Source organism: Podarcis pityusensis (genome assembly GCF_964106645.2).
Source record: "Podarcis pityusensis genome assembly, chromosome: W".
Lineage (NCBI taxonomy): Eukaryota > Metazoa > Chordata > Lepidosauria > Squamata > Lacertidae > Podarcis > Podarcis pityusensis.
In genome coordinates, this window is record NC_138045.1 from 8142155 (window position 1) to 8214243 (window position 72089).

The 72089-nt window shown below is 46.3% G+C and overlaps 1 pseudogene across 1 annotated transcript; it reads right to left on the reverse strand.

The window, feature by feature from the left end:
* Positions 1–20301: 20301 nt before the first annotated feature.
* LOC308467776 (E3 ubiquitin-protein ligase RNF4 pseudogene) lies at positions 20302–20927 on the reverse strand (annotated as a pseudogene). Its single transcript has one exon. The product of its transcript is annotated as an E3 ubiquitin-protein ligase RNF4 pseudogene (transcript).
* Between the last annotated feature and the right edge of the window lie 51162 nt (positions 20928–72089).

The window sequence follows — 72089 nt, forward strand, 5'->3', positions numbered from 1 at the left end:
GCAGGGCATTTCTCCCCCATTGCAAGGACATTTTGCTTCAAAAGGAAAGGTGGACTTGGAGAAGGCAAGCAAAATGCAAGGGAGATAGTGAAAGATACAGGAAATTGAATGCAGATTTCCAAAAAATAGCAAGGAGAGACAAGAGGGCCTTCTTACACGAGCAATGCAAAGAAATAGAGGAAAACAACAGAATGGGAAGAACCAGAGATCTGTTCAAGAAAACTGGAGCTATGAAAGGAACATTTCATACAAAGAGTACCATAATAAAGGACAAAGGTGGAAAGGACCTAACAGAAGCAGAAGACGTCAAGAAGAGGTGGCAAGTATACACAGAGGAATTATACCAGAAAGATATGGATGTCTCATACACCCCAGGTAGTGTGGTTGCTGACCTTGAGCCTGACATCCTGGAGAGCAAAGTCAAATGGGCCTTAGAAAGCACTGCTAATAACAAGGCCAGTGGAAGTGATGATATTCCAGCTGAACTATTAAATTTTGTTAAAGATGATGCTGTTAAGGTGCTACACTCAATATGCCAGCAAGTTTGGAAAACTCAGCAGTGGCCAGAGGATTGGAGAAGACCAGTCTACCTCCTTTAGAGGAAAAGGCCTTGAGGGGAGGACCTGTTGCCTTCACAATCCTTCCTAACGTGCATAAGCTGAGAGGCAATTGTCCGGCAAATGTGGTGCTGTGAGGAGGCAGGAAGATTTTCCTGCAGTTAAGTATTTTCTAAGTTCCTTTCCCGAAACTTCCCCAAACGGTTCTGAAGCCTCTCTAACCTCAGAAGTCTTTTCCTCTCTCCGGAATTCTGGGATTCGAGGATAACTTCATGGAGAAGGAAAGAAACCTGCAGAATCAGCAAATGAGTGCCCGCCGGGAGCCTCCACCCCCACCGCTGCCACCAAGCAGGCTGTAAGCAAGCCCACCACCTGTCCTATTGACCCGTGCCCGTCTTGGCTGATTAGGGCGTGTCCAGACGAGGTGCGGGCCCCCCTGGGGGATATCATCAATTTGTCCCTTGGCACCGGGACATTCCCAGGGGAACTGAAGGAGGCAGTGGTGTGCCCGCTCTTAAAGAAAACATCATTAGATCCCTTAGATCTATCCAATTACCACCCGGTTTTGAATCTTCCATTCCTGGGTAAGGTGATTGAGAGAGCGGTTGCTGAACAGCTTGGTAGGTTTCTGGATGAAACATCGGCTCTGGATCCATTCCAGTCCGGCTTCCGCGCTGCTCATGGGACCGAGACGGCTCTGGTCGCCCTAACAGATGATCTCTGCAGGCAGCTGGATCGAGGCGGGTCGGGGCTGCTGATTCTTCTAGACCTGTCAGCAGCCTTTGACATGGTCGATCACGAACTCCTGGGCCACCGCCTTGCCGACGTGGGGATCCAGGGCACAGTCCTTCAATGGCTGCGCTCGTTTCTCTCTGGTCGGGGACAGAGGGTGGCGCTTGGGGGGGAATTGTCATCGCGCCACTCCTTGCTGTGTGGAGTGCCTCAGGGTGCAATACTCTCCCTGATGCTTTTTAACATCTTTATGTGCCCCCTCGCCCAGCTTGTCCGGAGTTTTGGGCTGGGTTGCCATCAGTATGCCGATGACACCCAACTCTATCTGTTGATGGATGGCCATCCTGACTCGGCCCCAGACACACTGACCAGATGTTTGGAAGCTGTGGCTGGATGGTTACGTGGAAGCCGGTTGAAGTTAAATCCTTCGAAGACAGAGGTCCTCTGGCTGGGACGGGACGATATGGGATTGGGGGGGCAACTCCCATCTCTTGCGGGGGTGCAATTAGTGCCAGCACCGTCCGTTAAGAGTTTGGGTGTAATCTTCGATACCTCCCTCTCTATGGAGGCGCAGATTACAGCTATAAGAAAGGCGGCATTTTTTCATCTCTGCCAAGCTAAGCAGTTGGCTCCTTACCTCTCTCGCCCTGACCTAGCCACTGTGATCCACGCGACGGTCACCTCCAGACTGGATTATTGTAACTCGCTCTACGTGGGGCTGCCCTTGAGACTGACCCAGAAACTCCAGCGGGTGCAGAATGCCGCGGCGAGACTCCTTATGGGGTCTTCGCTGCGAGATCACATTCATCCGGTACTATACCAGCTGCACTGGCTCCTGGTGGAGTACAGGATCAGGTTTAAGGTGCTGGTTTTAACCTTTAAAGCCCTATACCCTCGTACCTACGAGACCGCCTCTCCTGGTATGCCCCACAGAGGAACCTACGGTCTGCAAATAAAAACATCCTGAAGGTCCCAGGCCTCAGAGAGGTTAGGCTGGCCCCAACTAGAGCCAGGGCTTTCTCGGCTGCAGCTCCAATCTGGTGGAACGCTCTGTCACAAGAGACTAGGCCCCTGCGGGACCTGACATCTTTCCACAAGGCCTGCAAGACAGAGCTGTTCCACCAGGCCTTTGGTCAGGGCGCAGCCTGACTCCCTCCTCTGGCAACCTGCACAGAATTTTGCTTAACGGTTGCCATTAATTTGATTTTAATTAATTTTTATAATGAAATGTTTTTAGAATGTTGGATTATTTGATTGTTTGATTATTTGATTGTTGTTAGCTGCCCTGAGCCCGGCTTCGGCTGGGGAGGGTGGGATATAAATAAAATTTATTATTATTATTATTATTATTATTATTATTATTATTATTATTAGAGGTGTACTGTGCCCTCCCGCCTCCTTGCTTTTAAGGACCACTTGAGTTCTGTTCTCATCTCCCTGAGGCGTATCCGTGACAAGGAGAGCATGAGCAAGAAGCAACCCCAATGACCCACACTATGCGCCAGCTCTTTGTGCCTTCCACACATGCGCAGTCCGGACAGAGAGAGGGACTCCTCCAGCACGTCCTCGCCAAGAGAGAGAAGGAATATGTCAACATCCAGAATTTCAGGTCAGATCATGCAAAAGTGCAAACACCATGCAAAGACCAGTGGAACCTGTATCAGAGTTGGGGCTGGAGAAAGCGACATCTACATGACAGCTTTATTGTTGGGTGCCAGGCAAAGTCTGTCCTGTTCACTCAGGCCACATGGGTGGGTAATGGAAAGTATTAGTTGTGGTGGGCAATTTTCCTTGGTGCCACATACTGAGCCGTGGCTTCATACTATGAGCAGGACGGCAGCCTCTCCTCCAGGTTTGCACACCTCTCCCCCACCCCAAGCCTATTGGGAAGCTTCCACTTGGATTTTAAATTAACCACAGTTTGGTGTGTCCAGATCCTATGGTGGTTAATTTTACCAGCTTTGTAAACCCATGATTGGAAGTTGGCTTGTTTCAATGAGCCATGGTTCAAATGAAGCGGTTTGTGCAGCTTCAGACATTGTGACAAGATGCAGTTAATCCAAAACTGAAGCAAAACCTTTGGAACTCCTCCTAAAAGCTGTGCTGGAGGACAGGGAGGTGTGACAACCCCCCCCCCAACACTTGGTGTGGGTCATCCTTATAATGCTAAGCTTACTACTTCAAACAAAGTTTTTGCTTTGGTTATTTCCTCGTACCGTTAGTAGTACCCAGTGGCCATTTGTTTTTCATGTCTGCTTTTATGATATGTTTATCAGTATGTGGTTAGCAGCTTCAGATCCTACTGTTTTACAGAGGCTGTTTAGCTTGCTCTTTTTACCCCTTTACTAGACAGGCTGTATTTCTGTGCTGTTTTCAGAGTCGGGAATGCCCATTCCTTCATGGCCAGCATGGAAACACAGAAGGTTAGCCATTTAGGAGGTTTGCAAAGAGGACAAGGGTGTCTTCTAGCAAACAAGCTTGGCACAGCAGATCTGAGAGGTGGTTTTCTGCTCTCGGAAAGCCAGCCTGGAAACCAGGTTGCCAGGTGAATGAAGAATGGAGAGATCAACCAACTCACTTGCCTTCAAAGAATTTCTTTGGACTTCCGGGTTGGCGCCATCGCCGAATGGCGGACTCCCTCCGAGCTCCGGAGGGAGTCTGCTCGGCAGGGGCTGGGTCCTACCGTGCCGGCGACGCGGGGACCCTTAAAAACCACGGGCACGGAGCCCGTGGACATGGGTGACTCGGCTGGCACCATTAGCGCCCTCCCGACTCGTGAAGGAGCCTTTTTAAAGGCTTCGGATCGGGTGCCGGGGAGCGGCGTGGTGCTTTGAGCCCTCTGCTTTCCCTGCCGAGCGCAGCCGCATGCCATTCGACGGAGAGCGCTGACTTCTTCCATTGGAAATTTGGACTATTAACAACAACCCGTGAGTAATTGGGAAACCGGGTTCAAAAGGAGAAAAAAAAGGAATTTTTTTTCGGATTAGGCACGAGCGGGGGCGATCTAAAAAGGAAGTCAACCCCCCCCATTGTAAACATTCCAAAACAAGGACTGGGTAACCAAGGTCGAAAGGGAAGTATACTCTTGATAAAAATCATTAATTCCACGATGGGAAATTATAAGAACTGTGCTGGAGGAGAAGAGTGGAGGGTGAGAAGGAAAATGCAACCCCCCCCTGGGAACCGGGGCGATTCGCAGAGCCTGGTGAAGAGAGACGGAGACTTTGACAGCTGTCAAAGTAGCTGTCAAAGCTGGAGAATATAAAGAGGACTTTGTTATGAGGACTTTGCTGGTTAATTTTGTTACAATTTGCTGCAATATGGATATAAACTGTCGGAAAATAAGGAATAACAATTTGACTTTTGGATTAGAGGATACAAAGTTATTACAATCCCCCTAGAGGGGTTTCGGGACATTACAAGAACGGTCGTAAGTGGAAAAATACTCCGGGATTCGCACAGGACTTTTTATCTTCTGGGAAAGCTGCAAAACTGAAATAGTATTTTGTCTACAGAGGTATTTACATTAAAGGAGACAATAGAATTTTCTATTGAAGAAAGGAAGGGACTGGACGTAAGTTTTTGTTCCTGAATAACAAACCTCTGTAGAGATACCAGATTTCTGAATTAGAACGTTTTAGCAGCTGCACAGGACAAGAAACCTGAGAAAGTGAGGAATAAGAAGAACAAAGGACTGACTACGACACGGAAAGAACAATGGGAGGAGTGGTAAAGATCAAGGAAATTAAAGGCTTCTGTTAGATTGGACGTTTGAAGTTAAATGTTATTAAAATTAATAAATTAAAAGAAAACCGGCAAGATGGAATTGGGGAGAAATTTGGCCATGACTTGAGACCTACAGGCTGATAACATATAGACTGATGGACATGGGGAATTCAAACCGGGGAAGGGGGGGGGAGATTTGGAATCCAAAGGCTGTGTAACCATCTTTTGAATCTTTTTATATCTTTTATTTTCTATTTCTTTATATAACTTATGTATGTCATTTTATTTTGATTGGACGTGTTTAAAAAAGGGAATTCGTGGAAGGAACTGGGGTGGATCTTGGGGAAAATCTTTTTTCTTTTCTTGTTAATGATGTGGGATGGTGGTAAGATTTGTACAATTCAATTTGGATAGTGGGTTAAACAAATTAAGCTTCAAATTGGGAGTGAGAGCTTGTAGAACCAAATTAATGAAAAGGGAATACAATTGGGAGGGGGAGGGGGGGAGTCCCAGAAAGTAGGTAATGAAAGTAAGGTTTCAAGTATCTTTTTTTCCTTTTTCTTTTTCTTTGTATTTCTATATTTCTGGAAATTTTAATAAATATGATACAAAGAATTTCTGGTTGCCTGTGGCTACTGGGATAGTGCTTAAATATCAGGCTGGCTGACACATCTTAAAAAATACAAGGAAAAAGCTTTTTTTCTTTCATTAGCAAAGCTCCTTTGGGGCCCAGAATAGCTAAGCTGAGGAAGAAGTGGCTGGTATTACTTGTTTGTTCTTGGTCCTGATCTTGCCTGCCCTTGTAATCCTACCTGCCACACGCTCTTGTTGTCTTTGCATATTTAACCAGCACGTCTGTTCCGATTGGAGTCCTATTCCTGCAGTTCCACATCCTTCTCTTTGGCACTTGGGCATTCGGTTCCAGGAGCTGGACCTGAGCACAGAGGCTTTCTTCTACTTGGACTCGACAAAGGAGCAAGAGTGGCTGACAGCTGTGGAAAAGGCTTTGCGTTCCAAGTCCAAGTACAAGAAAGTAAGTCCAACCCCACCCATTTCTTCAGCAGCCAGACAGCTGTCAGGAGCTGGAGTGAGGAGGAGGAGGAGGTCAGCCAGAAAAAAACACCTGGTGTCAGTGGTGTTTTATTCAAAAGAAGCCAACATTCTTTATTCAAAGAAACCCAAACCGTGCAGGCCTCGTGATCACAGAAACCTTTCCCAGCAGATCTTGCCCCAGTGAGGTAGCTGTGAAGGCTGAAGGTTGCTACCCTCCCACCACTCTCTGAAGTCTCCTCCTCCCCCTGGTCCTTCCCAAGCAACCTGAGACTCTGACACCTTGCCTGTCTTTGCTCCCTCCTCTTAATTTCTCTGTGTTCTGGGAGACCAGCAGGGAGGGGAGCTGATCGCAGCAGGATGGGGAGACCCCCTGGCTTCTTCAGCAGCCTGCCTGATCTCTGCCTCTTGACCCCCGCCTCCAACCTCCACTTCTGCCTCGGATTCTGGGCTGCTGCTTGCCACAGAATCTTCCTGCCCTCCTGCCTCTTCAGTTTACAACACCTCCTCTTGCTCACAGTCTGCTCCCTCTTCTCCCTCGGACGACTCAGCGTCATCGTTCCCCCACCAGTTCCCTGGCTCTGAACCTTCTTCCCTTGGGGGATCCCCAGTTGGTGCCACCTGCCACTCCTATCTGCATCCAACCGGCCCAGGACAGCAAGCAATGAACAGAGCTGGTAGACATCCCAGTACCTTGCATCTTCTAGGTGCAGCTGGTGCGTCTAGTCAGAATGATGTTGCTCATCTTTGTCAGGAAGGACCAGCTCAGCCGCATCAAGGAAGTGATGAGAGAGACAGTGGGCACAGGCATCATGGGGAAGATGGGGAGTAGACCCTGACAGCGGAATTCCCTACGTCGATCTTTCTGTCTGTCTATCTGTTTTTCTAATCTCTGCCAACCAGTTTCCCCCTCTTTCCTGCTTGCTCACTAACAGCCATCTTTGCTCCGCCCCTGCAGGGTAACAAGGGGTGTGTGGCCGTGAGGCTTGTCTGCAACAATACCAGCTTCTGCATGGTCAATTCCCACCTTGCTGCCCACATGGAAGACTTTGAGCGCCGAAACCAGGATTACAAGGATATCTGTGCCCAGATAATAATAATAATAATAATAATAATAATAATTTTTATTTATACCCCGCCCTCCCCAGCCAAGGCCAGGCTTAGGGCAGCTAACAAGCAATAATTAAAACAAGTTGAATGAATACAACTTAAAAACAAGATTAAAATACAGCATTAAAATATTGAAACATTAAAATGCGGCCTCATCACAGGAGGAGAAAGGAAAAAGAAAGAGGGGGAGGGAATCAAATTGGCTCCAAGCCAAAGGCCAGGTGGAACAACTCTGTCTTACAGGCCCTGCGGAAAGAAATCAGATCCCGCAGGGCCCTGGTCTCATGAGACAGAGCGTTCCACCAAGCCGGAGCCAGTGTTGAAAAGGCCCTGTCTCTGGTTGAAGCTAATCTAACTTCCTTAGGGCCCGGGACCACTAGGGTGTTGCTATTTATGGACCTTAAGGTCCTCCGTGGGGCATACCGGGAGAGGCGGTCCTGTAGGTCTTAAGCCGTGAAGGGCTTTAAAGGTCAAAACCAGCACCTTAAATCTGACCCTGTACTCCACCGGGAGCCAGTGCAGCTAGAAAAGCACTGGGTGAATATGCTCCCACGGCAGAGACCCCGTGAGGAGCCTCGCTGCAGCATTCTGCACCCGCTGGAGTTTCAAGGGCAGCCCCGCATAGAGCGAATTACAGTAGTCAAGCCTGGAGGTGACCGTCGCATGGATCACTGTGGCCAGGTCGGGGCGGGAAAGGTAAGGGACCAACTGCTTGATGCGGCGAAGGTGGAAAAATGTCGCCTTGGCTGTTGCTGTAACCTGCGCCTCCATGGAAAGGGAGGCGTCAAGGATTACACCCAAACGCTTAACAGAAGGCAATGGCACTAATTGGGCCCCCGCAAGAGAAGGGAGTTGGTCCCTCATCCCCATGCCATCCCAACCCAGCCATAGGACCTCTGTCTTCGAAGGATTTAGATTCAATCTGCTCCCACGAAACCATCCAGCCACAGCTTCTAAGCATCTGCTCAGTGTGTCCGGGGCCGAGTCGGTGCGGCCATCCATCAGCAGGTAGAGCTAAGTGTCATCAGCATATTGGTGACAGCCCAGCCCAAAGCTCTGGATAATCTGGGCAAGGGGGCGCATAAAGATGTTAAAAAGCATCGGAGAGAGGATTGCGCCCTGCGGCACTCCACACACCAAGGAGTGGCACGACGACATCTCCCTCCCTAGCACCACCCTCTGTCCCCGACCAGAGATAAAAGAGCACAGCTATGCCCTGTATCCCCACGTCGACAAGGCGGTGGTCCAGATGATCATGATTGACCATGTCAAAGTCTGCTGACAAATCTAAAAGAATCAGCAGTCCTGACCCGCCTCGATCCAGTTGTCTACGTAGATCATCTGTTAGGGCAACCAGAGCCGTCTCGGTCCCGAAACCAGGACGGAACCCGGACTGAAATGGACCTAAAGCCGATGTTTCCTCCAGAAACCTACCAAGCTGATCAGCAACCGCTCTCTCAATTATCTTACCCAGATATGGAAGATTTGAAACTGGCCGGTAATTGGATAGGTCTAAAGGATCTAGTGAAGTTTTTCTTTAAGAGCAGACACACCACTGCTTCCTTCGGGTCCCCTGGGAATGTCCTCGTGCCAAGGGACAAATTGATAATTTCAACCAGGGGGGTCCGTGCAACATCTGGACACGCCCTAATCAGCCAAGACGGGCACGGATTGAGGAGGCAGGTGGTGGGCCTACCAGCTTGGAGGAATCTATCCACATCAGCAGGGAGTAGCCGATTGAAATGGTCGAACACTGGACCCGAAGACAGTCAAGGGGCCTCCAGTTCAGTCACTGTATCTAAATTGGCAGGGAGGTCATGGCGGAGCAACAGGACTTTCTCCGCAAAAAAGCTTGCGAATGCCTCACAGCTGTGGGTCGAATTTGTGCTTAAATTTGGTTGTCCTCCTAAGGACATTATCGACCTAATTATTCTAAAAAGTTGTGCCGGGCGAGAGTTAGCGGATGCAATGGAAGCTGCAAAGTAAGATATCTTAGCAGCTTGCATAGCCATCTCATAGGCTTTCATAAGCGTCCTATAAGATGTTCTTGAAGCTCTGTCACGAGTCTGTCACCATACCCGCTCTAGCCGTCTGAGATCCCGCTTCATTTTCCGGAGCACCTCAGTAAACCAAGGGGCCTGGTTTCGACAGGGTCACAGATCTCATCGATGGCTGCCAAGAGATGGTTATTCCAGTCCTCGACAAGGTCATCTAATGAGTCGCCAGGAGGAGCAGGGTCCCGCAAGGCCTGACGGAATCTATCAGGATCCATCAGCCTTCTCGGACGAGCCCAAATAGGCTCGCCACCTGAGCAGGGGAGGAGCGGGAAGTCAGTCTTGGCTTTCAGAGCGTAGTGAACAGACCATGGCACTTCCACAGGGGGGAGCATGATCACATCTATGCCAGCACCAAAGATCAGATCCAGTGTGTGGCCTGCTTGATGAGTGGGGCCCAAAGCAAACTGGGAGAGCCCTAGTGTTGCCATGGAAGTCACTAGGTCCAGAGCCTGTGAGGAGGGGGCGGCATCGGCATGGACGTTGAAGTCTCCCAAAACCGATAGGCTTGGGAACGCCAAGGCCCAGCCCGCCGCCACCTCCAGCAGGTCTGACAGGGTGGCTGCCGGTGCGCTGGGTGGTCGGTACACCAGCTAGACAGCCAAGCTCTCCTTGGTGCCCCACACAAGACCAACACATTCAATGCCGGAGATTGCCGGTGCTGGCAGAGCTCTGAAAGAGCAATCCTCCGGGATTAACAACGCTACTCCTCCCCCCCCCCCGACCCACAGTCCGCGATTGATGGAGGACAGAGAAGCCTGGGGGTGTTATCTCATGTAGGGAGACTACTTCGCCTTCCCGTACCCAGGTCTCCGTCACGCAAGCCAGGTCAATCCCCTGCGAGACAAAAAAGTCACCCATGGTGGCGGTTTTGTTGCCTATGGACCTGGCATTGCACAACACCAATGACGGAGGTGGGTAATCCCTGCTCGCCCTACCCTCGTCCCTTGGGATGGGACGTAGATTGGAAGGGGTTTGAGCATCACTGCATATCAAAACCCTTTTGCCGATAGTGATATCTAGCCCCACCGCCATTCCTCCCCAGCCCTTCAATAGTGGGAATCCCAGACCCCATACTAGCCTCCCCAATAGAGGGGTAACATCCCCTCACTGACAAGTCATCCCTGGGCCAGGACTCCTGGGTCAAAATGGTAAGGGGAAGAGGTGAAGGTTTGATAGGGTAAGTATCTCTAGAAGATAAAACCCAACCAACTGCAACCCAAGCGGGGAGGGCGGTCCCACGGTGTTTTGTTAACTGTCAATCCCCCTCTCCCTCCTGGATTGATTGGAGGACTGTTGGTTCTATCTGTGGCTGTGGGAGTATTAATGAGGCATGTGCTATAAAATGTGGGTCACTGGCCAACAAAGAGCCAGCTTCGAGTTTGGAAGATCTGTGCATCCTGTCTCGCCAGGAGTACAGTAGAGAAGGTTGATCATTCTGATAATTTTTTGGAACATTAGGCAAAGGTCCAGATGTAGATTGGGTGCTGGATTTCTCCAGATTGTCAGCAACGTAGAGTTCTTTAGGTGTTGTTGCCATAGAAATGTCGGAGGCGCCAAATTCCTCATCTACTTCGGTGTCGCTTGAAAAGGAAACAGGGAGTTGCACTGATGTCTTTCTATGGGATAAGGAGCTGTTGGACCTCTTTAAATATTGTGCTCTAGGCTCTACTGACCTTATATTTTGGGTAGAAATCTCAGTCTTTATACTCATTAGCCTCTTCTTCAGGTCTTGCAAATCTAGGCTTACAGAATTCTTTTCTTCCTTCGGGCAGTTAGTATTTCTAGTGTTAAGCTTGCTTTCCCTTGTCCGCATTAGCTTTGACTCTATGCAAGGAACCAATTGCCTCCTTGTTTCGTCCTTAAATACCCTCACTGGGCGGAGAGAGTGGAACCACCATAGAGTATCCTTTATCTCCATGAGTCGAGATGGGAGGGCTGATGACCTAAAGGTCATAAATAGGCGCGCGATCTTTCCCAAGGTAGGCAGGAAGTGGAAATTTCCTAGATCTACATTTCGGTAATGGTAATTCAGGAGCTGAGACAAGGACATGCCATTTGGATAGGATTTAAAAAGATATTTCTACAAGCAAGGAGTTTGCCATTAGGGAGCATTAAAACATGCATTCCCTGCGAAATGGTGATTTGTTATTATGCAGATTAGTCTAAGTGAAGACTGTGATTGATTGCATACAAAGCAGCTTCCTAGACGCTGTAAACATACAGCGGCCATCAGAAGTAATTTTATAATGCATTATGTAGCGCATGCTGCCCAATTGCTCCTCATGCTGTTCTCTCTTGGAGCAAGCAGGAGAAGCAAAGCACAAGGCCTTGGCACCACATCACGTCTGAACCCGGGACTGTGGCCTTATCATAATAAGCAACAATTGCCAGCCAATCTGAAGTCCCTGCTTATGGCTGGCCTGCTGACTGTGGCTTGTTAGGGAGCAACAAACCATGACCAGATGTAATGGGGAAAACAAAGCTTCCAGGTTTGTTTATCCTATTTGTGCCAGGAGCAAAGGGGGAGAAATGAAGCAATGGTCACAAGCATCTTGCAACCATAAGTCAGAAAGTCGATGGTGATGTGTGAATACATAGATTACAACACCCTTGCACTCACCATGATTCAGAGTAGAGTAACTCAACAGGTAATGTTGAATACCAAGAACTGTTGTGTTTTTCTGAAATCTGTTCAGGCAAAAAGTGTTCAGTACCAGATACACCTGGCCTGTGGTGCTGAAGATTTCTGTGTGAATTACAGAACATGAACTGGTTACTTGACTAGGAGCCAGGAGCACGTAAAAAGGGAGGGGGCACCTCACAAACATGAATTATATCTACATCACCAAAGGAAAACCACAAATAAACGCTGACAGTCCTTTAAGAACTCATTTCTTATTAAATGCAGGTCAATTGTGTGAGGAGAACCTGAGCTTACAGGGTTAAACAGCTCAGAGTGTACGCCCTGCCTACTGTTGGGAGGGGGGAGGTTCGTCATTTCCGAGAGCCTCAAGCCTTTGTTCTTTCTCTCTACTTTCGCTTTTGAGGAGAGAGGACGTGTTTTCACGATGCTGTTCGCTGTGATAGATAATGGATAGTCTGCTGTAAATAAAACTGCTTTTAGCTGCTAAGATCCTGAGTGGACTTTATTTAAGCACACTGAAGAATGCTCTGGAGTTTTTTGCAGTCTTTCTCTTGCCGCTGTTGATCTCTGCTTTGCTCATGAATGTGGACTTTGGAATGCAGAGGCCTGCCAGAGCTGCACGATGGGAAGCGTGCCGGACGCTTATCTGAGCAATAAATCAATCTGCGTAACAGGTTATGGGAGACAGTTATTGCAATTAGAGGAAGCCTGCTTTGAAGTGCTGTGTGCTTAAAAAGGCTGAGAAACCTGAGAAGCTGCTGTTTTGCTGCCGGAAGGAAAAAGACCTGCTTTGAGGCTTTGCCTGGGAGAAAAGCAGGGAGGCTGGCTGCAATGCTGTGTGCTGCAAAGAACCACTGGAGGCCTCTCCGTTGAAGCTGGCTGGTACGCGTGAGTACTTCAAAGCCCCAATGGGAGCACTGGGGGAGGAGATGGCTGAGCTCCAGGACTTTTATGATGTCCCGTTTGAAAAGCTCACAACCCAGTCCTGGGATATCTGGGTTAGAAGAGTAAGGGGGTGATTTTTGGCCACAGGGTTCTGGAGTATAGCCCAGAAGGAGCCGGCCCCACCCATGCCAGTTGCTGCTGAAGATGGCGGAGCAGACCTGGAGGCTGCTTTGCTGGAAGATAGAGAGCAGAGAATGCAAAGGGAGCTCTGCATGTTGAGAGCAAGCGTGGACGCTATGCTGTTGCCCCACCTGGAGGGTGTTGAGTCGGCTCAGGCCGCCTGGCAGGTGCTGAGGAGTCTGTGTGAGAGCTCAGCAGGAGCCCAGGGCCGGGAGAAAGCCGAGAGCAGGCAGGAAGCTGAGAGCCCAGAGGGGGCTGCTGGCCATGTTCCTGAAGTTACAGCTGGGAGTAGCTGCTTTGTCTCCGAGGGGCTGTGTGATGTTGAGGCCTACAACCAGAGTGCTGGGGAGCGTGCAGGCCCAGGCTGTGCACCCAAAGTTGGGGGTGCTGGGAACAAAGGAATGGCTGAAGAGGGAGCTGGGAGAGCTGTTGCTACGTGTCATCGCTGTTATCGCTGTGGCTCCCCCTCCCATCTGGTGAGAGAATGTCCAGTGGAGGCACAGGAGCAGCCGAAGGCCGTCTCCCGTAGCAACCAGATAAAGGGCTCTTCTTCAAAGCGTGGGAAAGGCAAGCCAAAGGCAGCTGGCAGAGACACTGAACGTAAACATTTGGCAGCCTCTATGGCTGTAGTCAAGAGTTGTCAACAGGATGCTGTGCTGGCTTTTGTCATAGACAGTGGAGCGTCGCATCACCTAGTGCCATGTGCAGGAATCCTGGAGAACTGCACCTCTGTAACTTCTGGGAAGACTGTCTGTTTAGCAGATGGGACTCGACACCCACTCACGCAGACTGGCTCACTGTTTTGTTCTTTCTTGCAGGATTCAATCCAGGTTTTGTGGTTTCAGGACTGTCTTGCGTGTTGCTGTCTGTCAGTGCACTTCTTGCTGAGAACTACAGAGTGTGTTTTGAGAACAATAAGTGTTCTATTTCTAAGAATGGACAGCACCTAGTCAGTGTTGAATGTAAAGACAGGTTGTTTGTGATAAATGCTTCTTTTGCAGGTCCAGATGACACGGAGGAGGCTCAAGCACAGTGTGCCAATGTTCCAGTTCATGATGCGTGTGCTCACCTCTGGCACCGACGCATGGCACACGTGTCCTGGGGGTCAGTGAAGAAGATCCCAGAGTGTACGCAAGGGTGCAAAAAAGGGTGCTAAGTTTCTAGATTGCAGAGCGTGCAAGTCCGCAAAGGTGAAAACGTGCACATACCCTAGGTCTGAGAGGGTGACCACTAGGGCTTTTCAGTTAATTCATGCAGATTTGTCTGGTCCGTTTTCTGTGAGCAGTATGGGCGGAGCCAAATTTGCGCTGGTTCTGATTGATGACCATACGAGGAACTCCTGGCCCTTCACGCTTTGACACAAAAATGAAGCTGCGCCGCTAATCAAAGACTGGATTGCGGCTGTGGAACTGCAGTTTTCCATACGGGTGCAAAAGTTTCAGAGCGATCACGGTGGGGAGTTCACCGGGTCTGCACTGCAAAGTTTCTTCCGCAAAAAGGGGATTCAACACAGGTTGACTTCTCCACACAGTCCCCAACAGAATGGGATCGCGGAACGCAGAAACAGGACTCTAGGGGAGATGTCTGCAGCTCTTTTGTTTTATGCCGGGCTCCCACAGCGTTTTTGGGGGGGAGGCTTGGCGAACGGCCAACTTTATTCTGAACAGGTCGTTCAATTCAGTGGTAGGTGACACACCGTACTTCTTGCTGCATGGAACGAAACCGAAAGTGCACTACTTCCGCGTTTTTGGCTGTGAGGCTTGGGTCCTCATACCAAAGGCCAAACGCAAGAAAGGTGAACCCAAGTCCCAAAAGATGATTTTTTGTGGGTATGAGCCAGGGACCAAGGGGTGGAGGTTTGCGTATCCGTCAGGGAATCAGTCCAGGATTCTGCTCAGCAACAGTGCTGAATTCTGTGAGCAGAGTGGCTGGGCAAGGATACATGGGAACCCTGACATCCTGTCAGAGAGTCTGCTAGACTCTGCTGATGAAGGAGAGGAAGAGGTTGAGCCTGCTACTGAGGCTCAGAGTCCAGACCCAGTGCAGGCAGAGGGGAGAACTTCTCCCAAGGCTGTGAAGATTGAGCAACGCAGTGCTCCATCTCCCCCCACAGGTTCGGCTGAGAAGTCCAGAAGACGCAGTAAGTCAGAGGGGGAGCTCTCTGATGCCAAGGACGTTCTGGCTGGCCCTAGTGAGTCAGAGGGGGTTCCTGAAGTAGTGCTGCGCCGTTCAACACGGACGACCAAGGGGAAACCTCCTGAAAGGTTTGCCGTCACTAGCGTGTGGGTCGGAATGGCACAGTGTGAACCCGAGAGTTTTGAGGATGTTCAGAAACTGCCTCAGGAAGAAGCCAGGAAATGGCATGAGGCGATGCAGAAGGAGATGAACTCAATGGAGTCGCTAGGTGTGTTCTCCCTCACGAAGTTGCCGGTGGGTGAAAAGGCAGTGGGTAGCCGCTGGGTTTACCGTCTTAAGCCCACAGCGACAGGAGAACCGCAGTATAAGGCCAGATTAGTGGCGAGAGGATTCACGCAGCGCAGGGGGTTGCATTATACGGAAATTTATGCCCCCACCTGTAGGAGTGAATCTCTACGCTTGGTCTTGGCCATTGCTGCACAAAGAGGTTTGCTGGTGCATCACTTTGATGTGGATGTTGCTTACTTGAACTCAGACCTCCAGGAGGATCTGTACATGCTTCCTCCTCCAGGGTTTGAGGGCAATGAGCAAGGTACTGTGTGGAAACTTCACAAGTCAATTTACGGCCTGAAGCAGTCGGCCAGGAATTGGAACTTGTGCCTGAATGAAGCTTTGGAGAAGCTAGGTTTCAGGAAGAGTCTTGCTGACAGTTGCCTGTTCCTTAGAGGATCAGGAGACTCACAGGAACTGGTGTTATTTTACGTTGATGACATCATCCATGTTGGAAAGGCAGACAAACAGGTGCAGAAGTTTGCCAAAGAGCTTGGGAAACGGTTTCAGCTCAAGAACCTGGGTGCAGTAAAGATCTACCTAGGCATCCAGATAGCGAGAACTGAGGATGGTAGCTTCTTGCTCAGTCAGAAAGGCAAGATTGAGCAGTTGCTTGAGAAGTTCAGAATGTCCGATTGTGCAGGAGTTCGGACACCCATGGAGACGAACTTCGTGAAAGATAGCCAGCAAGCAGAAAGTGCTGAGTTTGAGAATGCTGAGCTCTTTCAGTCAGCTCTAGGTAGTCTGTTGTATCTGTCCCAATGGAGCAGACCAGACATTGCCTTTGCTACCAACCTGCTAAGTAGGGAAGCGTCAAAGCCCAGTGTGAGTGCTTGGCACGGTATCAAGCGGGTACTGCGCTACCTGCAGCATAACAAAGACTTCTGTCTTAAGCTGCCAGCTGAAGGTGAGGCGAAGCTCACATGCTATGTGGACAGTGACTGGGCGAATTTGCAGGACCGCAAGTCTGTGTCTGGGTTGGTGGTAAAGTTTGGGAAGTCACTAGTTGGGTGGAAGTCCCGGAAGCAATGTCTCATTGCGCTGTCTTCTACTGAGGCTGAATTCAGTGCACTGTCAGATTTGTGCCGGGGACTAGAGTTCTATAGATGCTTGGTGCAAGAGATCTATGGGGATTGTAGCTTGCCCATCAAGGTTCGGGAAGACAATCAACCCTGTTTGAAATTGGCTGAATCTGCGCAATTTAAGGCCAGAACCAAGCATCTGGACATACGTTTCCAAGATGTGTGTCAGAGTGTTCAGTCAGGTTTGATATGGCTGAAGTACTGTGCCAGTCACAGTAACTTGGCCGATGGATTTACCAAACCTTTAAGCTTCCAGCGTCATGGGGAGTTTTGTGGTGGTTTGGAGTTGGGGGTAAGTTCTGTACTTACTTTCCCCACAGTAGCGCAGGGCGAGAGGGGGTGTGAGGAGAACCTGAGCTTACAGGGTTAAACAGCTCAGAGTGTACGCCCTGCCTACTGTTGGGAGGGGGGAGGTTCGTCATTTCCGAGAGCCGAGAGCCTTTGTTCTTTCTCTCTACTTTCGCTTTTGAGGAGAGAGGACGTGTTTTCACGATGCTGTTCGCTGTGATAGATAATGGATAGTCTGCTGTAAATAAAACTGCTTTTAGCTGCTAAGATCCTGAGTGGACTTTATTTAAGCACACTGAAGAATGCTCTGGAGTTTTTTGCAGTCTTTCTCTTGCCGCTGTTGATCTCTGCTTTGCTCAGGAATGTGGACTTTGGAATGCAGAGGCCTGCCAGAGCTGCACGATGGGAAGCGTGCCGGACGCTTATCTGAGCAATAAATCAATCTGCGTAACAAATTGTGTTCAGATGTCTGTGACCCTGTCCTTGAGAAATGGCAGAGGTCACAAAACCTAGCAGAGAATTTTGCCAATTATTCCACCTGTTATTTATGTACCCCAAAAGTAATAGTGTAGTGTCCTGTGGGGGAGGTGTCCAGTCTCAAGTCAAACAAGAGCATGTAATAACCCATCTGAATATGGCAACTGTAAGCTCTGACTCACTTGCTAAATATTCTCCTATCCTTGTCATGGTATCACATGGCAATTGCTGCCTACCGTCAAGAACAGTCCATTATGCAGATGTAGTTTTGGTTACTGCATTTTGCTAACTTGGGTGCCGTTTTTCATCTGCCACCAGACAACTCACCCCCACCCCCCAAAAAAACGATCACTGCAAGGATTCAGGAAACTGTGTAAGGGTCGAGGCACCCGAACACATAGTTTTGCTGGAACTTTTATGCAACGACTAGACTGGTGAAGTGTTAGGTTCCATACAGCATCGCCCAACAGTAGTGCTTGCTGTACCCCTCCAGTTTGGTGCGCATTAAGGATTCTGCACAGGAATTCAGTTTTTCCCATCACGACTCAAAGAAGTGACCTCCAAAATACATTGTGCAACTTTCTCCAATGGGTAAAATGCCTTCCTGGTAACTGAAACACGAGGCAAAGCAGAGGTGGATTTAGGGCAGTGAAGCTCTTCCCCTGCACAGGATGTGGGGGCCAGAAGGGAGCCTTCCTGCCTCCTTCCCCAAGCCTAGTTAGCACTCTCCCAGCTTTGGGAATGAGATGAGAGGGCTCTAGGACCCCACCAGAGCCTTGTGCATCCTTCCCCAAGCCTGACCCCTCCCCTGCCTGGCTTTTGGAAGGCACCAGGAGGGCACCATATTACCAAGGTCCCTCCCTGGGCAAAGTGTCATTTGTTCTTCAGTAAGAGTGCCTGTGCAAACAGAACAGAAACGGTGATGGTAGGGATGAATGGAAATGACCTTCCGTTGAGCACTCTGTCTTAAGCTCCCCTCGAAAGCTGGGGGTGCATATGGGTTCTGGTAACACCAGACGCATTTGCACAGAGGATTTGATCCCCACAGCCCATGTTCCCGGAGACAATGCCATCTGTGGAAGTCCTAACCATGCCACATGATTGTCAGGCTATGTGCAAGTCTAATATGGGGTGTGTGCAGCTAGGCCCCTGCAGCAGGCTGCGGGGAGACTAAGGAAGCCTCCCTTTTTAAAAAGATGTTCAATCCAGTGCTGAACTGGAAGCGTAACACTGGCCCTCCAAGCTGTCACGGGTGAGGTTTCACTATGTTACGAGACTCCTTAAAATCGAATAAACAAGAAACATGGGGGGAAATATTATGAGACTCACCGCAGCCGATTAAGGCCTGGTGAGATGCTGCTGATTAGCTGGCTAGCCCATGTTTTCTACCAACGGAAGATTGGCTGGCATACATTTAAGATACATGTAGGTAGCCGTGTTGGTCTGCCGTAGTCGAAACAAAATAAAAAAATGCCTTCCAGTAGCACCTTAGAGACCAACTAAGTTTGTGATTGGTATGAGCTTTTGTGTGCTCATGTATCTGAAGAAGTGTGCATGCACATGAGAGCTCATACCAAGAACAAACTTAGTTGGTCTCTTAAGGTGCTACTGGATAGGGACGCGGGTGGCGCTGTGGGTAAAACCTCAGCACCTAGGACTTGCCAATCGCATGGTCAGCGGTTCGAATCCCCGCGGCAGGTTGAGCTCCCGTCATTCGGTCCCAGCTCCTGCCCACCTAGCAGTTCGAAAGCACCCTTAAGTGCAAGTAGATAAATAGGTACCGCTTTATAGCGGGAAGGTAAACGGCGTTTCCGTGTGCTGCTCTGGTGCCGGTTCGCCAGAGCAGCTTCATCACGCTGGCCACGTGACCCGGAAGTGTCTGCGGACAGCGCTGGCTCCTGGCCTCTAGAGTGAGATGAGCGCACAACCCTAGAGTCTGTCAAGACTGGCCCGTACGGGCAGGGGTACCTTTACCTTTACCTTAAGGTGCTACTGGAAGGCATTTTTTATACATTTAAGACAAAGTCTTTCATTTAAGAGTTATCAACATAAAACGTTTTAAAGCAATTAGACCTATTAGTATAGCAGCATCCCAAAGTTCAACAGGTCAAGCCATTCATAGTTCCACTATGACTACGTGACAGGGCTGAGAAAGGGAGTCACCGCAACTCAAGTTGACTTCATCATGCGAGGTTCAAGTCTTACATGCTTGCTGCTTGAAACATGGCCCTATGGGTGCAGCTTCCCCACAGCAAAGCGTTTCTCAAAAGCAGAGAATTACTTTATCCTCTTCCAACCATTTAAGGAGTGTTTCACATAAATGGCTTAGCTCATCTCGATTGGATTCTGCCCCACGTGGCAACCTTGGTACGGACTCCACTATGAATTGCTCCTTAAGCATATGCCTGGACAGGGAAAGCTGCTCAGATCTAACATGATGGCTGTATTCTCTTCAAGAGAAGACTCGGACCACCAAGAGTTCTTTGTAATAAACCATTTATGCATGCAGCGTTAGAAATGAGCCACAGTGTTGTATAAACCTTGGTCTTTATTAGGGCTACATCAACAGAAAGAGGGGTTTGCCACTAGAAAACAAGTAGATGTGGAACAGACTTCCACCAGTGAGTGGTTGGCTTTGGTTTTTACCAGGCAAATTGCAAAAAGAAGCTGCAGGTTGTATTATCATAGATGACTATGACTAGCCTAGTCTTGAACAGATGAGTTTAATCAACATCAGTCTTTTCTCAAAGCAGCAACAGAACTAGAACAGAAATGAGATATCGGCACAAAGCAATGTGGCAGCAGCAGACATATCCTCCAAGCTGTTCTTCAAACGTCTACAGACCTCAAAAAATGTGAGCTGCAAAAACCTTAAAGCAAAACGAAGCTGAAACAGTACAACTGGACTACAAGGAGGCCAACTGGAAAAAAACGTGAAATTGCTAACTGTCATATTGAAGTCATATATACTGTACTTGGTGTGTTCTTTGGAGTTCACTCATGTTTATGAAGGCCACATTAGACTGTGTTCAGGAACACCCATGTCTTCACATATAAATTGGATGATACTCCTTTGGAGTGAGATGCCTCCTACAAATTGGGCAAAAGTTAGCATACCTAAGAAAATTGCTGAGGCACTGACTACAGAAGATGTGGCCCCATGTTGTTGACACTATAAGCCGTCCGCTTTGCACAATCTCTGCAAAGCTGTCTATGCAAATTCCACAACTCAAAGTGCCTGAGGATCTTGCAAATTCCCTCCTTCCCACTTCTCTGGGGAGCTTTCTAGTGGCAAGAGCACCACTCTGTGTGTGTCTGCTATCATCACCACCACCACCACCACTAAATATGAGGCTGTCAGACAATGGTTGAGGTCTGAACTCTCTATTGGGCTGCTGCCCACTCTCTCCAACTAGCACAAGAGAATCGTCTTGCGTAAGATCAACAACTATAGGTTCTGAAATTTCGCAAGTGAGGTCAACTACTTCCACATCCATACTTCTATCATTAAGGCTGTGTGGCAGGGAGAGGAGGAGGAGGGGATACAGGGTTCAGAAGCAGTTCCCACCATCATCTTGTCCAGAGTATGAGGAGGTCTTGCGGAGGTGTTGCGACTGCCCCTCTTGCTTTTGCTGTGCTGGGTTGCATTACATTCTGTACTTGTTGAACTCATGATGCACAGGGATGGGAGAGGCACAGGCTGCAGAGTACTTGCTTCACCCTTTATCTCCGTGTGCTGTTCCCTGCTTAGTCGCCAAGCAATTCTGTAATGTGATAAGGATGATCATGAATGCTCTCTCTAAAGCAACTTGATGCAACTGGTGACGCTTTGGAGCACCGTGACTTTCTTAGCGTTGTCTCTTTTATAGCAGGTACTCCGAAGCTGGAGCAAGTTCAACATCTTGAGGAGTTAGGGCAGGCTTCCTCAACCTCGGCCCTCCAGATGTTTTTGGCCTACAACTCCCATGATCCCTAGCCAGCAGGACCAGTGGTCAGGGAGGATGGGAATTGTCGTCTCAAAACATTGGAAGGGCCGAGGTTGAGGAAGCCTGAGTTAGGGTGTCTTTCGTGTTACTCTATAGAACTGCATTCACGTGGGAAGAAACAGGATTAGGCTAAGAAGCAGGCACACAACTATTAGTTTTCTATCTTTCAGCCAAGAGATTAGCTAAAACAATTAGGATTATTACGAGGTGGAGCATCTTTCCCTACCTTGACAGTCCTCTTTATACAAGAGTCTGATAAGGAGAAGGGAAGAACTCATGATGAATGTCTCTTCTTCAAGAAGAACCAGGGCACATAGCCAAGCTGAGGACGATGGGAAATCTTAAATGAAATTCATTGGAGTTGCCTCTACTAGAGCGCACCTCCTATGGCTGCTCTTGCAAGAGGTATTTTCCAGGTATGACACATTCAATGTGTACACCCAACAGGGTGGATAAAAATCAATGATTTAAAAAAGAATAATTAAAAAATCTGTTTTTTATTTAAATTGGATTTTTAAAATAAAATGCTTTTGGAGGAAAGATCTTTCTAAAGATAGTTTTCTATTTAAGTTACATTATAGTCCAAAGGCTATTCATCAGGAAAGAAGTATTTGTTTTAAGTCTTTCATGTGTGCTAAAACTCAGTCTAAGTTTTTTTTGGGTTTTTTAACAAAAAAAAACCCACGTTTAACCACATCAGTTAACAAACATGGATACATATGCTATAATTTTATTGTTTTAGTTAAATACGCTATTTAAATTGTTATTAAGGAAATGATTATTTTTCTCCTTCAGCTGTCCACGGAGGCGCAGGTCAATTCTGTGTCCAGGGCAGCTGTTTACCAGCTCCATCTGGTACGCAGGATGAGACCCTCCCTGCCTGCAGACTGTCTCGCCAGAGTGGTGCATGCTCTAGTTATCTCCCGCTTGGACTACTGCCATGTGCTCTACATGGGGCTACCTTTGAAGGTGACTCAGAAACTGCAATTAATCCAGAACGTGGCAGCTAGACTGGTGACTGGGAGCGGCTGCCGAGACCACATAACACTGGTCTTGAAAGACCTACATTGGCTCCCAGTTTGGGGGAAACTGTGGAAGGAAGGATTAAAATTTACTGCATGCAATGCTTTGAAAGAAAATGTGATGAAAATGATGTATAGGTGTTATATCACCCCAGTAAAATTAGCTAAAATGTATAAAATAAGTAATAAATGTTGGAAATGTAAAGAAAAGGAAGGACCTTTTTATCACATGTGGTGGGAATGTAAAAAAGTGAAAAGCTTCCGGGAAATGATATATAATGAGATGAAAAAGATGTTGAAATATACATTGATTAAGAAACCAGAAGCATTTTTACTTGGCATTGTAGGAGATGATATTAATAGACAGGATTGTAAATTGTTTTTATATGCAATGACTGCAGCAAGAATATTATTGGCACAAAAATGGAAGCAAGAAGAACTACCAACGAAAGAAGAATGGAGGGTGAAGTTGATGGACTATGCAGAATTAGATAAATTAACAGGAAGGATTCGAAACCTGCGGGATCAGAGATTCATAGAAGACTGGAGTAAATATATGAACTATTTGAAAAGTAATTGTGATGAACAGATTACGCTAGTAGGACTGCTAGAAGTTTGGTAAGGTGGATAGTTTGAAATACTGCAAGAAAGACTATGAAAAGCATTATTAGTTGAGGATAATTAAATGTAATCTAGAAATTAAGAAATGCAGAATAAGTGATAAAGAATGGGAAATCATCAGAGGTGTTGACGGAAGTCTAAAATATTGTATAAGATGAGAAGATCTGTTGTATGACTGTTGGAACCGATATGTTTTTATAGATATAAGATATTTTTTAAAAAAATGATGGATGGCATTGAGAAAGCGGGTAGGGAAAAGTCCTTCTCCTGCTCTCAAAGAATCATAGAACTGCAGGCTCTCACCAAACTCTCTCTGTGTCCCGTAATGTCCGTGGCTCTGCTCTGAGTAAGATCAGGTCGGCCCCCACGTTCAGCTCTCTAACCGCCACACCACACTGCCTTCCCTTTGCACGCTCGGGAGCTGTCTTTGGCTCCTTGCTGCCTATACCCTCAGAAGACGAATCCCCGCCCCTCGCTTTCGGAGGGAGCCGCTGCTGCCATCTGTGCCTGGTGTGCACGGGTGGCTCACGCCTCTTGCGCGCTCGCTCTTGTATCATGTCCTGCTGCAGCCTCGGAGGGCAAGCGCCTCTTCCCTGCCTTGCCCGCTTCCCATGAGAAAGCCTGTGGGAACCACACTTTCTCCCTGGCTGCAGGTCTCGTCTCTCGCCCACTGCACACAACTTCACATTCACACACGCGCAGCCATACACGGGTCTGCCGCCCTTTGGGCGCGCACCTTGCCTCCTTGCCGTGCTGGCAGTTCTCTCAAGCAACAGGTGTAATAAGAACAACACTTTCCTGGCGATTTTCCTGCAAGAAAGTGCCCTCTCCTTGTTGGCGCAACAGGCAGACGCAACATTTCACCCCCTCCCCTAAATGTCTACTCAGAAGTAAGTGCATTGAGTCAGATCGGGCCAACTAGTCCCAGGTAAGTGCGTACACACTTACTTTGGAGTAAGCGACAGCAGGCGCTGCAGCCTCCGTGCCCTTCTCGGGAGTCCGCCGTGAGCCCCACGGCGGGAAGCTCTGCTGCTCACGACGAGGCCAGGTCCCTGCCAGGCGCATGCGCGAGCGACCAGCTCCTGCTCTCCCATCTGTGCAAGAGTTTCAAGGAGTTTCCCCAAAGAAATCTGGAAGCAGATTTTATTCCCATCCTTGGGAATCATTTGTGTGCCATATCTTTTTCAGGGGTTCCATTGATAACCTACATGAAGCAATAGAGAGTATAATTGAGAATCTAATCCTTCCCCCCCTCTCTATCCATTGCAATTTTCAAATTTGGTTCAGGGTGACTGTTTTTCTCACCCTCTCCAGTTGCACATCCAGACTCAGGCATGCTCATGGGTGAGCTGTGTGATAAGCTGGTGGAGACAGGGTTTTCGTGTATGGGGGGTACTTTGTACATGCTCAGAAGCACCCTCACACATATCCCAAGGCATGTGGATGAAAGCAGGCAGTGCCAAGAAGGCGTGTCTGTGTGTTTGTGTGGGCACTAGGGGTGCAACTTGTTGACTTTTTTCTTCTTCCCCCAAAACAGTTTCCTGTATCATAAAGGGATGCACTTTTGCTTAGAAACACTGGAAGAGGGACTAAGTATTCTCAGTTATGGAAAAAGGTCGCCCCAAAATGAAAAGTTGGAAACATCGTATATGTAACGTTACTACTCATAACCATGAGCACTTTTAAAAACTTCATGGAACTGTTTATAACTTTTACAGCTGCCTGGAACTTCCTCAAACTGTGGAGAATGTTCAAGAAGAATGCAAATATTGGTCTATAGGGAAAGATTTGTGGGCAAACTGTTGGGATTCGCAGGATACTGAGTAAGTCTGCAGGCTTCAACAGGATGATGCAATACTCTGTGAAGTGCTGGGTCAGAGTGACTCAGCAGGAGTGTGATTAATGTGATTGGCTATCACCTGTTTTAAAAAGGAAAGCCTGTTCAACAGTAACTGTGGTTGTGGTGGTTGTGCTGTGGTATGGTGGTGCTGTGGTGGAGAGTATTCGTTTGCCTTAAGGAGCAGGTACTCTGTATGGACTGTTTTTGTAAATACCTGTATATAGCTCACATTAAAAAGACTGCACTGGAAAACCCTGGGACTCTGAGCGTTTCTGCTAAAAGCGCCGCGAGGAATTCGCGACAGGGTTATGGGCCCAGCACGCTCCAGCTGCGCAAGAGTACAGGTGGCAGTTATCTAGCCGTGGGTGCTGGAGGTGAGCTGCAGGGATGGAGCAGTCCAGAACTGCCGTGCTGCTGGAGAAGCTGACGGCCACGAACTACAGCATCTGGTCGGTCCGCATGCAACACTTCCTCAAGCGTGAGGGCCTGTGGAAGGTGGTGGAAACTCCACCGCAGCCCCCTGAGGAGGATGAGGACGACGATGAAAAGCTGGCACTAGCAGAGGCCCAGCTAGAAAAGGATGAGAAAGCTTTGGCTACGATCATTCTTGGAGTGGACGACAGCCAGCTAGTCTACATAGCTGATAAGGTGATGGCAAGTGAGGCGTGGAATGCGCTCAAGGCTGTCCATGTGCGAGAGACAGCTGGCTCACTGATGACATTGACCAGGAGACTGTACCGGTGTCGGAAGAAACCGGGGGACTCCCTGGTGAACCACCTAAAATTCCTAAAGGATGTTTCCAGGAGCTAGCCTTAAGAGGGAGGCCTGTGGGGGAAGAGGACAAAGTCTTTATAGTCCTGAGTTCCCTTGATGACAGCTATGATATGCTGGTCAATTCCCTCGAGTCTGTAGAGACTGATAAGCTGACTCTGGAATATGTTACTGGATGGTTGTATGCAGAGGAGGACAGGCGTGCAGAGCGAAAGATGACCTCAGCCCAGCTGTTGGAGCATCCCAGAGGGAACAACAGCCGGGAAGAGCAGAGGTGTCGGGAGCCAGGAGGAGCTGCTGCAGACCAGCCGGTGGTCAACAAAGTAAAAAGGTGTTTTTGCTGCAAGTCCAGTGGACATCTGCTGTGGGACTGCCCGAGAAAACAACAAAAACAGCAGAAGCACAGGAGGCAGCAGAGAGAGTCTAACGCTTGGGTGTCTGCAGATGGTCAAGAAAATGAAGAGCTGTGGGTTCTGGACAGTGGAGCTTCTCAAACCTTTTGTAAAAGAAAAGGATTGCTAACTGATGCTAGGGCTTCAAACAAAAACATGTGTCTTGCTACGGGCCAGAAAGCTAATGTGGTTTGTGAGGGGGAGGTTGTGTTCCCACAGCTGGGACACACATTCAGGAATGTGTTGTGTGTGCCTAGTTTACAGAACAATCTCCTGAGTATTCCAGACTTGGCAAAAGCAGGCTTTGAAGTAAACTTTGTGGGAGATCAGTGCCAGATAAAGCAAAATGGGGCAGTGTTGGCAAATGCTAACCTTAGAACTAATATGTATGTACTGCAGTGTGAGTCTAAGGTTGCGAATGTGCAAAATGTCCCAACCCATGATATGTGTATTCATCTCCTGCATAGGCGTCTGGCTCATGCTAGCTTTAAGGTGCTGAACAAAACACTGGAGTTGTGTGGGGGGGATGAAAAACATAAAAAGTTGTGATAATTACTTAGACTGCAATATCTGCAAGGAGGTTAAAAGCAGGGCTTGCCCAGTAGCAAGAGCAAGCCAGAGAGAAACCAAAAAACCACTGGAGTTGATTCATGCTGATGTAACTGGTCCTTTTCCACCAAGTGTCTCCCACAACAAGTACTGTTTGATCCTAGTGGATGACTATTCTAGATTTGGCTGGGTCTATCCATTAAAGCAAAAGTCTGACGTTGCCCAAACTTTGAAGTTCTGGGTAAGAAGGGTAGAAAGGCAACTTGGCCAAAAGGTGTGCTCTATTCAGACAGACAGGGGAGTAGAGTTTATGGCAAGCTCCCTAAGAAACTGGTTGCGTTCCCAAGGGATTAAACATAGGCTTACCAATGTGGCAACGCCTCAGGAGAACGGAGTAGCAGAGCGTAGGGGAGGTGTCTTGCAGACACAAATGAAAGCATTGTTAGCAGATGCAAATCTTCCAATTAAGTACTGGGCTGAGAGTATTAAGACCGCGAATTATATTGGGAATCGCTTGTGGTCAAGGGTACTAGATGACATACCCTATAAAATTCTCTATAACAAAAGTCCCAGTTTGCAACATTTGAGAATCTTTGGGACAAAGGCGTGGGTTGACATACCTGTAAAGAACCGAAGAAAAGGTGGGGAAAGGGCACAGCAGTTGCTATTTCTTGGGTATGAAAGTGGTACGAAAGCCTATAGGTTTGAAGATGATAAAAATCTTTTGAGTTATAGTCAATCAGCCAGTTTTAATGAGCAAAGAAATTGGCCCAAGATACATGCAATTACTGGCTAAAGCTTATTTTCTTCCCGGTTGGGCTGGCACCTTTGACCTTATTGGATACCTACCAATCCAGATGGAAAGCTACACTGCTGGAAAAGCTTAAAGGCTTGGGGATCCCACAGCAGACCCTGATAGCGACAGGCTTCGAGAAAGCTAGGACTACAATTCGCCAGCGTATCTGGGACGTAGAATTACAATGCCACATGAGTGAAATGATCAAACATCCTGCAATAAGGGACTATGGGAGAGGTTTTTCTCCAGCTAACTATCTGTCAGGTCTTCAGGTACCCAAATACAGACGGTCTTTTACCCTCGCCAGATTCAACGTTCTCCCTTCTGCCTTACTTCAGGGCAGATTTGAGGGTAAACCATACACAGCGCGGGTCTGCCCCTGTGGCTCGTTGGAGGTTGAGACTGCTTCACATGTACTGTTACGTTGTCGTCTTTATGAGGATATACGTTTGACTTTTATTGCACCTGTTTTGCGGAAGTCCAGGAAAGAGTCGGAAAACCATGGTTTGGAACCACTGCTAGAGGACAAGAATCCCAAGACTACATTAAATGTAGCCAAATTCTGTGCGGCTGCAATTAGTCGCAGGAAGCAAGTGGTATCCCATGGTGACCAAACCCCCAAATGTTAATTGCAGGGGGCATGCTAATAATTAATTTTAATTTTTTTATATTTAAATGCTTGTTATACTCATATTGTCCTCTGTATTTTTGATATATTTTTTTTATGATCTGTGATGTTGTGTGTGTTGGCGCTGGTCTGTGACCGTATTAATAAATTCATTCATTCATGCAAACCTGCTGCCAGAAAAAGTTTTACTGCTGAGCATACCTGATAAGGCAGTTGAAACAAAGCTAAGAATTGGCAGCTCTCCTAGAGAAACTGAAAGGGAGGAGGTAAAGGTTGAGCATTTTTCTCCAGCTGCTAGCATGGAGCAAGGGGGAAAAGAAAGTACAACAGGGACAGGAGGAGGTAAATCTCCAGAATCAATCCACCCCAAAAGCAGTCCTGAAGGTAGCCCAGGGGGTGAGATTAATGAACCAAGGAGGTCTGCAAGAAGTAATAAAGGTCAACCTCCAGACCGTTATGGGTTCCCAGCCACCATAAACCGGGTTTGTGTAACTGAGCCAGAAAACTTTGAAGAAGTGCAAGAGTTACCTACTCTAGAGAAAGAGGCGTGGTTAAAGGCAATGCAGGCAGAGTATAACTCTCTGCTAAACAACAATGTGTTTGTACCTACAGAATTGCCTGAAGGTAAAAAGCCCATAAGCTGTAAGTGGGTTTTTAAAGTGAAAAAGCTGGCTGATGGTAGTTGTCAGAGGAAAGCCAGGTTGGTTGCAAGGGGCTTTACACAAAGGAAAATGATACATTATGATGAAGTGTTTGCCCCAACAGCAAAGGCTGAAACAGTAAAATCAGTTTTAGCAATGGCAAGTCTGAGAGGGTTAAAAGTTAATCATTTTGATGTTGCCTCAGCATATTTAAATGCTCCTATTGACGCCGAGGTGTATTTACAGCAAATACCAGGTTATGAGCTGGAAAAAGACAGCATGGTGTTAAAGCTGCAAAGGGCACTGTACAGTTTACACCAAAGTGCACGTCTATGGCATGAATGCATAGACACAACTTTGAAAAAGATGGGATTCAAACAAAGCCTGGCTGATTCCTGTTTATATTCAGCAATGGTGCAAGGAAGTGTTTGTTATTTACTTTTGTATGTTGACGATATCTGTCTAATAACAACTGCACAAAAGCAAGTGTCTTGGTTTATAAACAGCCTAGGTAACAAATACAAACTGAAGTATTTGGGAGAGATTCAGAATTACTTAAGAGTAGAGGTCCAGAGAAATGAAGAGGGCGTCTACTCTCTGAGTCAGAAGGAAAAAAACGAAAAGTTACTGAAGACATATGGAATGGAGAGGGCAAATGAGGTTGACACTCCCATAACTACCCAGTACAAAAATGAACCAGAAGGACAAAAATGTGAGAATGCAACAGCATTTCATTCTCTGTTGGGTTCTCTGTTATATTTAAGTTGTTGGACAAGACCCGACATAACATTGGCAGTGCACATGTTAAGCCAAAGAAGTACAGACCCGGCTCAGAGAGATTGGGTAGCACTTAAAAGAATCCTAAGGTATCTGAAAGGCACAAAAGATTACAAACTGATGCTGGATACAGGATATGATCAGCAAGTGTAAGCATATGCTGATGCCAGCTGGGAGGACAGAGAAAATGGAAAGTCTACCACTGGCTATGCCATATATATTGGAAATGCCCTAGTTCAGTGGAAATCCCAGAAACAAACATTTGTTGCCACAAGTACTTGTGAAGCAGAGTACTCAGCCATAAGCGAATGTGTGTCACAAATAGAGTGGTTTGCTTGCCTAACAAAAGAGCTTGGAATACCTTCTGAAATGCCAATCACTGTGCTAAGTGACAACATGGCTGCACAACAGCTTCCTAACCAACAGAACTTTAAGAGCAAGAGTAAACATATTGCTATAAGATACGGAAATGTGAAAAATGCTTTGGAAAGAAATGTGTTAAAGGTACAGCACTGTAACACAAAATGTAATATGGCGGATTTGTATACAAAATGTTTGGATGCTCCTAAATTTCAAGACTTAAGAGAATTATTAGGTCTCAAGCCTTTGACTTAAGGAGGAGTGTTGGGATTCGCAGGATACTGAGTAAGTCTGCAGGCTTCAACAGGATGATGCAATACTCTGTGAAGTGCTGGGTCAGAGTGACTCAGCAGGAGTGTGATTAATGTGATTGGCTATCACCTGTTTTAAAAAGGAAAGCCTGTTCAACAGTAACTGTGGTTGTGGTGGTTGTGCTGTGGTATGGTGGTGCTGTGGTGGAGAGTATTCGTTTGCCTTAAGGAGCAGGTACTCTGTATGGACTGTTTTTGTAAATACCTGTATATAGCTCACATTAAAAAGACTGCACTGGAAAACCCTGGGACTCTGAGCGTTTCTGCTAAAAGCGCCGCGAGGAATTCGCGACACAAACAACTAAACTTCTTAATTTTTAATATTTTTTTCTGTGGCAATATACAATTGTGGTTGGAGAATCCCAGCTGGGTGGGCGGGGTCTAAATATAATCAGAATCAGAATCATTACAATGTCACACAAGATCCTCAATTTATTCTCAGGAATAAGAAGTGATGACCCATGTGTATTAGAAAATTTGCAAGCTCTATTTTTCCTGGATACATGCTATGCATATTACATACTACATTGTTTATTTATTTTTTGTTTAAATCGGGTGCTCAGCTTCTTCTACCATTGCAAGGAAATAGCCTCCTATCCTGAGCAGTACTGAGTGTCCAGCCAAGCAGTGGACTGGGATGCGGGCCTCACTGGAGTCCCTTGGGCACGCCCATTGTGCAGAACCTGCCTGGCCAGAGCCCCCTCTGACAGCAGACACCATGGGGGGGGGAGAGATCTGCTCGGTGGTGAAGTGCTCCCACTTTGCATGCCAAAGGCTCCAGGTTCAATCCCTGGCACCCCCACCCCCCCTTAAAAGGACCCTTGGCCGGAGAGCTGGTGCCAGCACAGCAGACAATACCGGTGGGTTAGATGGACACCAGTGTCCGCCAGATTCTTCTGTTCTGTGCCTTGGCGGAGCAGGTGTGATGAAACCTTGGGCCTCACCCCGGAGGTTTCTGAGCTACAATTCCCCTCAGCCCCAGCTGATGGTGGTTGATGGGAGTTGTAGTCCAAAATATTTCTTTGTTTGCATTTGTATCCCACCTCGTTCTCCAAGGAGCTTAACGTGGCAGAGGTACAGGGTTCTCCCTTCCCGATTGAATCCCATCGCAGCACTCTCTAGCAATACCATTGCAGTGCCTTTGAGTGCATGCAGAGTGCCCATACCCTTGCGACTGGCCTTCGCGTGGCTTTATCCACCAGGGGTCGCCGCGAGGGGCGGAGAAGGGCTATAGTTCAGAAGGTCCCAGGCTTAGTCCCCAGGGACATCTCCAGCAAGCAGGGCTGGGAGAAGACTATGAGGAGATGCTGCCAGTCAGTGGAGACAATTCCGAGCTCTATAGACCAGGAGTCTCTGACTTGGCAAAAGGCAACTGCCCCACGTTCTTCTGTTCTTCTATTATTCTGCGTGGAGCAAATGGGCACACGAAAAAGGGAGCGAAAGAGAAGGAGGGGCACACATTTCAACACGACACCCTGGTCGGGTGCTATTTATTCATTCATTCAGTGCATTTATATCCCCTCTTTTCCTCGGAGGAGCTCAATGTGACATCCACGTGGCGTCCAGAGTGGCGCAATCGAATCCCAACGACAACCCTGTGAGGTAGGCTAGAGTGACAAGCAGTGACTGGCCCGGGGGGGGGGCAACTTGTATGAAATATTGTGGGAGGGCAGGTAAGCCCCTTCCCGCATAATCGACTGTCCCACCCAAATATTTTATTAGGGGGTGGCGAAAGGGACCTCGACCCCTAGGAGTTGGCTTCCATGGACTGGCCTCTAATGCCACACATAGGGAGCTTCGAGGCCGAGTGGGAGGATTTGAACCCAGGTCTCTCCCAGGTCCTAGTCTGACAAACTAATCACTATGCCACCCCGGATCTCTTAAAAAGAGCTCCTTCAACAACGGAGGCCAAAAGGCAACATGAAAGTGTAGTGATTTGGGAGGACTAGAGGAAAGGGAGGGGGCGCTGACACCAGACGCTCTTAAAGGGCTCAAAAGAAGAGGAAGGATGTGCGCGAGAGCAGGAGTGACGCAAGGAATCAGGGCATCATTGGCATTGCGCATTATTGCGCAGGGGTGCACGCAGACATCGATGCACGCAGCCTCAAGCGCTTCTGGTTCACTCTTCGGCGACCGATCCCGAGCGATCATTGGCTGCTGGAGACGCGGGGAGGTGGAGATAACAGAGGCCGGAAACATCTTTGCTAGCGGCACCGAGGAAACTCAGCGGTAGGCAGAGAACTTCCCAAGGTGGCAGAGAGGGGGAGCCCACGGCCATGTTGGCTGCCAGTCCGGCGAGCGACGGGCCACGGGGGGTCGACCACACCTGAACTCCCCATTCTCATTTCCCGTCAACCGGCTTGCAGGAATTGGTGGGACTTTGCTGGGAGGTCCCTTCCCCAGCTTTCTGAATGATTTAATTTGTAACGCACTGCCTTTCTGGCCAAGGAACCCAAGGCGCCTCACCATTTTTGAATGCAGAAACCAGTAAATTACACAGCATAAACCAAGAAGTTCTCGCTGAAGTAGGAACCAGACCGAGGTGAGGAGTTGAGTTTTGGCGCGCCTCTTCCGCTCCAGATGTGGTCCCCAGGCTCCAGCAGCCTCTGGAGAGCCGCAGGCCCCTCATCCCCAGCGCTCCGAGCTTGGGGAGGGCTGTTGCGCCAGCAACCTGCTTCCAAGATGCATCTGGAGGATGGTCTTATAAGAATTTGAAGGTCATAGATAGGTCATAAATGTTCATAAATGGACCAAGCAAACACGTGCATAAATATAGAAACCACATGTCTGGAGCAGCACAGGAATACAGTCCTGAAACCATTTTGACTCCCAAACTGACCAAATGTTTCTCTCCAAGGAGGGAGAGGGAACCTTCCCATTGTCCCAGGAATTAAGTGATTACCATCTCAGAGGACTGGCCAGGTTCCCCAGGTAATCCAATCAAGTGACCATTAACAGGTAAACTGCCAGACAGGAGATAAACAACGCACTCAGATTTCTGTTGTGGACCGCCTTTTCTATGATGTAGGTGTGATGTATCTGGGGGTGGTCTTGGGCTACACCCCTTCTGTGATGTATGTATGATGTTTCTGGGGGTGGTCTTGGACTCCAGGGCGGGCAATTTAAAATGTCTATATAAGGGTGGGCACACCTTTGTTGTGGGCCTTCCTCCTGCGTGTGAGGGGAGCACCCTGTTGCAACAGCTTTAATAAAGATCAGGCTTACTAGCTGCTTTGCTTCTCAATATTCTCTGGTTGACCTCTGTTATCTACTTAGTTGCAAATGAAGCACATTTCAGTTATTATAGAAACCGGTGTTTCCATGCATGCTTGTTCAGGAACTCTGTGAACTAGACAACTGCTGTTTTAAACTGGCCCTTTTTCTGGCAGGTTAAACGATTAAAGTTGACTTGATTAACTTCATCCTCCAACTACCCTTCTAAGCAACCAGAGCAATTACAAAAAAAAGGCTCTCCAACCGTGCGCTATCCCTATCTGCAAGCAAGCTCTCCCACAAAGTGTTCTATGAGAAACATGAGCCAAATAGCCGAGGAGACAGTTTTTTAGCTGCCTGTCATTCATACACTTTATACTGAAAGGATTTCAGGGACAGATGCTCTTTTTCTGCATGGAGGGTGGGGGTTTCCAAAGGAGCACTATTCAGACCTGCATTCATGGCTTATGAGTCGTAGCCGTGTGACAACTGCACCTCATGCTGATGTGTTGAAGGGCTGATGTTGCACTTCCAGGTAGAAGAGCTCGTTGGCATTAGTTTAGGCTCTGTGTCAATTGACTTTGTGACATGATGGGGGGGGGGAGTTCTTATTTTTAGAGTATTTACCTGCAACCTATTATGTGGGAATCTCAAGGTACTTTACAACTAGGTCCGAAAATAGGCATACATTGAAATGGAGCAGAATAAACAGGCCTACAGTAAAAAAATATCCTTCAAAGCCCATATTGGCGGGCAGCAGCATCCCCCCAAGTCCATGATGGATAAACACTTTCCCCACACGGAGCAGAATTGCACCCATGTTGGCAAAGGCCTCCTTTCTAGAAGGGGGAGCAGAGGCTGCCCCCACCCACTGCTCTCTTCTCCCAGGCATCTGAAGAGACAAACGGCTCCCCTTCTCTACCTGTGTGCCACAAGCCTGAATTGCAAGACAGTTCCCACTTTGGGGCAACAGGGAACAAACATGCAGAGGACGAGTTCTGAGGCTCCCCCAACAAAGCCATTTCCCTGGGCCCACCTGCCAGCCTGCTGCTGGCTGGCTGCCCACCCACAGGAAAACGGCACGATTCTCCCCACCAACAGGACACAACAAGAAGATGGGCACTGTAACATAGGACTTCCTAACTTGTGAGTTCTGATGAGCCGCTGCTGCTTCCCCAGTTTAAAGGATGGCGGCTCAGGTGAGCCATTAAGCTAGAAGCTGCCTTTCGGAAATGTGGCACGCAGGAGGAAAAGGACCGACCCCGGGATGGGCTGTCTGCCTTCCTTTTGCCTTCCACCTCACGACATCCTTCCCCAGCCTGGTGCACTCCAGGTGTTCTGGGGCTCCATCTCTCACCAGGCCCAGGCGGTATGGCCAGGGGTCAGGGATGGGGGCAGTTGTCCAAACCAGCTGGAGAGACTCAAGGAGGGCATTACAGCCTCAAAGCCCTTTCCCTACCTCTCAATCTGGACTTACCTGGCCTTGCCCCTGGCCGCCTTTAGCCAGATCAGCTGTGCTTGGAGCTGGGACAGACCCCTCTGGAGACTTAGAGGTAGAGGAAACAGCCTGGGTCCCCTGGAGAGCACTCTCAAAGGAGATGCCCTCAAAGCTGATCATACTTTTCCTACTCCCAGACTGCAGGCTAGAGAACGTCACTGCACACTGGTGACCCATTCCCTGGGTGGTGCACTGGGAAGAAGAAACCTCATCCAGAGATGGGAGGGAAGCACTTTGGCCAGTGCCATGGGGCCTTTCTTTGGAAAGCTGCTCGGGGACCTGCAATGGAGCACTGCCCAAGGAGGAGGAAATGTGGGAGGCCTGCTGGGAAGGCTGCTGGGACCCCGACTCTTCCTGGCTAAGGGAAGCAGCTCTTCCAGTGGTATCTCTGGGAACAGAGGGCATCGAAGTGAGCTGGAAATGAGAAGGCTCAGCCAGGTGGGAGCCGGAGGTCTCTGTGGTCACACCCAGGGATTCGTAGGGCGAACTTTTCTTCTCCATTCTGTGGACACGAAGGCAAGTCTTCTGACCACTGTACCAGCTGGTTTCAAAGGCTATTTTTTATGAAAGCTTGAAAAACAAAGAAAACACAATATACAGAAATCAGCGTCAGATATCAAGCATTTTGAAAACATAAAAATGAAAAGAAACAGAAGACGAAAAGCTTTCTTCTTTGTTGCAAAGTAATTCCCAAGAATAAGCCCACAGTAGGTAGGCCTTTTTACTCCCGGGGAAATCACCAGCAATCACCAGCAATTGCTAAGGAAATCCAAAACAGTCACATTTGACTTCAAAAGAGGAGACTTCCTCAAAATGAGGGATTGGGTAAAAAGGCAGTTGAAGGGGGAAAGTCAAGGATGGTGAGCCCTTCTGTGCTCCAGAGGGCCTGGGTGGCCTCATTCCCCTCTTGTTCTGAGCACTGCAGAGGGAGGCAAACATGTCCTTCCTGGGGGCTGGTCCCTCCCCGCCCTGTTCCTGGAGGGCAGCAGGAGGAGGGGGCTGCTGCAGCTGCCTCCTTTGGGGGCATGGCTCACCTTGCCTGCTCCTGCCCTCCTCCAACACAGACAACCTTACCTGCCTCAGCCATCCATGGGGGCTTGAGAGTGTGTGAGCAGACTTTGCCATGGGAGGAGGCAGGCCTTGCAGAGGAGGAATGCTGGGGGCAGGCATTCAAACTCAGCCCTGAAGCTCACTGGGTGACCCTGGGCCAGGCACTCACGCTCAGCCTAACCTACCTCAAAGGGTTGTTGTGAGGATAAAATGGGGGGGGGGGAGAGAACTCTGCACACCAACTGGACCTCCTTGCAGGAAATGGGGGCTATAAATGTAATTGTGTCATTTGTATCCCACCCACCTCACTGGGTTTCCCCAGCCTCTCTGGGCGGCTTCCAATGTAGCACCCTGCTTGTGGTTAACGCTTAGCTGGAATGAAATATTCAACGCAGCAATAGAGAAATTAAAATAATAATTTATTTGTCAGACAAATAAATGAGAGACACAGTGGTATATGGATACCAAAGCTCTGCCCACTCCAGCCCTGATGGCCAGCACTTATATTCCCTCAGCCCAGCCCCCTTGCTCCTCCTTTGGCTGCCTCTGTCCAATCAGCCTGGTTGAAATTCCTATTGGCTGTTTGCTAGAACCAATCTTAAAAGATACACCCATTTCCTATTACCTTTTATGGGAGACAAAGAGCTATATTTCCTTCTATCCATAAATGGCAAACAAGTAGCCATATATCTTACATTTGCCTCAACCAGGCACCTTAATTACCAGATAACCTTTGGCCCCTGTTGCCCTATTCACTGCAAACCAGATGGCTAAAGCAGATGGTGCATGGTTTTTAATTTTTATCTTAAAGAGATCTTGGGTTCACCTTCTCACACACCATCAATGAAATAAGAATCTAACATAAGAATCTAACATTTCTTACTCTCTAAATCCTTTGCATAATTACATTTAAGCCAATATATTTCATACATTAACATACATAGCTTTTTAGAAGGAAAGGAACTTAGTAAAAGGAACTTAGTAAAAGCTAAGTTCTCTAAGTTCTCTGAAGCTTCAAAGCAGCTTCGGAGAGAAGCCTCTTTCCCTAGCCAGCTGCTGTTTCTAAAAGCAACTTCTTCAATTTACCCTTTAACCTTATGAAAATATGGCTCGAGTCTTCTGTTAAACAATAAATTTCACTATTTACCAACTCTTAACTGTGTTTTTGCAGCTTGATTGTATTCTGTAATTTGTATGGTCAGTGTGACCTTTTGCTCCCAGCCTGTAATTTCCTTTTACAACCCTGAAATACTGCTATAGATCAGTGGGGCCCTTGAACAGGAAGATAAACAGCTGCCAGAGTATTCAGCTGGTTTCTGCCTGGCATGAGAGATACAAACATTTACAAATATATATTTTTAAGCTCATTTTAAAATGCAGGTCTTCATCAGATGCCTCACCAACACATATTACAGCAACAAACATTCAAAGCCTCCCTATAAAGGGCTGCCTTCCAGAGGTTTGATAGTTGCTCATCTCCTTGTCACCTGTAGGGAGGGCGTTCCACAGAGAGGCTGCCACCACCGAGAAGGCCCTCCCTCTGCCTGGTTCCCTGCAACCTCGCTTCTCGCCGGGAGGGAACCAACAGAAGACCCTCGGAGGAGGACCTCCGGGCCGAATGATGGGGGTGGAGATGCTCCTTCAGGTATACTGCGCTGAGCTTCCTGACCTAACATTTGCCTCGCTTAACATAATTAATTAGTAAGTGAAGTTTTCCTCTTCCATTCAAGCAGTACAGGAAGTAAGAACGTGCAAAAAGGAGTACTACTTCTAGAATTCCCAACTCCTGACATAAAACAGCACAAAGGTTGCCTTTTCTTGACCATCGATCACCGGCGCAAAGTCCCCACGCCACCCCCTATTGTGCTTCAATACAGCCCCATCGGTCAGCCCGGACACTGAGGTCCAGTGCTGAGGGCCTTCTGACTGATGTTTTAATATTTTCCTGGAAGCCGCCCCGAGTGGCTAGGGAAACCCAGCCAGATGAGCGGGGTAGAAATAATAAAAATTATTATTATTAAATCATTGTACGTGTTAGAAACAGATTTTGAAGGGGCAGTCATTTCTGGCAATGCCAAATGAAGCTACTGACCCATTTCTAAGTCCTAAAATCCACAATTTCTCTGAATGCCTGAAAAACCCAGTGGTGCAGGACCTCCTAGCATGGCATCTGCTGGGGAACATTTCCTAGCACTTGGCTGGGAGCTGCTGCAGCGCTATGATCAGGAAAGGCTTTCTGTATATCGGTAAGTCCCAACAGTTGAATAGGAACCTTCAAAAACAATGTATGTATTTGTATCTCATGTTTTAAGCTATTTCACATGTCCACCAAGCACGAGAAAATCTCCCTTCATCTTCTTGACATTTCCAACAAATATTTGGTATGTTTTCATGTATTCTAAATAACTTCTCAGGAGTTAGATACCAACAATACTTAAATATATATATATATTTAAAAGTCTATTTTAAGTCATAACTCAATGTATATTTTAACTCTTTAGTCCACATATGTTACCACTATTCCAACTGTACAATATAACAAAAAAAAAATAGGAAATCCTGCCTCTTTAATCATGCACTTTTTAATCTGTTCCTCTTCCATTTAGGATTTCAACAAAAGTTTGTACATTTTTGATATCACATGATGTGCACAATTGTATCTCAAAACCCCTCTTCCACTCTTCCATACCCCAAGTCTTCATTTCCAACTAGAATCTCTCAATCAATCAATCAATCAATCATTTATTTGTATGTTGCCTTTCCAAATTTCAAACCATGTGCAAGGCAGCTTACAAAAAAAAAAAAATATTAGATAACTGCAAACATAACAAAACTAGTCATAAACAATGAACAAAATATCAAAAAGTACACAACGAAATTGAAAAAAAATCCACATGAATAATAAGATTCCACGTAAATCATATAATCCAAACTAAAGAGATAAAAAATTAACATCAGCAACAGCACCCCCCCCCCCCGGAAAAAGAACCCATAAACAACACCCCAACCTGCTTTTATTAAGTGTAACAGAGAAACCCCTTGTTTAAATTTTACAATCTCCCTGTTTCCACTTTAAGAACTCTCAATAGATTAACCATTTCTCTTTATCCGTCCCCCTTTTGTCTATAAAAAGTGTCTTCTGGTGAAACCCAAAATAGAGTCTTTGTGTATAAACTAACTTTATATCTATTTTCAGATTCTTAATACGCCACACACATCTAATACAGTGGTTCTCAAGGTGCGCATTTACTCTGACTTGATCTACCACAAATATCCAAGCCATCTAACCCTGAAATCCTGACCTTCTAATTCCAAGTCTCTTCTTTCTCAATATCCCCATTCCGTTAACCGCACCAAGCAACAAGCTGTAAAATGCAAGTTTAAAACGCAAGTTTTCCTTTGCATCTCGCAGAACTTTAAATGTATTTCGTGGTTTTTTCACCTGTCCTCCAAACTTCGGTCTTTTTGCCATCCTTTAAATGGGAAATCAGTAGTCAAGCCATACTTTTTGGCAAAACGTTCGTCTGGATCCCGGAAGTCCTACCTGAGAAGAACAATGGGAGTGTCCGCTAGCGCCAGCCACTTCTCCTTCTGCAACCAGCGCCACCCGAATTCCCACCTGGGATGAGCCGCTTGGCGCACTTAACTGAGCTGCCGGAGAAAGACTGGGGCGGGCGGCAAGTGGGAGGGGGAAGTCGTGCGCTTCTGTCCCATCAGAAAAGTGCTGCTCCTCCCCGGAGGCAGCCTGCTTGCAGACAAGGGGGCTGGGCTGCCTCAAAGCCCATCAAGGCCACAGGCTGCTAGCATGACTCATCCCGGCTTTATCATCTGAGGGGAAAGGGTACGTGGTCTTAAATGCTGGCCTTGGCAACTTGGCTGAGCTACCTTGGGCCAGTTCTTGGGCCAGTCCTTGGGCCAGCTTAGCCTCCCTCACAGAGGGTTGTTCTGAAAATACACTCAGGAAAACACCCGAGGCATGTAGAAGAAGAACGAAGAGAGTCTGGAAAGGGGGGTGGGGAGCGCTCCCACCCCAGCCGCTCCAGGATGGGAAGTGCGTCCCGGGGGAAGCGGGATTCAGGCGGAGGAGGACGTCGGGTTGGGTGGGGGTTGCCAGGAGCAGCACGATGCCCCTCCAACCCCCGGCTTCCACTCTCCAGGCAGGCCCCCAACGTGGCCAGCTGGCAAGGGCTCTTTCTTACTCCAGCCTTGGCATGCAGATCCTATTGGGATACTGCCAGGGAGACACAGTCCATCATGGCCCCACAAGCCGGCTGCCAGACGTCCCATCGATCTCCCGTAGATACAGTATCAGCAATTAGCGACACGAGCTCCAGAAATAGCCTGCCACATTCTCTTTTTTTTTTTTTAAATGATATTTATTCCAAATTTAAAATTACAAGAAAGAAAAGAAAAGCCATACAAAATAAAATAAACATATAACAAAAAACAGACAATAAGAAAAACTTAAAAAAAATATGAAAATACATTACATTAAGATAAAGCAAAAAACAGATTAAACCTTTACCTAACCTTTTTTTCCTTTTACTTATTTCCATGACCTCCTCTCACCTCCCAGCTTTGTATTCTAGTTTAAATCGTATTTCCAGCAGATCCTTCTAACCTTCTTTTCATTTACTTATTTTAACATTCAATAATATAATTAATCCTCCTCTATCCCATCAATTTCTATACTTCATTTTTACTTAATCCATTATATCATATCTGCCAAAACGACCTAATATTCTTTTTCCAACCTCTTTCTAACATTCTTTTATGTTGCAATATTTTTGAAGATATATTTTAAATTTTTTCCAATCTTCTTCCATCGACCCTTCTCCCTGGTCTCGAATTCTGCCGGTCATCTCAGCCAATTCCATATAGTCCATCACTTTCATCTGCCATTCTTCTCGGGTAGGCAATTCTTGTGTCTTCCAGTATTTCCCAATGAGTATTCTTGCTGCTGCTGTCGCATACATGAAAAAAGTTCTATCTTCCCTTCGCACCAATTGGCCGACCATGCCCAAGAGGAAGGCCTCTGGTTTCTTTAGAAAAGTATATTTCAATACCTTTTTTAATTCATTATATATCATTTCCCAGAAGGCCTTGATCTTTGGGCACGTCCACCAAAGGTGAAAGAAAGTACCTTCATTTTCTTTACATTTCCAACATTTATTATCGGGCAAATGATAGATTTTTGCTAGCTTGACTGGGGTTAAGTACCACCTATAAATCATTTTCATGATATTTTCTCTTAAGGCATTACAAGCCGTAAATTTCATACCTGTAGTCCATAACCGTTCCCAGTCAGCAAACATAATATTATGTCCAAAATCTTGTGCCCATTTAATCATAACAGATTTAACCGTTTCATCCTGTGTATTCCATTTCAGCAACAAATTATACATTCTTGACAGATTCTTAGTTTTAGACTCTAACAATTCAGTTTCCAATTTAGATTTTTCCTCCTGGAAACCAATCTTTTTATCTAAGTTAAAAGCCTCCCTTATTTGATAATAATGAAGCCAGTCTCGAACTTTAGTTTTTAGTTTGTCGAAACTCTGCAACTTTAGTTTATCTCCAACCTGTTCTAAAATTTCACAGTATTTTGGCCAGTTTGTCTCCATATTAGTTTTTTTCAAAGCCTTAGCCTCCATTGGTGACAGCCACCTTGGTGTTTTACTTTCCAACAAATCCTTATATCTCACCCAAACATTAAACAGTGCTTTCCTGACAATATGGTTCTTGAAGGCCTTATGCGCTTTAACCTTGTCATACCATAAATATGCATGCCATCCAAACACATTATCAAAACCTTCTAAGTCCAAAATGTCTGTGTTTTCAAGAAGTAGCCAATCTTTCAGCCAGCAAAATGCGGCTGATTCATGATAAAGTTTAAGGTCTGGCAGGGCAAATCCACCTCTTTCCTTTGCATCTGTTAATATTTTAAATTTTATTCTAGGCTTCTTGCCCTGCCAGACAAATTTAGAAATATCTCTTTGCCACCTCTTGAAACAGTCCATTTTGTCCACAATTTGCAATGTTTGAAACAAAAACAACATTCTAGGCAATACATTCATCTTTATCGCAGCAATTCGGCCCAACAATGATAGCTTCAATTTTGACCATATTTCCAAATCTTTCTTTACTTCTAACCAACATTTTTCATAGTTATCTTTAAACAAATTCACATTTTTAGCAGTCATATGAACCCCTAAATATTTCACTTTATTAACTAATGTTAATCCTGTCTCCTTCTGAAACCTCTCTTTCTCAATCTCTGTAAGATTTTTCTCTAATACCTTAGTTTTCATCTTGTTCAATTTAAAACCTGCTACTTGACCAAATCCTTGAATTAATTGCAATACTCTTTTTGTACTGGATTCTGGCTCCTGTAGTGTCAAAACTAAATCATCAGCAAAAGCTTTCAATTTGTACTGTTTAGCTCCGAGTTGTATACCTTTAACCAATTGGTCTTTCCTAATCATGTTGAGCAAAACCTCCAGGACCGATATAAAAAGCAGTGGGGAGACTGGGCAACCCTGTCTTGTTCCTTTCTCTATCTTAAATTCTTCTGTAACTACGTTATTTACAATCAGCTTAGCTTTTTGTTCTGAATAAATTGCACCTATACCGTTTTCAAAACTTTGACCTACCCCCATCCCCTGCAGATTTTTCTTCATAAAATTCCAAGAAATATTGTCAAAGGCTTTCTCCGCATCCACAAATATTAAAACCGCTTTGGTATTAATATTAACTTGCAATTTTTCTAAAATATTAATAATATTCCTCGTATTATCTGACAGATGTCTCCCCGGGAGAAAGCCCGCTTGGTCTTTATGAATTTCTTTCACCAATACATTTTTTAATCTTTTAGCCATAATTTCCGCAAAAATTTTGTAATCCACATTAAGTAGGGATATGGGACGGTAGTTCTTCAACTGTGTCTTTTCCACTTCTGTTTTCGGTATGAGTGTAATGTATGCTTCTTTCCACGACTCGGGTGCTTTTCCTCCCCGTAGTATTTCATTGCAAACTTCTTTCAAAGGTTGCATTAACCATTCTTTCAAAGATTTATAATACTTTGCAGTTAGACCATCTGGCCCTGGAGATTTGCCCAATTTCATGTCCTGAATAGCTCCTTCCACCTCTTGGTCAGATATTATAGAGTTTAATATTGATTTGCTCTCTTGAGATACTTTTTGTAAACCATTAATTTTCAAAAACTGATCAATGTCTAATTCTTTCTGGATCTCCTGCGTATATAACTGTTTAAAGTAGTTCTGGAAACACTTTCGAATCTCTCCAGGATTCTGTATATTCTTCCCTTCTACTACCAAATTCGTAATAGTATTAAGCTTTTGTCTTTTTTTCATTTGCCAAGCCAATAATTTCCCACACTTATTTGCCGATTCAAATGTCTTGTGTTTCATCAGTTTGATCTTCCATTCTATTTCCTGATTCATCAGTTTCATATATTGTACTTGGTATAACTTTATCTCTTTTAAAATCTCCTGTGAGTTCGGTTTCGCCCTCAGTCTTTTTTCTCCATCTTTAATTTTCTCCAAAAATTTTTCTCTCTTCTCATTTTGGTGTCTTTTCCTAATTGCATTTTGTTGTATCAAAAATCCTCTCATCACCGCTTTGCTAGCATCCCAAATCACTCTTTTCTCAGTCATAGTGTTCATATTTATCTCAAAGTAGTCTCTCAGATTTTTCTGGGCCTTTTTAATAATTTCCTCATTCCTAAGCAAGGAGTCATTCATCCTCCATCTGAAAGCTCCAATTGGCGTTAGTATCATTTCCATCTTTACTGGATTATGATCAGAGCAAATTTTCGGACAAATTACCGCTTTTTTTATCTTAGGGGCCAGTCCCCTGGTTATCCAAATTTGGTCTATTCTTGTCCATGTCATTTTTGCTTCAGAGAAGAAGGTTCCTTCTCTTTCCAAGGGGTTCTTTATTCTCCAAATGTCCACAAGGTCCATATTGTCAGTCATTTCAAAAAATGTCTTTGGTAGTCTACCATCTTTCGTCACCGTTTGTCTTTGGGCTTTATCCATATTTGTAGACACTACTCCATTCATGTCTCCCATCAAAATTATGTTGTAATCCAAATAGTCCAATAGGGTTTCATGCAGTTTTTTTAAAGAATTCTGATTTTCCCTCATTTGGCGCGTAAACACCTAATATCAAAAACTTCTGACCGTGAAGCTGAATTTCAATTGCTATATATCTTCCTTGATCATCTTTGAATAAAAATTTTGGTGACAGGCTTTCCTTTGCGTAGAGTACTACTCCTCTTTTTTTCACATTGTCCGATGAAATAAATTCTTCTCCCAATCTTTTATTAATCAAAATTTTCCGGTGTAGCCTTGTCACATGCGTCTCTTGTAAGCAAATCAAGTCCAAATGTTCTTTTTTTAATGTATGAAATACTCTCCCCCTTTTTCCCGAAGAATTTAAGCCATTAATGTTCCAACTTAGTACTTGCAGTGTCATTTTGTACTTACTCTCCTTCTCCCCCAACAGCCCCCAGAAGTTTGTCTATATCTGTCGGTGGCGTTGGTTTCACTTTTTTTTGCAAACTCTTATCCGGTACAACAGGGTCTTTTCCCAGTCCTTTCTGTAGATCTTCTTCGTATGCGCTCAAGAACTTGTTCTTTTCCTCCACTGATCTTATCTTAGTCTTTCTTCCTTTAAAACTAAAGGATAGGCCTTGAGGAAATTCCCACCTGAAAAGGATTTTGTTTTTTCTCAGCAGGGCCACCAAATCTCCAAAGTCTTGTCTTAAATCCAAAAAGTGTTTCGGTATATCTTTAAAAATTTCCACTTTTGATTGCAGAATTGTCAAAGGTTTCTCATAATGCAGGCCCAAAATTTTGTCCCTCTCTTCTTTGGATCGGAGGGTAATCAAACAGTTCCTTATTTTAATCTTTTTTCCTCCTTTCCCCAATCTGAAGGCCCTCACAATCTTGAAATCCTCTTGTTTCAAATCCGATTTCCAAAATTCCGCAAATTCTTGTGTCAGAAAATCTATCAAGGTGCCCTTCTCCAGCTCAGGAACAGCTCTATTTCTTAGATTGGATTGTTTGTCTCTAAGGTCAATCATAGACAGCGTCAGCTTGTGTTCTGCAATCTCTTTCTGTAGGTCTGGTACCTTCTCAGTTTCCAGTTGCCCCAATTTAAATTCCACAGCAGCAGTTTTTTCCTGTATAGACTTTGAGTCTTGCAATAGTCTCTGAATAGATTCTGTATTACTGTTTACCTTTTCCCCCAAATTGTCTAATGTTTCTGTATTTAAGTCATTTTTTTTATTTGCAATGTCCACTTTCTGGTTCGTTTCTTCAACCTTTTTATTCGTCTCCTCAACCTTTGTGCTGAGTTGCTGTAAAGTTTCATTAATCTTGGCCAGGGCACTGGCTAGAATTTCCTCAGACATTCCACTAGACTTAACTTGTGTTACTGTCGTGGGCAAGCCGGCAGATGATTGCCTTCGATGCCCCCAAGGTTTTCCAGATCTCAAAACTGACGGGTCTAATTTCTCTCAGCCATCTGCCATAACAATGTGAAGGTCAAAGCCTTTTCCAAATATGCTGTTCCTGTTTACCAGTGGAAAATTCCTTTGCTGTAATTTCAGGGAGTCCCACTAGGTGGACACTGTTACCACCATCCAAACTAGTCACTTTCCTTATTGAATAACAGGAAAGGAAAGAGAAACTAAGTATAAGCAAAAAAAAAACCAGGATACAGTTCCAAAATGTAACTTTCCAGTTATTTTTCCGGCGAGGCTGGCCACAGTGTATCCACCTTACTGTCAGCAGTTGGCTTTAACAGATTTTGACAGCTGAGGCGTCTCACTGGCAAATCGCTTTTTAAGCCTTTATACAGTCCGGAAGAAACAAACCCTTTTCCTTTTCTTTTTTTCCCCAGAAGGGTAGATTCACCAAAAGTTCTCAGGTCAGGAAACAACTCTTTTCAAGTCAATTTCCCACGTTTAGCTCAAAGTCTCTATGCTTTACACTATTTACAAGGCAGGGAAGCGGACTTCCTGTTTACACTTCCCACCGCGGTAGCCAATTTTAGTCGTTGTTTTGTTCCAAATAAAGCCTTTCAAATTTTAGTCCAATTCCAAAAACTTTAAATCCAATTTCTCCTACTCATGATCAATTTTTAGTCCGAATGTTCCAGGAATAAGTCAGCTCTCTCCAGCAACGGCAACACGGCTTCGCTCCGTGAAAGCAGCGATCCACTCACAGCACCGCGCTTCTCCCCCGCTCCGTTCCGAAGCCTCAAAAAAAAAGGCTTCCTTGCGAGTTGGGGGGCGCTCAATGGTGCCCGCCGAGTCTCCACATTCGCAGGCTTCAGCGCCTGCGATTTCTAGGGGTCCCCGCTTCGCCGCAGCGCACAGGACCCGATTTTCGCGGAGCCGATCCCCTCCGACTGAAGGGAATTCCTCCGTTGGCTAATGGCGCTGACCGGAAGTCCCTAGCCTGCCACATTCTCAAGCTCATGCACGCTCTATCAGCAGATAATGCACAGCAAAAGTTGCACGCAGGAGAGCATTATTTACAAGTTTTAATCAGCGTTGATCAGAACAAAGAAAAACATGACTGCCTGCTTTAGTGTCTCAGTGAAAAACAAAGACACAACAGAAACATCCTGTGAAACAGGAAATACGCAGACTCTGTGACTCACAAAGCCTGCTCCCTTTTAAGGTGGAACAGAAATATCCTAACAGATCCCGGGTTCAGCCCCAGATCTCTGGAGCGGAAAGGCTCTTGGGCGTGACTATGAAAGGCAGCATCTGTCAGAATAGGGCATACTGAGCCAGTACAGATGAACGTGACTATTGGTTCGCTTCCTCTGCTATCTGCCTTTTCGGGCACCTCAGAGGTGGCAGAGAGAGGTAGGGGAGAGACTCCGGCCTCTACAGAAGGCTGCACCCCTTTCCTCCATGTCCCCACCCCAAACTCTTAGGACCAGAAGCAAAAGACAGCTTTGCTGAGCACGTGCCCCTTCCCAGGGAGATGCAACTCTGCACTACTGTTCCCTGAATTGCTCGCGAAGCAGCCATACTCCAGGCTCTTATTGTCACAGCCCTGCAGGATCAGACCAAGGCCCATCTAGTCCAGCTCTCAGCAGCCCAGTAGATGTCCAAGGGAAGCCCCAAGCAGACTCCAAATGCAGCCCCACTCTCCCCACTGGGGACGCCCGCAATGGGTATGCAGAGGTAGACTGCCTCTGCGGCTGGAGGTGCAACATGGTCTAACCCTCCATGAATTTGACGAATCCTCTCTTAAAGCCACCCCCCTCAGTGCCTCTGGAAGGAGGAAATTTCAGTGTCACTAGGCACTCTGTGTCTGGCCTGAATCTGCCATCATTCCGCTTTCTTAAAGAGATCCAGGTTCTGATATTATGAGGAGGAAACATCGCTCTGCACCTTTCCCACATCATGCATACTTCTATGATGTCCCCACTTTCCCCCCTCTTGCAAAGCCCAAAGCCTCCTACATTGTAAGCCTTCCTTACAAGGGAATCATCAGAACCACCTGTGCTGCAGAGCTTCTGGCTGAAAGGCAACTCATGGAGATTTGCAGTGACTGTTGCAATGCACCCCTAATGATTCAGATTGTATCATTATAGCCTTATTGTGTTTATTTGTTGTTGAGATATTAAATTTGTATAATCTTAGAAGCGGTGTGGCTGTGAGTACCATGAAGGGAGCCTGCACTTTGTGATTTGCAGGTTAGGAAGGAGGAAGAGGCAAAGATCCTTTCCCCACTAAAACATGTTTGCACCCAGGGTGTTTCCAGACTGTCAGTATTTTGTGGGATTGATTCAGGTCCAGCCCAGAACTTCAGCTTTTCCAATGAGAATGGATTAAAGCACTCTGACCATTCCCTTAGTAGAGTCTAACCACTGTTGTAAATTTTGGGTAAGCAAGACATGAACGCAAAACAAACAAGTGGTCGTCTCCTCTGGGTGAACCCCTGCACTGTAAATATATTGACAGCACACTTCCAGGTCTTTGGCATCGGCATCCCAGAACTGTGAAGGTTGCCTCAACTGTTGAGCAGCACAGCTAAGGAAGAAGGAGTGGAGTGTCTCTGGGGGGAGCATAGCTCCCATTCCCTTCCAAACACACAGACAGGACAGTGTGGTGGCACCCAGGGAATAGTTGCAGCAGCCGGATGGCTGGCTGAAACACACACCATTGCACTCTTTTTGAATGGGATTCAATCAGCCAGTTAGTGAACTTGGTGCTCCTGTGCAACAAACCCACTACAAAATTGCTCTTCCCCTCACACTTCCAGGTCCCTCCAGCTGGGCTTTTTGAGTATGATGGGTTTTTCTCACTCCAGAGCAGTTTGTCTTTAAGCTGAAGGTGCGAAGGAAAGCAGGGGAGACTAAAAAAAATTGCACTCTTGGTTTCCTGGAAGAAGATCAAAAGACTCCCCTGGACTAGAAGAGACATCTCATTAATGCCAAAGAACTTTGGATATCTGCTTGGGAGGTTTCTGATGCAGTATTAATTTAACAAGGAGCCAGGAGTGAAACCGAAAGTAGACTGACCAGCTAGCTGAATCAAATTATATTGCTATGGGGGGGGGGGGGGACCTCTAACATTTTACTTTTCGATACTTGTACTTCCAGGGTGAATTGAATGGGTGGAGGGGGGGGTTGGAGGAGAGGCAGAAAGAAGAGCTAACTTGTCCGTGGCTAGGGGGGGGCGCAATCTGGACGGTTCTGCCGGGGCGCAAGATCACCTAACTACTGCTCTGTGCTTCTGGACCAGGGGTGGATGGTGCTCATTGGGACTGGGAGGGTGGAAGGCAAGGAGGCCAACAGTAGGTGGCGCCAGAGCCAAGGAGTGGCAGAGCCAATGCGTTCTGTATCTGAGATGGAGTGGGAAGGGGCTGGCGGCCACCGCAGCCACCCCCTGTCTGCCCTCATGGAGCGGCCAGAATCCACTGGGCAAATGCTCATCTTGCCAGAGTCTGGGTCTTCTGCTGTTGCTCTCTCAGAAACCGTGCCCAGGTGAGATGTTTCGTTTTTCGCAGCTGCTTCATCCCTGAGGAAGTTGGAGGTGATGCAACTCCTGCATCTCTGACGTGGGAAGGTTTGGGGGTATAACAAATTCCACCCTTCTTCCTTGGCTCCCTGGAAAGAAGGCATCTTGACATTTTGAGCGCATTTCACAGGCCAGGAGACAAGCACCCCTTCATGAGGGGGAGAAGAGGCCCAGAAAAGATGAGCCCTTCCCAGCCCAAAGGCGTTCTCCTGAGATTCAGCTTCCGGGCTATGGCTAACCAGGTTAGGAGCAGGAATATTGGGAGCGGGAAGGAACTGATGTCATCTGCCAGAGCAGCTGGCTAATTGAAGGGAATGAGGTGATAACAAGGCTTTCAAATCTGAACTCTTGTTTGCGGCTGATTAGGATAGAGGGAGGTGGAGAACAAGGGCAATCGGAAGCAGACTCTGGGTAGTTTGTTCCTTTTCTTTGTTCGGGTTCCTACGTCACACCAGCAGTTTAAATGGCAACACTCCTTTGCAAGATTGTCTGCCTTTTTAATTGTTATGGAAAATCAATAAAATGATAAGTTGCCCCTGCCAAAGGGTTGCATGACATCTGGCTGAAGACTTTTTGTGCTAAAAGTTGAAGCTATGCTGGGGTATGTGTGGGTGTGGGTGTGTCTGTCCGTCCATGTGGCCGCTGTGTATTCAACATTCCACCCCCTCCAAAGAATCCTAAGAACCTTAGTTTTCCTTTCAGAGTGCTACGATTCCCAGCACCCTGAACAAACCATTGTTCCCAGGACTTTTTGGGTGTGGGTGGGAGGAGAGGTGCTTTACATGCGCAGTGTACAGGCATCTCCCAGCACATGTGTGGGGGGATTCAAGACTAACTCTTATGCTTTTCTTCCTTAGACCAGCTTGACGTTGAAAAAGAGGTTCTCTGGGTTGAGGAACACACGCCATTTCACAGGATCTGGGATCTGTAGGCTACAGGATCTGGGAAGTCTGATCCAGCTTTGAGGTGTGGTTCCATATGGCCATTAGTACTGTTGTGTTTTTGCCAGAGAGCCACGTGGTAAGGAAGATCTCCAAGCATGCTTCCTAGGGGGTCCTCTTTAATCCTCAGATGTGCCCACAAAGGCATGATCCAGCACCCTCATGCCACAGCTGCCTCTGGAGTGACCCTCCCTACGGTAAGAGACATGCCTCACAGCTGAGTGCCTGGTTGTTTGTGTAGGGCGGAGGCTGGGAATCTTGTGGGCTCCCAGATATTGCCAGATCCAATGGCCTTCTGCCTCAGCCAGCATGGCCGACGGTCAGGGGTGATGGAATCCAACAACATCTAGAGGGCCACCGAAATCCCCATCCCTGGTCTAGTGAATTTGAGGTTCTTGGTTTCTCTCCCTCTGCCCCCTTTTGACTGGAAAAGCACTTTGGCAGATTCCTTTGGAGGATTTGGGTGTGACAAGCTGTAGCAGCGCACTGAATAAAACAACTCTGAGAAGCTGAAACACCGGGCTGTTTTCTTTTCTAATAAAAATATTCACTGTGCAGTTCACAGGCACAAAACACAATGTTGGTATTGTCCAGGAAATGGGTTTTCAGTTGGAGGGCATGGGTTGCTTGAGAGCATGTTGTGTGGGATAACCAGTCTCATATAACCAACATGCTTCAGTCTAATTAGTGCATGAAGGGGTTAACATCATAGAGTAAGCTGTCCTGCCATCTTAGCCATGCCTCTTCCCCTTACCTTGGGAGGAAATAGGTAGTCAAGGCTATTGTCCCCTCACCTCTGGTGTACCTGAGAAACTCAGCTTGCAGAGAGAGTTGAGCTACTTGCTCCAGCTCAACCACATGGCTCTCACCAGCCACTCTGGAGCTCCTATACCAATAATCTTTTGGATGGATTTAGAGAACTAGGAGAAGATACTTTATTTTGCCATTATCCTTCCTCTTTCTCATTTGTGGGAGAATGCAAATGATCTAAACGTTTGTACTGGCCAACGTCTTGCAATGTCCTTCATCCCAGTTCCAGAACCCTTCCTGCTGCACCGTGGAAGATCTCTCATGAGATCCTCAGCAGTGAACATCCAAAGAGTCTTCTGGATCAGGCCAGTGGCCCGTTCAGTCCAGCATTCAGTCCAGCATCCTGTTCACCCAGAGGCCAACCCACAAGGAGGATTCGCACACAAGACCGCTCTCTCCTCCTGTGGTTTCTAGCAACTAGGATGCAGAGTCACCACTGCCTCCAGCAATGGAGGCAGAGCCTAGTCATTATATCTAGAGCCATCAGCAATCCTCTCCTCTAGCCATTCGCCTAGGTTCCTGCTGTTATTTGTCCACTGGGCTTTCCTTTATTCTGGCCTAAAAGCCCTCAAGGAGAACCTAGGAGACCGTCTTGCTGAAGCAGAAAAAGAGTCCCAATGGGTGGCAATGCATTTCCACAAGAAATCTCTATTTTAGTGCAACAGCGCTAACACTTTGGAACTCCCTGCCTAGGGACCCCAGGCAGCTGCCTTCACTGTACTCTTCCCCACACCTCCGAAAAGCCTTCAGGTTTAGGGGCCTTTGGAAGACATGTGGAAGGCTGCAGGGTGTGGAAAGCCTTTTGCTTACTGCTGAGTTTAATTGTCATGGCAATATTTTGAAATGTGTGCCTGTATTTCACTGGATCATTAAACATTTCCATGAGGAGTTTTTGTAAACTTGCTTTAAGGTTTGTTGACAATCAAGTGGGGTAGAAATGTTCTAGGATGAATTAAGTTACATTAAATTAAAATGAACTCTCTTGAAATTGAATCTAAAGTGGTGAAGGTCTAACTCTCTGCTTGCTATTCCTGTACAACATCTTTCTTGTGCTTCTGCCTGATTTTGTTTTGTCTGGAAACTGAGTGAGATAAAAACTTCTCATGCTACAGCACCCGCCCACCTGCAGATGTTCAGGACCTCAAGGACGCTAACCCCTTCTCCAAGTTCTTTTTTAAAAATCAATTTTTATTAAAAGATTTCAACGTAATATACAATACACGTCTCTGCTGTGCCTCATTCTGAAGGAAATGGGAATCCTGGGAAAGTGCCTGGAAGCCCTGGAACCTCGTGCGTGTGCATATGTGCTTGCGCGTAGGAAATAGAAATTTGGGTCTACTTCTGGGCGTTCAGGAGGAAGAAAATGCAGAGAGCTCATTTCCCACGGTCTCTCCAAGTAGAGCTGACCATTAGATGAAAACATTGCACCCTCTGCCACAGCCACAGGTGTCAAGATGAAGCAGAGCTGTGTATCAGCAACATATTGCTGACAATGTACTCCAAAACTCTGGATGACCCCATTCCAGCAATGACTAGGGTTGCCTAGACTCACACGTGTGTGTGTAACATAGAAGTTCGGGGGACAAAGTGTGTGCAGTATGCTACTTGTGAGGTGCTCAGAAGGAAGCATATGCAGAAAGATCATTCCAGGTGACCTGTTTCTTGAGCATTCATCCTGATTTGTTTGTGGGGTGGTGATACTACATGCAGTCAAGCTTTCCAGGGCATTTACCTATCACTTTTCTTCTTGCAAAAAGCCCAGCTGGGGGGACCTGGAAGTGTGCGGGGAAGAGCAATTTTGTAGTGGGTTTGTTGCACAGGAGCACCAAGTTCACTAACTGGCTGATTCAGATTGAATTCAGATTCTGCGAGATGCAAAGGAAAGCTTGCGTTTTAAACTTGCATTTTACAACTTATTGCTTGGTGCGGTTAACGGAATGGGGATATTGAGAAAGAAGAGACTTGGAATTAGAAAGTTAGGATTTCAGGGTTAGATGGCTTGGATATTTGTGGTAGATCAAGTCAGAGTAAATGCGCACCTTGAGAACCACTGTATTAGATGTGTGTGGCGTATTAAGAATCTGAAAATAGATATAAAGTTAGTTTATACACAAAGACTCTGTTTTGGGTTTCACCAGAAGACACTTTTTATAGACAAAAGGGGGACGGATAAAGAGAAATGGTTACTCTACTGAGAGTTCTTAAAGTGGAAACGGGGAGATTGTAAAATTTAAACAAGGGGTTTCTCTTTTACACTTAATAAAAGAGGGTTGGGGTGTTGTTTATGGGTTCTTTTTCCGGGGGAGGGGGGGTGCTGTTGCTGATGTTAATTTTTTATCTCTTTAGTTTGGATTATATGATTTACGTGGAATCTTATTATTTATGTGGGTTTTTTTTCAATTTCGTTGTGTACTTTTTGATATTTTGTTCATTGTTTACGACTAGTTTTGTTATGTTTGCAGTTATCTAATATTTTTTTTTTTGTAAGCTGCCTTGCACATGGTTTGAAATTTGGAAAGGCAACATACAAATAAATAAATGATTGATTGATTGATTGATTGATTGAGAGATTCTAGTTGGAAATGAAGACTTGGGGTATGGAAGAGTGGAAGAGGGGTTTTGAGATACAATTGTGCACATCATGTGATATCAAAAATGTACAAACTTTTGTTGAAATCCTAAATGGAAGAGGAACAGATTAAAAAGTGCATGATTAAAGGGGCAAGATTTTCTATTTTTTTGGTTATATTGTACAGTTGCAATAGTGGTAACATATGTGGACTAAAGGTGGTTATACCCCAAGGTGGTTGTCACCAATGGAAGAAAAAGCACAGAAAAAGCTCAATATGGAGGCCAAGTGGCCGAAATATTGGGAAATTCTGGAACAAGAGGGAGATAGACTGAAATTGCAGAGTTTTGAGAAACTAAAAAACAAAGTGCGAGATTGGCTTCATTATTATCAGATAATGGAGGCATATAATTCGGACAAGAAAATTGGTTTCCAGGTGGAAAAATCAAAATTAGAAAAAGAACTGTTAGAACCCAAAACCAAGATTTTATCAAAGATGTATAACTTGCTGTTGAAATGGAATACTCAGGATGAAACGGTGAAATCTGTTATGATTAAATGGGCACAAGATGTTGGACATAACATAATGATGGCTGACTGGGAACAGTTATGGACCACAGGTATGAAGTTTACGGCATGCAATGCCTTAAGAGAGAATATTATGAAAATGATATACAGGTGGTACATGACCCCAGTCAAGCTTGCAAAAATCTATCATTTGCCCGATAATAAATGTTGGAAATGTAAAGAAACTGAAGGTACATCCTTTCACCTTTGGTGGACGTGCCCAAGGATTAAGGCTTTCTGGGAGATGATCTATAATGAATTGAAAAAGGTATTTAAATATACCTTCTTGAAGAAACCAGAGGCCTTTCTCCTGGGCATAGTCGGCCAATTGGTGCCAAAGAAGGACAGAACCTTTTTTATGTATGCCACAACAGCAGCAAGAATACTCATTGCAAAGTATTGGAAGACACAAGATCTACCCACTCTGGAAGAATGGCAGATGAAGGTGATGGACTATATGGAACTGGCGGAAATGACTGGCAGAATCCGAGACCAGGGAGAAGAGTCGGTGGAAGAAGATTGGAAGAAATTTAAAGACTATTTACAGAAATATTGTAAAATTAATGAATGTTAGAACGATGTTGGATAGAAATTCAGTGGTTTTCAGCTGTAATACTATAAGGGAATATGAAAAATGGATCATTAATAGGTAAAAATTTAACCTTACAATGTTTTAAGATTAAAGACTAGGATAAACAAAGAGGGTAAGGATTTGCTGAACCAACAAACTGAACTGGAATACAAAAAAGGGAGGCGTGAGGAGGTCCGGGAAACAAGCTAATGAAAAATAAGTAATGGAAAGATTGAGTTGTTTTTAACTATTTTTATTTTGTATTTTTTCTTTTTTTCTTTTTCATTTTGTAATATTGTGAAAACCTTAATAAATATCTTTTAAAAAATAATAATAAAGAGTTAAAATATACATTGAGTTATGACTTAAAATAGACTTTTAAATATATATATATATATAAGTATTGTTGGTATCTAACTCCCGAGAAGTTATTTAGAATACATGAAAACATACCAAATGTTTGTTGGAAATGTCAAGAAGATGAAGGGAGATTTTCTCGTGCTTGGTGGACATGTGAAATAGCTTAAAACATGAGATACAAATACATACATTGTTTTTGAAGGTTCCTATTCAACTGTTGGGACTTACCGATATACAGAAAGCCTTTCCTGACCATAGCGCTGCAGCAGCTCCCAGCCAAGTGCTAGGAAATGTTCCCCAGCAGATGCCATGCTAGGAGGTCCTGCACCACTGGGTTTTTCAAGTATTCAGAGAAATTGTGGATTTTAGGACTTAGAAATGGGTGAGTAGCTTCATTTGGCACTGCCAGAAAAGACTGCCCCTAGAAATTCTGTTTCTGTTTAGGCTGGGTGTTCATCAGTATGTGGATGATACCCAGCTCTACCTCTCCTTCAAATCAGAACCAGTGAAGCCAGTGACGGTCCTGTGTGAGTGTCTGGAGGCGGTTGGAGGATGGATGGCAGCTAACAGATTGAGATTGAATCCTGACAAGACAGAAGTACTGTTTTTGGGGGACAGGAGGCGGGCAGGTGTGGAGGATTCCCTTTTCCTGAACGGGGTAACTGTGCCCCTGAAGAACCAGGTGCGCAACCTGGGAGTCATTTTGGACTCACAGCTGTCCATGGAGGCACAGGTCAAATCCGTGTCCAGGGCAGCTGTTTACCAGCTCCATCTGGTACGCAGGCTGAGACCCTATCTACCCGCAGACTGTCTCTCCAGAGTGGTGCATGCTCTGGTTATCTCCCGCTTGGACTACTGCAATGCGCTCTACGTGGGGCTACCATTGAAGGTGACCCGGAAACTACAACTAATCCAGAACGCGGCAGCCAGACTGGTGACTGGGAGCGGCCGCCGAGACCATATAACACCGGTCTTGAAAGACCTACATTGGCTCCCAGTACGTTTCCGAGCACAATTCAAAGTGTTGGTGCTGACCTTTAAAGCCCTAAACGGCCTCGGTCCAGTATATCTGAAGGAGCGTCTCCACCCCCATCTTTCTACCCGGACACTGAGGTCCAGCACCAAGGGCCTTCTGGCGGTTCCCTCACTGTGAGAAGCCAAGTTACAGGGAACCAGGCAGAGGGCCTTCTAGGTAGTGGGGCTCTCCCTGTGGAATGCCCTCCCACCAGATGTCCAAGAGAACAACAACTACCAGACTTTTAGAAGACATCTGAAGGCAGCCCTGTTTATGGAAGCTTTTAATGTTTGATGTATCACAGTATTTTAATATTTTTTTGGAAGCCGCCCAGAGTGGCTGGGGAAGCCCAGCCAGATGGGCGGGGTATAAATAATTTTTTCTACCCCGCCCATCTGGCTGGGTTTCCCTAGGCACTCTGGGCGGCTTCCAGCAAAAGATTAAAAATACATTAAAACATCAGTCATTAAAAGCTTCCCTAACAAGGCTGCCTTCAGATGTCTTCTAAATGTCATATAGTTGTTTATTTCTTTGGCATCTGGTGGGAGGGCGTTCCACAGGGCGGGTGCCACTAACTACCGAGAAGCCCTCTGCCTGGTTCCCTGTAACTTCGCTTCTCGCAATGAGGGAACCACCAGAAGGCCCTCAGCGCTGGACCTCAGTGTCCGGGCTGACCGATGGGGCTGTATTGAAGCACAATAGGGGGTGGCGTAGGGACTTTGCACAGGTGATCAATGGTCAAGAAAAGGTAACCTTTATGCTGTTTTATGTCAGGAGTTGGGAATTCTAGTAGTAGTATTCCTTTTTGCATGTTCTTACTTTCTGTACTGCTTGAATGGAAGAGGAAAACTTCACTTCCTAATTAATTATGTTAAGCGAGGCAAATGTTAGGTCAGGAAGCTCAGCGCAGTATACCTGAAGGAGCATCTCCACCCCCATCATTCGGCCTGGAGGTCCTCCTCCGAGGGTCTTCTGGTGGTTCCCTCCCCTCGAGAAGCGAGGTTGCAGGGAACCAGGCAGAGGGAGGGCCTTTTCGGTGGTGGCAGCCTCTCTGTGGAACGCCCTCCCTACAGGTGACAAGGAGATGAGCAACTATCAAACCTCTGGAAGGCAGCCCTTTATAGGCAGGCTTTGAATGTTTGTTGTTTTAATATGTGTTGGAAGCTGCCCAGAGAGGCTGGGGAAACCCAGTGAGGTGGGTGGGATACAAATGACACAATTACATTTATAGCCCCCATTTCCTGCAAGGAGGTCCAGTTGGTGTGCAGAGTTCTCCCCCCCCCCCCCCATTTTATCCTCACAACAACCCTTTGAGGTAGGTTAGGCTGAGCGTGAGTGCCTGGCCCAGGGTCACCCAGTGAGCTTCAGGGCTGAGTTTGAATGCCTGCCCCCAGCATTCCTCCTCTGCAAGGCCTGCCTCCTCCCATGGCAAAGTCTGCTCACACACTCTCAAGCCCCCATGGATGGCTGAGGCAGGTAAGGTTGTCTGTGTTGGAGGAGGGCAGGAGCAGGCAAGGTGAGCCATGCCCCCAAAGGAGGCAGCTGCAGCAGCCCCCTCCTCCTGCTGCCCTCCAGGAACAGGGCGGGGAGGGACCAGCCCCCAGGAAGGACATGTTTGCCTCCCTCTGCAGTGCTCACAACAAGAGGGGAATGAGGCCACCCAGGCCCTCTGGAGCACAGAAGGGCTCACCATCCTTGACTTTCCCCCTTCAACTGCCTTTTTACCCAATCCCTCATTTTGAGGAAGTCTCCTCTTTTGAAGTCAAATGTGACTGTTCTGGATTTCCTTAGCAATTGTCCACTTCCATACTGTGTATGTTGAATTTGACAGCACTGTGGTCACTGTTCCCATTTGATTCAACCACACCTACATCTTGTCAGTTGAGAGCATCAGGCAGAGCACCCAGCACCTACCGAATCCTTTTTTTTATTCCAGCAGGTCTTTTTAACAGAAGTCTGATGTCATCCATGTTAACTTTTTCTGCAATGTATTTCTCATATGTCACTTCAGAGATGATTATAGTCAAGTGGTGTATAAGCTGTTTAAATAGTAAATGGTTGAATGCAATTTTAAAAATAATAATTTTATAACAAGGGGGAAAGCATAATTGTATCTGACCATATGTTAATGGACACAGACTTTGATAAATAGCATCCTAGCCATAGGCTAATTTTGTGGAGTTTAAAGCTAAGCATACAAGTTCTGAAAGCATGCTTTGAAATCCATATGAACTCTAGTATGCTGTCGGGGGAAGAGGGAGGGGGAAGAGGAAGGATGTGGTTGGCTGAAATGAAGTCCGATCCTGTACAGATAAATCACTAGTGGAAGCGCCAACAGAAACGTGTACAGATTCCACATGATCATGAGGAAGCCTGAATCTGGGCAGGACCTTGTCTCTTTGCCTGTCATTTCTGGCTGCTCCACCCAGGTCTGAGACACCTTCCGGAGTGAAACAGTGATCGGGGGGCGGGGGAGGCAAGAGGATGGAGCCGTCTAAACCCCTCTGCGGGTACTTTGAAAACAGACTCCTTTTGTCTGAATCTTCCCCGTGCAAAGATGGGTCTGTATGCATTTTGAGCAGAGGAGGAGGGTCTGTGGAACTGCCCACCACTGCGGTGTACTGTTCCCAGGATAGGTAAAGATCATTCAACAGTTTTCAAATCGAAAAACGGTGTTTCATTTTGAGACCCTTTGTAACACCATCCAGTTCATTTAACTACAACCTACAGCCCTTGAGGTTTTCACTGAAGCAAAAGGATTGATTCCATCCCTGTATCAAACAGCTGTGATTTGAGGATCGTCTGTTTCATAGCAGCTCCTGTGCCCCTTCCCTCTGCTGCATTTGGCATGAAATTGCCGGTGATTTCCCCGGGAGTAAAAAGGCCTACCTACTCTGGGCTTATTCTTGGGAATTACTTTGCAACAAAGAAGAAAGCTTTTCGTCTTGTGTTTCTTTTCATTTTTATGTTTTCAAAATGCTTGATATCTGACGCTGATTTCTGTATATTGTGTTTTCTTTGTTTTTCAAGCTTTAATAAAAAATAGCCTTTGAAACCAGCTGGTACAGTGGTCAGAAGACTTGCCTTCGTGTCCACAGAATGGAGAAGAAAAGTTCACCCTACTTCTGTGTCCACAGAATGGAGAAGAAAAGTTCGCCCTACCCAGGTCGCCCTGGGTGCGACCACAGAGACCTCCAGCTCCCACCTGGCTGATCATTCTCATTTCCAGCTCACTTCGATGCCCTCTGTTCCCAGAGATACCACTGGAAGAGCTGCTTCCCTTAGCCAGGAAGAGTCGGGGTCCCAGCAGCCTTCCCAGCAGGCCTCCCACATTTCCTCCTCCTTGGGCAGTGCTCCATTGCAGGTTTGCACCCATGAGCAGCTTTCCAAAGAAAGGCCCCATGGCACTGGCCAAAGTGCTTCCCTCCCATCTCTGGATGAGGTTTCTTCTTCCCAGTGCACCACCCAGGGAATGGGTCACCAGTGTGCAGTGACGTTCTCTAGCCTGCAGTCTGGGAGTAGGAAAAGTATGATCAGCTTTGAGGGCATCTCCTTTGAGAGTGCTCTCCAGGGGACCCAGGCTGTTTCCTCTACCTCTAAGTCTCCAGAGGGGTCTGTCCCAGCTCCGAGCACAGCTGATCTGGCTAAAGGCGGCCAGGGGCAAGGCCAGGTAAGTCCAAATTGAGAGGTAGGGAAAGGGCTTTGAGGCTGTAATGCCCTCCTTGAGTCTCTCCAGCTGGTTTGGACAACTGCCCCCATCCCTGACCCCTGGCCATACCGCCTGGGCCTGGTGAGAGATGGAGCCCCAGAACACCTGGAGTGCACCAGGCTGGGGAAGGATGTCGTGAGGTGGAAGGCAAAAGGAAGGCAGACAGCCCATCCCGGGGTCGGTCCTTTTCCTCCTTCTAGCTTAATAGCTCACCTGAGCCGCCATCCTTACACTGGGGAAGCAGCAGCGGCTCATCAGAACTCACAAGTTAGGAAGTCCTATGTTATACTGCCCATCTTCTTGTTATGTCCTGGTGGTGGGGAGAATCGTGCCGTTTTCTTGTGGGTGGGCAGCCAGCCAGCAGCAGGCTGGCAGGTGGGCCCAGGGAAATGGCTTTGTTGGGGGAGCCTCAGAACTCGTCCTCTGCATGTTTGTTCCCTGTTGCCCCAAAGTGGGAACTGTCTTGCAATTCAGGCTTGTGGCACACAGGTAGAGAAGGGGAGCCGTTTGTCTCTTCAGATGCCTGGGAGAAGAGAGCAGTGGGTGGGGGCAGCCTCTGCTCCCCCTTCTAGAAAGGAGGCCTTTGCCAACATGGGTGCAATTCTGCTCCGTGTGGGGAAAGTGTTTATCCATCATGGACTTGGGGGGATGCTGCTGCCAGCCAATATGGGCTTTGAAGGATATTTTTTTTTACTGTAGGCCTGTTTATTCTGCTTCATTTCAATGTTTGCCTGTTTTCTGACCTAGTTGTAAAGTACCTTGAGATTCCCACATAATAGGTTGCAGGTAAATACTCTAAAAATAAGAACTCCCCCCCCCCCCCATCATGTCACAAAGTCAATTGACACAGAGCCTAAACTAATGCCAACGAGCTCTTCTACCTGGAAGTGCAACATCAGCCCTTCAACACATCAGCATGAGGTGCAGTTGTCACACGGCTACGACTCATAAGCCATGAATGCAGGTCTGAATAGTGCTCCTTTGGAAACCCCCACCCTCCATGCAGAAAAAGAGCATCTGTCCCTGAAATCCTTTCAGTATAAAGTGTATGAATGACAGGCAGCTAAAAAACTGTCTCCTCGGCTATTTGGCTCATGTGTCTCATAGAACACTTTGTGGGAGAGCTTGCTTGCAGATAGGGATAGCGCACGGTTGGAGAGCCTTTTTTTTGTAATTGCTCTGGTTGCTTAGAAGGGTAGTTGGCGAGCTTGCCAAAAATCTACCATTTGCCTGATAATAAATGTTGGAAATGTAAAGAAACTGAAGGTACATTTTTTCACCTTTGGTGACGTGCCCAAAGATTAAGGCTTTCTGGGAGATGATATATAATGAATTAAAAAAGGTATTTAAATATACCTTCTTGAAGAAACCAGAGGCCTTTCTCCTGGGCATAGTCGGCCAATTGGTGTTAAAAAAGGATAGAACTTTTTTTATGTATGCTACAACAGCAGCAAGAATACTCATCGCAAAGTATTGGAAGACACAAGAGCTACCCACACTGGAGGAATGGCAGATGAAAATGATGGACTACATGGAATTGGCGGAAATGACTGGCAGAATCCGTGACCAGGGAGAAGAGTCGGTGGAAGAAGATTGGAAGAAATTTAAAGATTATTTACAGAAATTTAAAGATTATTTACAGAAATATTGCAAAATTAATGAATGTTAGAGTGATGTTGGATTGAAGTTAAGTGGCTTCTAGCTGCACAGGTTTTAAAGTTATAAATATATCAAGATTAAGGATTGGGATTAAAAAGGTTAAAAGAACGGAAAAATTGGTTTTTAATAGGTAAAATCTTAATGTTATAATATATTAGGATTAAGGATTGGGACTAAAAAGGAGGGAAAGAAATTGCTGGACTAACAAACTGAATTGGAATACAAAAGAGGGAGGTATGAGGAGGTCCGGGAAACAAGTAAATGTAAAAGAAGTTATGAAAAGACGGAATTGTTTTTAATTGTTTTTTCTTTTTTCTTTTTGTATTTTGTATTGTGTATATTTCATTTTATTCTTAAATTTTCCTTTTTTATTAATGTGATTCCTTTTCTGTGAAACTTTAATAAATATTATTTTTAAAAAAAGAAAAGAAGGGTAGTTGGCGGATGAAGTTAATCAAGTCAACTTTAATCGTTTAACCTGCCAGAAAAAGGGCCAGTTTAAAACAGTCTAGTTCACAGAGTTCCTAAACAAGCATGCATGGAAACACCGGTTTCTATAATAACTGAAATGTGCTTCATTTGCAACTAAGTAGAGCCTCTCTGCTAATGCAGAGCACAATCCACAGCTTCAGGCAAGGCCATTTATATACCCAGAATCCAGAGCAGCCTTTTCTCCTACTCCTCTGAAGTACCACCACTGCAACACCAGCGCTTGGCCTTCTGGCACCTGCAGACAAGGGAAAGAGCTCTTTAGCACCCTGGGGTGGAGCTCCTTCTCAGCAATAGCACTGTCTGCTCATTCCCAACTTCTTCAACCAGTGCCTCTGTGCCTTCTGTAAATGTCTGGAGTAAATGTCTGGCAGGAAGTGTCTGTCTTCTCCAGGATGTTGAAATACTGAAGAAGGCGCCCAATAGCCCTAAGACGGGGGCGGAAACAGTACTTAAGGATGATCAAGCATTGCCTATGAAGGTCCAGGAGCCTGTAGAAAAACTCCAGCCGTTGCCAGCAATACTCCAGGAGCCACAAGAAAGAGGTATTTTTGAGAATCCTGTCTTCACAAATTCCGGGGACATGGCCCTCCCAGTGTTAAGGTGGGGAGGTGGGGTTGGGAGTTTGCAGATAAGAGTCCAAAGTTAAAAATGTAAAGGCTAATGGAATTCTATTTAAAAATCAAAAGTCGCTGTGGTGCTTCAAGTTATAGTGTGAGACAAAAGACAAGATGGGAAAGAAAAGATAAGGAAGAGAGAAAAGAGATAGAGAGAAAAAGAAGAAACACAAAAAAATCCTATTGAAAATGGTTTGTTTGTTTGTTCAGAAAAGAGAAGGAAAAGAAAAAAGCCATTGTAATAAGTAGATATATATATAGAATTCTTTAATGAGAAATTAAAAAAACTTTTTTTAAAAAAGAGAAAAATGAGTAATAATAATGAAAATAAGTAAATGAGTAAGAAGTGAATAGAAATGGATGAATAATGAGTAATAATGTATTAATAAAAAAAGGGAGGGTTGTGTGTATAACTAAAGAAGAAGGAAGAGAGAGAGAGAGAGAGAGAGAGAGAGAAGGGAACAAGAAAAAGGGGCAGTTTTAATTCTCCCGTGGGACCCCCAGGGCTTGGTGTCGGGTCCCTAGATGAGGGCTGAGGCGGCGGTTCCAGAAAATGGGCTCCAATCGTTCAGGCCACCTACCTGGGTTCATAGGGCTTTAAAATACAGATAAGAAATGGACTGAAAATAAACTAAATAACATAAAGCATGGTTTTTGCTGTGCCCCCCTGCACTGGCGGGGGGGGGGTCCACGCCGCGTTCTTCTTTCCCCCAGCCGGTCCCCGGTGTGCGGCTCCTCTGCTCTTTTGCTGCAGCCGCTGGTGATATTGGCTTGGGGTCAGAGATGGGCTAGGTGGGGCGTTCCCTCCGGGCTTCCCTGTCTCTCCCGATCCCCTCCTGTCGTTCTCCTCCCCCCCCCCCAATGTTACCTGTGGGGGCGCCTTACCAATACAGTCGTACCTTGGATCCCAAAGGCCTTGCGACTCGAATGTTTTGGCTCCCGAACGCCACAAACCCGGAAGTGAGTGTTCCGGTGTAGCAGGAGACCCCCCCCTTCGTTACACTGTAATGCACAAGCACCACACATACACACCCCACCTTCCCCGAGCCTAGGGATGTCCCTTCTAGAGGAGCGTCCCCTAAAAGCCTTCCGTAAATAAGGAAGCGCTAGCTTGACAGCTCCGCGCGGAACCCCTTTATTTTCATATATTTTCCCTGAGTAGACCGTACAACTCTACCTCGCCCTATCCTTATAATGGGTCGACCAACTGTCTGAACTCAGGGTCCATCGGCTGCCGCTTCAGCCAATCAGCGTTACCGAACAGCGCCCCTTGTGGCAGCCACGCAGGTACTGCAGGCAGCAGACGCGCGCTTCTCTATACCTTGACAGCTCTCAAATACAAAGTTTCCGAGTTCAATTGACCGTGACTGATTTAATCAAAATGTTGCAACCCGCTTCCGGGAAAGTGAAAGTGGTTTTGAACTTCTGGGGCAGTTTTTTCATAAATTCACTATAAATCAGCCGTACATCGGATTTTCACCGGATCACTTTTATTTTGCTCCATGTTACAAGGACTATCAAAGGGGGGGGGGTGGATCAATGTCAGTCAGCCATAATCCATTGACCGAGGAGGCACGTACTCAACAGCCCTTCCCAGTTGGCATGGCAACCTTGATAGTCATCTTGATGGGCTCAGACAGAGGACTATCAGGGACATGACGGACTGCATATGCGAGTGGATTCAACTCGGACTATGACAAAGGGACAGTGTCAAAGGCCTTTGACAACATTTCCTGGAAATTTATGAAGGGAAATTTAAAAGAAATGGGAGTGGGACGGGGCTTTGAGAATGGGATTGAGGCGATATATTCAGAGCAGAAAGCTAAACTGATAGTTAATAATGTGGTTACAGAAGAGTTTAAAATTGAAAAAGGAACACGACAGGGCTGCCCTATTTCCCCTTTGTTATTTATTTCGGTTCTGGAAGTGCTCCTGAATATGATCAGAGGGGACCGGTTGGTGGAAGGAATTCAGGTCGGAGAGAAACAATACAAGCTTAAAGCTTTTGCAGATGACTTGGTTTTGACCCTGCAGGAGCCAGAGTCTAGTACGAAAAGAGTATTACAACTGATTCATGACTTTGGTCGGGTGGCGGGATTTAAATTAAATAAACAGAAAACTAAGGTTTTGGGAAAAAACTTGACAGATACAGAGTCAGAACGGTTTCAGAGAGAGACAGAACTAAATGTGGTTAAAAAAGTAAAGTACCTAGGGGTAAACATAACAGCAAAAAATCTGAGTCTATTTAAGGATAACTATGAAAAATGTTGGTCAGAAATTAAGAGAGATTTAGACAGCTGGACAAAATTGAAACTTTCTTTGTTAGGCCGAATTGCCGCTATCAAGATGAATGTATTGCCAAAGATGTTGTTTTTGTTTCAAACACTCCAGGTTGTGGATAAGACGGAGTGTTTTCAGAAGTGGCAGAGAGATATCTCTAAGTTTGTCTGGCAGGGCAAAAAGCCCAGAATTAAGTTTAAGATATTAACTGATGCGAAAGAAAGAGGGGGCTTTGCCCTGCCAGACTTAAAGTTGTATTATGAGGCCGCAGCTTTCTGCTGGCTAAAAGACTGGCTACTTCTCGAAGACACTGACGTGTTGGACTTGGAAGGGTTCAACAACACTTTTGGATGGCATGCATACTTATGGTACGACAAGGTTAAAATCAATAAGGCCTTTAAGAACCATATTGTCAGAAAATCACTGTTTAATGTCTGGACAAAATATAAAGACTTGCTGGAAAATAAAACTCCAAGGTGGCTTTCACCTTTGGAAGCTAAGGCCCGAAAAAGACCCAATATGGAGGCCAAATGGCCAAAATACTGGGAAATATTAGAAAAAGATGGAGACAACTGGAAATTGCAGAGTTTGGAGAAAATGAAGGATAAAGTGCGAGACTGGTTACACTATGCTCAGATTAAAGAAGTTTTTAAAAATGACAAGAAACTAGGGTTCCAGGTGGAGAAATCGAAACTAGAAACAGAACTGTTAGAACCAAAGACTAAGGTACTTTCAAGAATGTATAACTTGCTGTTAAAATGGAATACACAAGATGAAATGGTTAAATCGGCTATGATAAGGTGGGCGCAGGACATTGGGCATAATATCATGTTTGAGGACTGGGAAAGGTTGTGGAGTACTGGGTTGAACTTTACCGCATGCAATGCTTTGAAAGAAAATGTAATGAAAATGATATATAGATGGTATATGACCCCAGTCAAACTTGCAAAAATATACCACCTGTCTGATAATAAGTGCTGGAAATGTAAAGAGAGTGAAGGAACATTCTTCCACCTCTGGTGGACCTGCCCTAAAGTGAAGGCGTTCTGGGAAATGATCTATAATGAACTGAAAAAGGTATTTAAGTATACCTTCACTAAGAAACCAGAGGCCTTTCTTTTGGGTATTGTCGGACAAGGGGTGGCAAAGAAGGACCGGACATTTTTTATGTATGCAACAACAGCAGCAAGGATACTTCTTGCAAAGCACTGGAAAACTCAAGATCTACCCACACTGGAAGAATGGCAGATGCAACTGATGGACTATATGGAATTGGCTGAGATGACCGGCAGAATCCGAGACCTGGGAGAAGAGAGGATGGAGGAGGATTGGAAGAAATTCAAGATTTATCTACAAAAATATTGTAATTTGATTGAATGTTAAGCAGGATGCTAGATCATAAATAATTGAGCACCACTAAATTAGATGATTCAGGATGATAAGTGAGAATGAGAAAACACAAACTTTTTCGAGAATTATTAGACTATAAATAAATAGATGGGATATAAACGCAAACAAGATGATAAATTGCTGAAAAAAATTTATTACGATGAAAGTGGGAGCGGGAGATGCGAGGGAGTCCAAAGAAGATGTGAAATTATGTTAGAACATATGTTATTTTGTTTATTATATCTATTTGTATTGTAAACCCTAATAAATATTTATAAAAAAAAATAAAAAAAAAAGACAAAGGGACAGTGATCGGATTCCCCTCAGGGGGTAGGAAACTGCGCCCATCCTTTTGTCTTCTGGAAATGACTCATGGGGAGGGGGAGAAGGGGCTCCGGCCAGGTGTCATGATACTCAGATTACCTGTGCAACCCCTCCCCTGACTCCTCTTGTTTTTAATGTAGTCATGATGTAGTTATGATGTATTTCTAGGGGTGTAACTTAGGGGATTAGGAGCTAATAAAAGTTGGGGTCTTCTTTTGTTCTGGGCTTCCATCTTGCTTCACCTCGTGGGTGGTGGGAGTCCTGTCACAACAGTCTTTCTTCAATAAAGACCGAGGCTACAGGCTGCTGATTTGCTCCAAATTGCTCTGGTTGGTGTCTTGATTTCTGCCCAAGGGAGCCCTCGAATTCTCCGGTAACAGTTTTGGTGACCGTGCTCAGGGACACTTGGTTCTCCTGTAAAGGTGAGGAGGGAGATAGAGGGGATCGGGCGCCACTGGGCAACCTTGGCCCGGGGATCCCTTTTTCCTCTCCCTGCCTCCTCTTTGCGGGCGGTAATCAATCGTCACCAAAAGCCCAGCCAGGGGGAGCAAAGGCAAGGTCAAGCCGGCTAAAAAGGAAGGATCCCGGGATCTGCGGGGGAAATCTACGAACGTGAGTATGGTTAAAAAATTAAGACATTGGGAGGGGGTGGGAAGGCAACGTCTCCACGACAGCTGGACTTTTCTTCCTTCCATCTCTGACGTTTCCCCTCGGAGTCGACCAGGAACGTCCTAAACTTTCTCTTTCTCTCCCCCGATTTCCCTCTCAGAGTTTGACCGGGGAAACCGTGGAACTTTGGTTGTTTTTCTGACGTTTCCCCTCGGAGTCGACCAGGAACGTCCTAATTTCTCTCTCTCTTTCTCTCCCCCGTTTTCCATCTCGGAGTTTGGCCGGGGAAAACGCGGAACTTTGTTGTTTCTCTGACGTCTTTGTCAGCATCGCCCTTGAGCCAGTGCCACCAACTGGACTCATCCACTTCAGCCCCGACTGGGCTAGGCGAGCTGGGTAGCACTTCCAGAGATCACCTTCTGCACAGGAACAGGTCAAAGTGCTGTGGACTCACAGCTTAGAGTTTTGAGCACCGGATTCACTTCCACAAGAAGACAATCGTCGCACAGAAGAGTACAGCAGACTCTAGCAGAGTATATAAACAACTCAGAGAGCAGCTCTGTAGAATATCTTCTTTATTCTATCTACAACTATTATACAACTATATAGAGAGCTAAATAGGTCTAAGCATAAATGAACGCTGCACTGCACTGAGTGTCTGCAGCTGCTCTTAGCAGCAACCTTATCTCTACACACGATCTCTAACACTCAGTCTCTCTCTCTCTCTCCAACACTGACTGATTGACTGACTCGGTGCTGGAGCAGAATAAGTAGAGAGCAGAACACGCCTCCTCCTCTCTGGAGAATCAGCAGACTCCTCAGGGGATTCTTGGATATGGGAGGGGTGAAATCTCCTCATCCTTCCCCATTTCATCCGACCATTTCAAGAATCTTTACTATAACTGCAATTTACACACACACTCCAAAAGTTGTTCTCTGTTTACAACCTTGGTTAACACATTTGCAGGTACCTCTCTCCCCCTTTATCTAAGACACTTTAACACATCATTAAACAGTTACTACAATCACTCTGTGTCTATCAGGAAAGAGTTAAATCATAAACCTCAATCTGTAGTACACACAAAATGCACATTGTGAATACTCAAATGAATAAGCAGCTTCTAGAAAAATCTTCATACACATTTCTCATAGAATCATAGAATCATAGAATCATAGAATCATAGAATCATAGAATCATAGAATTGGAAGAGACCACAAGGGCCATCGAGTCCAACCCCCTGCCAAGCAGGAAACACCATCAGAGCACTCCCGACATATGGCTGTCAAGCCTCTGCTTAAAGACCTCCAAAGAAGGAGACTCCACCACACTCCTTGGCAGCAAATTCCACTGTCGAACAGCTCTTACTGTCAGGAAGTTCTTCCTAATGTTTAGGTGGAATCTTCTTTCTTGTAGTTTGGATCCATTGCTCCGTGTCCGCTTCTCTGGAGCAGCAGAAAACAACCTTTCTCCCTCCTCTATGTGACATCCTTTTATATATTTGAACATGGCTATCATATCACCCCTTAACCTCCTCTTCTCCAGGCTAAACATGCCCAGCTCCCTTAGCCGTTCCTCATAAGGCATCGTTTCCAGGCCTTTGACCATTTTGGTTGCCCTCTTCTGGACACGTTCCAGTTTGTCAGTGTCCTTCTTGAACTGTGGTGCCCAGAACTGGACACAGTACTCCAGGTGAGGTCTGACCAGAGCAGAATACAGTGGCACTATTACTTCCCTTGATCTAGATGCTATACTCCTATTGATGCAGCCCAGAATTGCATTGGCTTTTTTAGCTGCCGCGTCACACTGTTGGCTCATGTCAAGTTTGTGGTCAACCAAGACTCCTAGATCGTTTTCACATGTACTGCTCTCAAGCCAGGTGTCACCCATCTTGTATTTGTGCCTTTCATTTTTTTTTGCCCAAGTGCAATACTTTACATTTCTCCCTGTTAAAATTCATCTTGTTTGTTTTGGCCCAGTTCTCTAATCTGTCAAGGTCATTTTGAAGTGTGATCCTGTCCTCTGGGGTGTTAGCCACCCCTCCCAGTTTGGTGTCATCTGCAAATTTGATCAGGATGCCCTTGAGTCCATCATCCAAGTCGTTGATAAAGATGTTGAATAAGACGGGGCCCAAGACAGAACCCTGTGGCACCCCACTAGTCACTCTTCTCCAGGATGAAGAGGAACCATTGATGAGCACCCTTTGGGTTCGGTCAGTCAGCCAGTTACAAATCCACTGAGTGGTAGCATAGTCAAGACCACATTTTACCAGCTTCTTTACAAGAATATCATGAGGCACCTTGTCAAATGCCTTGCTGAAATCAAGGTAGGCTACATCCACTTCGTTCCCTTCATCTACCAGGCTTGTAATTCTGTCAAAAAACGAGATCAGGTTAGTCTGACATGACTTATTTTTCAGAAATCCATGCTGACTATTGGTGATCACAGCATTCCTTTCTAGGTGCTCACAGACTGTTTGCTTAATGATCTGCTCCAGAATCTTCCCTGGTATTGATGTCAGACTGACTGGGCGGTAATGATTTGGGTCCTCTCTTTTCCCCTTTTTGAAAATAGGGACAACATTTGCCCTCCTCCAGTCTGCCGGGACTTTGCCTGTTCTCCAGGAATTCTCAAAGATGACTGCCAGTGGTTCTGAGATCACATCTGCCAGTTCTTTTAATACTTTTGGATGCAGTTCATCTGGCCCTGGAGACTTGAATACATCTAAACTAGCCAAGTATTCTTGTACTATCTCCTTAGTTATTCTGGGCTGTGTTTCCTTTGCTGAACCATTTGCTCCAAATTCTTCAGGTCGGGCATTGTTTTCTTTATCTTTCTCGCATGCAAATTAACATTGCTAGTTTAGGCAGATTTAAACAAAACACTTTTTGTACTCAAACACACTTGCTCCTTCAATCCTGATCCTTTAAACATATTATACATGAACCACTTTAGGTCAGGTAAGGAAATAAATAAAGCGTTTTGTACTATTACTCTCAGCACACTTCATGCCTGGTTTAAAAACTCCACCAGAGTTGCTCATGACCGCAGCCTTTGCAAACTCTTCAGAAAACCTTTTCGGTGGTACACCCTTGGTTGTTCTCTCGGATCTGCGCAAAACTCTCTGATCCTCTTGTTCTGGTGCTTCCTCCTCTTTGGGAGAGTGGGGAGCTAAAGTATATGAAGCTGCTAAGTCTGAATCAGCGTCAGACTCTCCTGAGGCTTTTGGGCTGTGATAATCTGTGCCACCACCTGAATCTACATCGGCATCAGAATTATCAATCACATCAGAACTTCCCTCGGAGTCACCCGGAAGCGTCCTTACAAGTCTCTCTCTCTCTCTCTCTCTCTCTCTCTCTCTCTCTCTCTCCCTCCCTCTCCCCCTGTCAATGCAAATGAAGCCGCCCCTCCTGCTCGGTGACCCTTGTTGGGGATGACCCGTGTACGTGAGAACGCAAGGTCATTTGCTTCCTTTCAAAACTTTGTTTTCTCGGACCCCGATCTGGGACTGCACTGCGCAGGCATTCAGTAGGGAGTCCCGAATTTAGTCTCAAAGGCTAGGCAGGAGGCTGTCGTGGATGGTAGAACAGGAGGTTCACAAACTGGGACCCCACACTAGGGTTAGTCTTGTAAGCAGCGCTGAGGTCAAATTCCGGATCCGTGGTTATTTTCCGGGTGAAGAGACCCGTGGTTTTCCAGGCTTGTGCCTGTGGTTTTCCGGGTGAAGAGACCTGTGGTTTTCCAGGCTTGCGCCTGTAGTTTCTGTGAGGAGAACCTGAGCTTACAGGGTTAAACAGCTCAGAGTGTACGCCCTGCCTACTATTTGGGAGGGGGGAGATTCTGCGTCATATCCGAGAGTCTAAACCCTTTGTTCTCTCTACTTTCGCTTTTGAGGAGAGTGGACTTGTTTTCACTGAAGTTTGCAGCTTTCTCTTACCGCTGCTTAACTCTGCATTTGCTCAGAGCATCGGAATGTGGCCTTTGAAATCCGGAGGCCTGGCCAGTAGCTACGCAGCCGAAGCGGGCTGGACGCCAGGATTTATCTGAGCAATAAATCTTCTTCAGTTTCCTAGACAAGTCGTTTATAGTTTACTGAGAGGTAGGGATTGTGCTAGTCAAAGATAACCTGAATACTGAAAGAATATTCTTTCTCTACCCCCCTTCTTTTTCTCCCTTTCCTTGTGTGCCCGTTCTTTCTGTCTCTTAGTGTACTTTGTTAAGGAAAACCCCCACTATACGTATTAAAGGAAATGGGAGCCCACGCTTCCAAACATTCCGACTGGACTCCTCCAGGCGACAAGGCTTCCGTGAAGCCTTTCTGCCCTAGAGAGGACTCCAATACCCCTCTACAATTCGTTCTCTCAAGTTGGAAAGAGCTGAGAGGGAGGAAGGGTCTCTCCAAGTCTAAACTGAGGGACCTCTGCAACATCTCGTGGGTTGCTTTCACCCACCATCTGGAGCCGGCCTCTCAATGGCCACCTCATGGTTCCTTTAATCTCGTGAAGATGCAGGCACTTAAATCTTATCTTGCCGATGAAAAGCCCCGGCAGCTTTATTACCTCAACGCCTTCGTTGAAGCCCGTGAATTGTTCCAACGGCAACAAGCCCAAATTGTTCGACAAATGGCTGTTCTAAAAACAACCAGACCTCCTCCATACGATGAAATTAGAGCCCAAGAGGAGCAGTTGGATAGAACCCTCGTCCCTTTCTATTATCCCGAACCAAGAGGACCCCACCCGCCAGGACCCGGGGCAGGAGCCAGAGCAGGAGCCGGAGGAGGCGGTGGACTTGGGGAAAACGTAATAAATCAACCCGCCGTTACCCCTTCTCAAAGCTCATCAGTCACATTGCCTCTCAACCCTCCCTAAAACTCATCCGAGACAGGGGAAGACCAAACCGATTCGGATACGAGAGCCCTACCCAACGGGGAACCTTTTAATGAAGGAAGGGACGGACCAGTCTCCAGTAGAACACGGAATAGGGATAACCTACTAAACGGAGAGGCAGAGGGCGCATTTCCCCTCAGGGCATTACCTATTCCCCCAGCCAGGGCAGGAGACCCACCCCGCATGGTCTTCACACACCAACCCTTCCTTACCTCGGATTTAATGAACTGGTCCGACAAAATGCCATCTCTTCGGGACGACCCCGACAAATGCCACCGCCAAGTGGCCACCATTTTTTCCACCCACAACCCCACGTGGGCAGATGTACATATGTTACTTGGGGCCCTTTTTAATGAGGCAGAAAAAAAGAGAGATACTGGCAAAGGCGGGGGAAGCTTTGGCTCGAGCAGACTACCAACCAAACCGACCCGCCTCGATGACCCCACTGACCGCTCAGACTTTAATTAACGATCCTGACTGGGACTATAATACTACGGATGGTTTATGGGGCTTAA